The 72,089-nt window shown below is 41.9% G+C and overlaps 2 protein-coding genes across 2 annotated transcripts; both read right to left on the bottom strand.

Annotated features, from left to right (window-relative positions):
• Positions 1-40,338: 40,338 nt before the first annotated feature.
• Positions 40,339-59,052, bottom strand: LOC115205405 (CCR4-NOT transcription complex subunit 6). The gene is made up of 12 exons (XM_029771366.1): positions 58,595-59,052; positions 57,620-57,744; positions 57,107-57,293; positions 56,776-56,861; positions 56,562-56,666; positions 56,412-56,480; positions 56,098-56,255; positions 55,775-55,929; positions 54,918-55,072; positions 46,780-47,013; positions 46,336-46,544; positions 40,339-45,004 (listed from the first exon to the last, which is right to left on the bottom strand). Exons 2-12 carry the CDS (start codon positions 57,729-57,731, stop codon positions 44,768-44,770), a joined length of 1,707 nt encoding a protein of 568 aa, XP_029627226.1. The 5' UTR covers positions 57,732-57,744; positions 58,595-59,052; the 3' UTR covers positions 40,339-44,767.
• Positions 59,053-59,156: 104 nt separating this feature from the next.
• Positions 59,157-65,033, bottom strand: simc1 (SUMO interacting motifs containing 1). The gene is made up of 9 exons (XM_029771365.1): positions 64,361-65,033; positions 62,086-63,645; positions 61,676-62,002; positions 61,332-61,492; positions 61,074-61,184; positions 60,767-60,898; positions 60,498-60,654; positions 60,214-60,298; positions 59,157-59,487 (listed from the first exon to the last, which is right to left on the bottom strand). The coding sequence occupies exons 1-9, from the start codon at positions 64,502-64,504 to the stop codon at positions 59,279-59,281; spliced, it is 2,886 nt and encodes a 961-aa protein (XP_029627225.1). The 5' UTR covers positions 64,505-65,033; the 3' UTR covers positions 59,157-59,278.
• Between the last annotated feature and the right edge of the window lie 7,056 nt (positions 65,034-72,089).

Genomic DNA, 72,089 nt, shown 5'->3' with positions numbered 1-72,089 from the left:
GCTGATTAGCTGACAGCCATGGTATATCAGACCGTATACCACGGGTATGACAAAACCTTTATTTTTACTGCTCTAATTACATTGGTAACCAGTGTATAATAGCAATAAGGCACCTCGGGGGTTTGTGGTGTATGGCCAATATACCACGGCTAAGGGCTGTGTCCAGGCACTCCACGTTGCGTCGTACATAAGAACAGCCCTCAGCCGTGGTATATTGGTCAGATACCACACCACCTCGGGCCTTATTGCTTAAACATACCATTCCTGTTCAATAGCACCCAATATCTTTGATACATAAGAACATTTCAACATTGGTTCAGACTCTTTTTACAGTTGATGTAAATGGAATTGGCACCACTAGTTACACCCAGAGCCTGAACTTATTCGACCGAAAGCATATTTTAATAACTCATAGTCCCCATAGAGCCTGATCAAAACAAACCCTGAACGCACGTTCAAGCGTGAGAAAGTCTACTCATTCAGTCTGCCAAGTATGGCTTGCAAAAACCACAGAGAAACTCAAGCACTGGCCAGAGCACTGAGAACTCACCAGGACATAGTGTTCAGCACAGCACACCATCCCTCTCTTTCTCACTCTCTTCCCTTTCTTAACCTAATTATATCTCTCCTCCTCTCCGTGGCTTCTGGCTGTCTCTCCCACTAATGACATGGTGTGATAGCTGGTGTCTGTCTGTCTGTCTGTCTGTCTGTCTGTCTGTCTGTCTGTCTGTCTGTCTGTCTGTCTGTCTGTCTGTCTGTCTGTCTGTCTGTCTGTCTGTCTGTCAGTCAGTCAGTCAGTCAGTCAGTCAGTCACATGGTTCATAACAGCTCCTGACCACTTCTATATATGTTGGTGTCTGTGCCAAGCAATGACACAAACACTCTGCATGGCTGAAGAGAGCGAGAGGGGGGTGAAGAAACAGCGAGAGGAAGAGGAGAGAGGGGGTGAGAGAAACAGCGAGAGAGAGAGAGAGAGAGAGAGAGGAGAGAGGGGATGAGAGAGGGGGAGAAAGTAATAGAGAAAGAGCTAGATTAAAGGAGAAAGAAAGAAGCAGACAGGCAGCTATAAACATTAAAGCTTCCAGAAAGTATGTCTGTGTGAGTATGAGTCCATACAACTATCAGAGAGAGAAGAGAGGGAAAGGTAGAGAGATAGAGAATCGCGAGGGAGCGAGGGAGAGAGAGAGAACATGGTAGTTCACAGGCCAGTCTAGAACACTGACATTTTGATAATGAACCCATGGAAGCACACAGTAGGGGAGGCATTAGACATCACACAGACAGATATACACACACAGTACACAGAGACTTAATCACCTGCTTGTTATGACCGCTGAGGAGCTGTGAACAGACAGAGTGAAAAAAGAACGACAAAACAGAGAGTGGGGAACGAGAGAGAGAAGACAAACAGGTTGCTTGGACTGGGTTTCCATGTTGTACCGGGTTGCCATGTTGGACTGGGTTTCCATGTTGGACTGGGTTGCCATGTTGGAAAGGGTTTCCATGTTGGACTGGGTTTCCATGTTGTACCGGGTTGCCATGTTGGACTGGGTTTCCATGTTGGACTGGGTTGCCATGTTGGAAAGGGTTTCCATGTTGGACTGGGTTGCCATGTTGGAAAACCTAAGAAAATACCATATCATGAGTTAGAAACATAAATAAACAACAACTAATTTACAGCTATGCCTGTCTGCAGGAGCAGTAAGAAGTCTCCAACCCAACATGGGGAGAAGATACCCTACATGAAGAAGGTATCTGGGCTCCCGAGTGGCGCAGTGGTCTAAGACACTGCATCATATAACTACAGTGTGTTACTATGATAGATATATAACTACGGTGTGTTACTATGATAGATATATAACTACGGTGTGTTACTATGATAGATATATAACTACGGTGTGCTGCTATGATAGATATATAACTACGGTGTGTTACTATGATAGATATATAACTACGGTGTGTTGCTATGATAGATATATAACTACTGTGTGTTACTATGATAGATATATAACTACGGTGTGTTACTATGATAGATATATAACTACGGTGTGTTACTATGATAGATATATAACTACGGTGTGTTACTATGATAGATATATAACTACGGTGTGTTACTATGATAGATATATAACTACGGTGTGTTACTATGATAGATATATAACTACGGTGTGTTAATATAACTACGGTGTGTTACTATGATAGATATATAACTACGGTGTGTTACTATGATAGATATATAACTACGGTGTGTTACTATGATAGATATATAACTACGGTGTGTTACTATGATAGACATATAACTACGGTGTGTTGCTATGATAGACATATAACTACGGTGTGTTACTATGATAGATATATAACTACGGTGTGTTGCTATGATAGATATATAACTACGGTGTGTTGCTATGATAGATATATAACTACGGTGTGTTACTATGATAGATATATAACTACGGTGTGTTACTATGATAGATATATAACTACGGTGTGTTACCATGATAGATATATAACTACGGTGTGTTACCATGATAGATATATAACTACGGTGTGTTACTATGATAGATATATAACTACTGTGTGTTACTATGATAGATATATAACTACTGTGTGTTACTATGATAGATATATAACTACGGTGTGTTACTATGATAGATATATAACTACGGTGTGTTACTATGATAGATATATAACTACGGTGTGTTACTATGATAGATATATAACTACGCTGTGTTACCATGATAGATATATAACTACGGTGTGTTACTATGATAGATATATAACTACTTGTGTACTATGATATATATAACTACTGTGTGTTACTATGATAGATATATAACTACGGTGTGTTACTATGATAGATATATAACTACGGTGTGTTGCTATGATAGATATATAACTACTGTGTGTTGCTATGATAGATATATAACTACGGTGTGTTACTATGATAGATATATAACTACGGTGTGTTACTATGATAGATATATACTACGGTGTGTTACTATGATAGATATATAACTACTGTGTGTTACTATGATAGATATATAACTACTGTGTGTTACTATGATAGATATATAACTACTGTGTGTTACTATGATAGATATATAACTACTGTGTGTTGCTATGATAGATATATAACTACTGTGTGTTACTATGATAGATATATACCTGTGTGTTACTATGATAGATATATAACTACTGTGTGTTACTATGATAGATATATAACTACGGTGTGTTACTATGATAGATAAATAACTACGGTGTGTTGCTATGATAGATATATAACTACGGTGTGTTACTATGATAGATATATAACTACTGTGTGTTGCTATGATAGATATATAACTACTGTGTGTTACTATGATAGATATATAACTACTGTGTGTTACTATGATAGATATATAACTACTGTGTGTTACTATGATAGATATATAACTACGGTGTGTTGCTATGATAGACATATAACTACGGTGTGTTACTATGATAGATATATAACTACTGTGTGTTGCTATGATAGATATATAACTACGGTGTGTTACTATGATAGATATATAACTACGGTTGTGTTGCTATGATAGATATATAACTACGGTGTGTTACTATGATAGATATATAACTACGGTGTGTTACTATGATAGATATATAACTACGGTGTGTTACTATGATAGATATATAACTACTGTGTGTTACTATGATAGATATATAACTACTGTGTGTTACTATGATAGATATATAACTACTGTGTGTTACTATGATAGATATATAACTACTGTGTGTTGCTATGATAGATATATAACTACTGTGTGTTACTATGATAGATATATAACTACTGTGTGTTACTATGATAGATATATAACTACGGTGTGTTACTATGATAGATATATAACTACGGTGTGTTACTATGATAGATATATAACTACTGTGTGTTGCTATGATAGATATATAACTACGGTGTGTTACTATGATAGATATATAACTACGGTGTGTTACTATGATAGATATATAACTACGGTGTGTTACTATGATAGATATATAACTACGGTGTGTTACTATGATAGACATATAACTACGGTGTGTTGCTATGATAGACATATAACTACGGTGTGTTACTATGATAGATATATAACTACGGTGTGTTGCTATGATAGATATATAACTACGGTGTGTTACTATGATAGATATATAACTACGGTGTGTTGCTATGATAGATATATAACTACGGTGTGTTACTATGATAGATATATAACTACGGTGTGTTACCATGATAGATATATAACTACGGTGTGTTACCATGATAGATATATAACTACGGTGTGTTACTATGATAGATATATAACTACGGTGTGTTACCATGATAGATATATAACTACGGTGTGTTACTATGATAGATATATAACTACGGTGTGTTACTATGATAGATATATAACTACGGTGTGTTACCATGATAGATATATAACTACTGTGTGTTACTATGATAGATATATAACTACGGTGTGTTACTATGATAGATATATAACTACGGTGTGTTACTATGATAGATATATAACTACGGTGTGTTGTTATGATAGATATATAACTACTGTGTGTTGCTATGATAGATATATAACTACGGTGTGTTGCTATGATAGATTTATAACTACGGTGTGTTGCTATGATAGATATATAACTACGGTGTGTTACTATGATAGATATATAACTACGGTGTGTTGCTATGATAGATATATAACTACGGTGTGTTGCTATGATAGATATATAACTACGGTGTGTTACTATGATAGATATATAACTACTGTGTGTTACTATGATAGATATATAACTACGGTGTGTTACTATGATAGATATATAACTACGGTGTGTTACTATGATAGATATATAACTACGGTGTGTTGCTATGATAGATATATAACTACGGTGTGTTGCTATGATAGATATATAACTACGGTGTGTTGCTATGATAGATATATAACTACGGTGTGTTACTATGATAGATATATAACTACGGTGTGTTACTATGATAGATATATAACTACGGTGTGTTACTATGATAGATATATAACTACGGTGTGTTACTATGATAGATATATAACTACGGTGTGTTACTATGATAGATATATAACTACGGTGTGTTACTATGATAGATATATAACTACTGTGTGTTGCTATGATAGATATATAACTACGGTGTGTTGCTATGATAGACATATAACTACGGTGTGTTACTATGATAGATATATAACTACGGTGTGTTACTATGATAGATATATAACTACTGTGTGTTACTATGATAGATATATAACTACTGTGTGTTGCTATGATAGATATATAACTACGGTGTGTTGCTATGATAGACATATAACTACGGTGTGTTACGATGATAGATATATAACTACGGTGTGTTACTATGATAGATATATAACTACTGTGTGTTACTATGATAGATATATAACTACGGTGTGTTACTATGATAGATATATAACTACGGTGTGTTACTATGATAGATATATAACTACGGTGTGTTACTATGATAGATATATAACTACTGTGTGTTGCTATGATAGATATATAACTACGGTGTGTTGCTATGATAGACATATAACTACGGTGTGTTACTATGATAGACATATAACTACGGTGTGTTACTATGATAGATATATAACTACTGTGTGTTACTATGATAGATATATAACTACTGTGTGTTACTATGATAGATATATAACTACGGTGTGTTACTATGATAGATATATAACTACGGTGTGTTACTATGATAGATATATAACTACTGTGTGTTGCTATGATAGATATATAACTAAGGTGTGTTACTATGATAGATATATAACTACGGTGTGTTGCTATGATAGATATATAACTACGGTGTGTTACTATGATAGATATATAACTACTGTGTGTTACTATGATAGATATATAACTACGGTGTGTTACTATGATAGACATATAACTACGGTGTGTTACTATGATAGATATATAACTACGGTGTGTTACTATGATAGATATATAACTACTGTGTGTTACTATGATAGATATATAACTACTGTGTGTTGCTATGATAGATATATAACTACGGTGTGTTGCTATGATAGACATATAACTACGGTGTGTTACTATGATAGACATATAACTACGGTGTGTTACTATGATAGATATATAACTACTGTGTGTTACTATGATAGATATATAACTACTGTGTGTTACTATGATAGATATATAACTACGGTGTGTTACTATGATAGATACATAACTACGGTGTGTTACTATGATAGATATATAACTACTCTGTGTTGCTATGATAGATATATAACTACTGTGTGTTGCTATGATAGATATATAACTACTGTGTGTTACTATGATAGATATATAACTACTGTGTGTTACTATGATAGATATATAACTACTGTGTGTTACTATGATAGATATATAACTACTGTGTGTTACTATGATAGATATATAACTACGGTGTGTTACTATGATAGATATATAACTACTGTGTGTTACTATGATAGATATATAACTACTGTGTGTTACTATGATAGATATATAACTACGGTGTGTTACTATGATAGACATATAACTACGGTGTGTTACTATGATAGACATATAACTACGGTGTGTTACTATGATAGATATATAACTACTGTGTGTTACTATGATAGATATATAACTACTGTGTGTTACTATGATAGATATATAACTACGGTGTGTTACTATGATAGATACATAACTACGGTGTGTTACTATGATAGATATATAACTACTCTGTGTTGCTATGATAGATATATAACTACGGTGTGTTACTATGATAGATATATAACTACGGTGTGTTACTATGATAGATATATAACTACTGTGTGTTACTATGATAGATATATAACTACTGTGTGTTACTATGATAGATATATAACTACTGTGTGTTACTATGATAGATATATAACTACTGTGTGTTGCTATGATAGATATATAACTACTGTGTGTTACTATGATAGATATATAACTACTGTGTGTTACTATGATAGATATATAACTACGGTGTGTTACTATGATAGATATATAACTACGGTGTGTTACTATGATAGATATATAACTACTGTGTGTTGCTATGATAGATATATAACTACGGTGTGTTACTATGATAGATATATAACTACGGTGTGTTACTATGATAGATATATAACTACGGTGTGTTACTATGATAGATATATAACTACTGTGTGTTACTATGATAGATATATAACTACTGTGTGTTACTATGATAGATATATAACTACTGTGTGTTACTATGATAGATATATAACTACTGTGTGTTGCAATGATAGATATATAACTACTGTGTGTTACTATGATAGATATATAACTACTGTGTGTTACTATGATAGATATATAACTACTGTGTGTTACTATGATAGATATATAACTACGGTGTGTTACTATGATAGATATATAACTACGGTGTGTTGCTATGATAGACATATAACTACGGTGTGTTACTATGATAGATATATAACTACGGTGTGTTACTATGATAGATATATAACTACGGTGTGTTACTATGATAGATATATAACTACGGTGTGTTGCTATGATAGATATATAACTACGGTGTGTTGCTATGATAGATATATAACTACGGTGTGTTACTATGATAGATATATAACTACGGTGTGTTACTATGATAGATATATAACTACGGTGTGTTACCATGATAGATATATAACTACGGTGTGTTACCATGATAGATATATAACTACGGTGTGTTACTATGATAGATATATAACTACTGTGTGTTACTATGATAGATATATAACTACTGTGTGTTACTATGATAGATATATAACTACGGTGTGTTACTATGATAGATATATAACTACGGTGTGTTACTATGATAGATATATAACTACGGTGTGTTACTATGATAGATATATAACTACGCTGTGTTACCATGATAGATATATAACTACGGTGTGTTTCTATGATAGATATATAACTACTGTGTGTTACTATGATAGATATATAACTACGGTGTGTTACTATGATAGATATATAACTACGGTGTGTTGCTATGATAGATATATAACTACTGTGTGTTGCTATGATAGATATATAACTACGGTGTGTTACTATGATAGATATATAACTACGGTGTGTTACTATGATAGATATATAACTACGGTGTGTTACTATGATAGATATATAACTACTGTGTGTTACTATGATAGATATATAACTACTGTGTGTTACTATGATAGATATATAACTATTGTGTGTTACTATGATAGATATATAACTACTGTGTGTTGCTATGATAGATATATAACTACTGTGTGTTACTATGATAGATATATAACTACTGTGTGTTACTATGATAGATATATAACTACTGTGTGTTACTATGATAGATATATAACTACGGTGTGTTACTATGATAGATATATAACTACTGTGTGTTACTATGATAGATATATAACTACGGTGTGTTACTATGATAGATATATAACTACGGTGTGTTACTATGATAGATATATAACTACGGTGTGTTACTATGATAGATATATAACTACGGTGTGTGCTATGATAGATTATAAACTACGGTGTGTTGCTATGATAATTATATAACTACGGTGTGTTACTATGATAGATATATAACTACGGTGTGTTACTATGATAGATATATAACTACGGTGTGTTACTATGATAGATATATAACTACGGTGTGTTACTATGATAGATATATAACTACTGTGTGTTGCTATGATAGATATATAACTACGGTGTGTTGCTATGATAGACATATAACTACGGTGTGTTACTATGATAGATATATAACTACGGTGTGTTACTATGATAGATATATAACTACTGTGTGTTACTATGATAGATATATAACTACTGTGTGTTGCTATGATAGATATATAACTACGGTGTGTTGCTATGATAGACATATAACTACGGTGTGTTACGATGATAGATATATAACTACGGTGTGTTACTATGATAGATATATAACTACTGTGTGTTGCTATGATAGATATATAACTACTGTGTGTTACTATGATAGATATATAACTACTGTATGTTACTATGATAGATATATAACTACTGTGTGTTACTATGATAGATATATAACTACGGTGTGTTGCTATGATAGACATATAACTACGGTGTGTTACTATGATAGATATATAACTACTGTGTGTTGCTATGATAGATATATAACTACGGTGTGTTGCTATGATAGATATATAACTACGGTGTGTTGCTATGATAGATATATAACTACGGTGTGTTACTATGATAGATATATAACTACGGTGTGTTACTATGATAGATATATAACTACGGTGTGTTACTATGATAGATATATAACTACTGTGTGTTACTATGATAGATATATAACTACTGTGTGTTACTATGATAGATATATAACTACTGTGTGTTACTATGATAGATATATAACTACTGTGTGTTGCTATGATAGATATATAACTACTGTGTGTTACTATGATAGATATATAACTACTGTGTGTTACTATGATAGATATATAACTACGGTGTGTTACTATGATAGATATATAACTACGGTGTGTTACTATGATAGATATATAACTACTGTGTGTTGCTATGATAGATATATAACTACGGTGTGTTACTATGATAGATATATAACTACGGTGTGTTACTATGATAGATATATAACTACGGTGTGTTACTATGATAGATATATAACTACGGTGTGTTACTATGATAGACATATAACTACGGTGTGTTGCTATGATAGACATATAACTACGGTGTGTTACTATGATAGATATATAACTACGGTGTGTTGCTATGATAGATATATAACTACGGTGTGTTACTATGATAGATATATAACTACGGTGTGTTACTATGATAGATATATAACTACGGTGTGTTACTATGATAGATATATAACTACGGTGTGTTACCATGATAGATATATAACTACGGTGTGTTACTATGATAGATATATAACTACGGTGTGTTACCATGATAGATATATAACTACGGTGTGTTACTATGATAGATATATAACTACGGTGTGTTACTATGATAGATATATAACTACGGTGTGTTACCATGATAGATATATAACTACTGTGTGTTACTATGATAGATATATAACTACGGTGTGTTACTATGATAGATATATAACTACGGTGTGTTACTATGATAGATATATAACTACGGTGTGTTACCATGATAGATATATAACTACGGTGTGTTGCTATGATAGATATATAACTACGGTGTGTTGCTATGATAGATATATAACTACGGTGTGTTACTATGATAGATATATAACTACGGTGTGTTACTATGATAGATATATAACTACGGTGTGTTACTATGATAGATATATAACTACGGTGTGTTACTATGATAGATATATAACTACGGTGTGTTGCTATGATAGACATATAACTACGGTGTGTTACTATGATAGATATATAACTACGGTGTGTTACTATGATAGATATATAACTACGGTGTGTTACTATGATAGATATATAACTACGGTGTGTTGCTATGATAGATATATAACTACGGTGTGTTGCTATGATAGATATATAACTACGGTGTGTTACTATGATAGATATATAACTACGGTGTGTTACCATGATAGATATATAACTACGGTGTGTTACCATGATAGATATATAACGGTGTGTTACCATGATAGATATAAACTACGGTGTGTTACCATGATAGATATATAACTACGTGTGTTACTATGATAGATATATAACTACTGTGTGTTACTATGATAGATATATAACTACTGTGTGTTACTATGATAGATATATAACTACGGTGTGTTACTATGATAGATATATAACTACGGTGTGTTACTATGATAGATATATAACTACGGTGTGTTACTATGATAGATATATAACTACGCTGTGTTACCATGATAGATATATAACTACGGTGTGTTACTATGATAGATATATAACTACTGTATGTTACTATGATAGATATATAACTACGGTGTGTTACTATGATAGATATATAACTACGGTGTGTTGCTATGATAGATATATAACTACTGTGTGTTGCTATGATAGATATATAACTACGGTGTGTTACTATGATAGATATATAACTACGGTGTGTTACTATGATAGATATATAACTACGGTGTGTTACTATGATAGATATATAACTACTGTGTGTTACTATGATAGATATATAACTACTGTGTGTTACTATGATAGATATATAACTACTGTGTGTTACTATGATAGATATATAACTACTGTGTGTTGCTATGATAGATATATAACTACTGTGTGTTACTATGATAGATATATAACTACTGTGTGTTACTATGATAGATATATAACTACTGTGTGTTACTATGATAGATATATAACTACGGTGTGTTACTATGATAGATAAATAACTACGGTGTGTTGCTATGATAGATATATAACTACGGTGTGTTACTATGATAGATATATAACTACTGTGTGTTGCTATGATAGATATATAACTACTGTGTGTTACTATGATAGATATATAACTACTGTGTGTTACTATGATAGATATATAACTACTGTGTGTTACTATGATAGATATATAACTACGGTGTGTTGCTATGATAGACATATAACTACGGTGTGTTACTATGATAGATATATAACTACTGTGTGTTGCTATGATAGATATATAACTACGGTGTGTTGCTATGATAGATATATAACTACGGTGTGTTGCTATGATAGATATATAACTACGGTGTGTTACTATGATAGATATATAACTACGGTGTGTTACTATGATAGATATATAACTACGGTGTGTTACTATGATAGATATATAACTACTGTGTGTTACTATGATAGATATATAACTACTGTGTGTTACTATGATAGATATATAACTACTGTGTGTTACTATGATAGATATATAACTACTGTGTGTTGCTATGATAGATATATAACTACTGTGTGTTACTATGATAGATATATAACTACTGTGTGTTACTATGATAGATATATAACTACGGTGTGTTACTATGATAGATATATAACTACTGTGTGTTACTATGATAGATATATAACTACTGTGTGTTACTATGATAGATATATAACTACTGTGTGTTACTATGATAGATATATAACTACTGTGTGTTGCTATGATAGATATATAACTACTGTGTGTTACTATGATAGATATATAACTACTGTGTGTTACTATGATAGATATATAACTACGGTGTGTTACTATGATAGATAAATAACTACGGTGTGTTACTATGATAGATATATAACTATGGTGTGTTACTATGATAGATATATAACTACGGTGTGTTGCTATGATAGATATATAACTACGGTGTTACCATGATAGATATATAACTACGGTGTGTTACTATGATAGATATATAACTACTGTGTGTTACTATGATAGATATATAACTACTGGTGTGTTACTATGATAGATATATAACTACGGTGTGTTACTATGATAGATATATAACTACGGTGTGTTACTATGATAGATATATAACTACTGTGTGTTACTATGATAGATATATAACTATGGTGTGCTACTATACTAGATATATAACTACTGTGTGTTACTATGATAGACATATAACTACGGTGTGTTACTATGATAGATATATAACTACGGTGTGTTACTATGATAGATATATAACTACTGTGTGTTACTATGATAGATATATAACTATGGTGTGTTGCTATGATAGATATATAACTACTGTGTGTTACTATGATAGATATATAACTACGGTGTGTTACTATGATAGATATATAACTACGGTGTGTTACTATGATAGATATATAACTACTGTGTGTTACTATGATAGATATATAACTACGGTGTGTTACTATGATAGATATATAACTACTGTGTGTTACTATGATAGATATATAACTACTGTGTGTTGCTATGATAGATATATAACTACTGTGTGTTACTATGATAGATATATAACTACGCTGTGTTACCATGATAGATATATAACTACTGTGTGTTACTATGATAGATATATAACTACGGTGTGTTACTATGATAGATATATAACTACGGTGTGTTACCATGATAGATATATAACTACTGTGTGTTACTATGATAGACATATAACTACGGTGTGTTACTATGATAGATATATAACTACTGTGTGTTACTATGATAGATATATAACTACGGTGTGTTACTATGATAGATATATAACTACTGTGTGTTACTATGATAGATATATAACTATGGTGTGTTACTATGATAGATATATAACTATGGTGTGTTACTATGATAGATATATAACTACTGTGTGTTACTATGATAGATATATAACTATGGTGTGCTACTATACTAGATATATAGATACGGTGTGTTGCTATGATAGATATATAACTATGGTGTGTTCCTACACACACATGATCCTAGGATCTCTCATTTACAAACATTCCTGTCTTGAACATTATCGCCTGTTCACCCGCTTCACATTTCCATGGGAACCAGCAGGAGCATCAAGGGCGTGTGTGTGTGCATATGTTGTAGGTGAGACGATGTTAGCACCTTAAAGATTCTACATTTTTTATGCTAGTTCTACACATTTTAATTTTATCTGGGTTTCTCGCTGCAGGCCAGTGTTTTCACACAAACAAAACAGTTAGAAAAGTAAGAGAAAAATTTAGCCTTTTGTTATTAACCAAGTTTACAGCACAACTTACCTAGCTACATTTTAAGCGACATCGTTAAGTTTATTTGGTATGAAAAGTAGCCAAGGTTTTAGACAATCCTTGACATAAAAGTTAGCATTAGGCTTTTCCCGGTGACGCATCAATCAACCAAACGGATTCCCGTTCGTTTGTTTACGAGCTGCAGAGACAACGTCCCAGTGATTTTTTTAAAGACAGCAGAGTTTGACATTTTTAATGAGCTCAAATTGGTTCATTACTTTTTAATGGGCTGTGTGGAAGCCCCAGAACCCGGATTGTTTTCTTGTGGTGAACAAACATGCTCTGTTCTGGATAATGACTCACATTCAAACTTCTAACCACGTCAGCACAGATCAACAAGGCAGCTTTTTATACTATAATATCGTGTCCAGACACTCCATCCTATATTAAAAGTAATTTGACACCTATTCAAGTATTCTCTCAGGAGAGTGCAACCAAACTTTTAGCAAACACAGAACTGAGCTACAGCACCTTCTCACTCGTCCCAGAATTAGACTGAAATTTAGATTGGAAATGCCAGCAGCCTCTCTCCAAGGAAGGAACTTCTTTATGTTCTGGAAATGTACCCTAACATGGCAAAATAACTTTGATACCTTTGTCATTCTTCCACACAGAGCTGTGGAACATGGCTCCAAGTGAGAAAAATGAGATGATGTCATCCTACCAGGGTGCTCTAGTAAATCTCTGTAGGATGTGCTGATACAAAAGAAAGTACTTTTATGGAAATATTAATTGTATTGTAAAAGAGTTTGCATGGTGTGTTTCTGTATGTGTCTCTGTGTGTGTGTGCGTGTATGGAAAGAGATTTTTAACCCTCCTGTTGTGTTTGTTTCATGTTAATTAATTCTGTGTTCCTGGTCCAAAATGACCGCCCCATTATAGCTGATTATAAATCCATATTAAAAACATATATTATCACCTAATGTTGTGTTAGATATTTTTATCAACTTAAGTTCTTGTGAACATTATAAGTTTTGAGCTTCTGTTTGCTATTTATGTTCTGTAGGCTTCATTGACCTGAGCTCATACAACTCATTTTTTAGTAAAAAAAAGCATAATGTATGGATTATTTTGACTATAGCAAATACTCAGATGAAACACATTGTGCTATTTCTCACAGACGATTTTGTGTCAAAGTTTAACAAGGACATTTGTATTGAAACCATTTCAAATGTTTAAATAGTGGCAGGATTTTGTGTCATCAACCCGGGATATGGTGTATCTCGTTGGGCCTGGGGTCATCCTGATTTCAGCCGACAGCCGACCTCTTCTCTCAGGTGGGGATGAAGACCAGGACAAATTCCCATTCTTTGACCGGAATGTAACAACAACGTCAGCAGGGCCCTCTTCCTCATCACTGGATGTCTCTTGGTCTGGATCTTATTCTGTGTTTTCTTCAACTTCTGACCCTTCCTCCTCTAATACATATTCCCTGTCAGTTTCCTGTCCTCTCTCTTCCTCACCAGTGTCATGATCAAAGATATGACCAAGAGCCTCACATACAGTATATCGTTTGGTCATTGTGTTGCCACAGAATGAATTGTGAGCAAGGCCTCAAAAAATATTTATATACCAGAGCTGCGAGAAAAGTTCTATATATTATTGAAACAATGTTGCGATTGTTTGTGAGAATGCCAACAGGTGTGTTTCCCATGGGGGAAAGATTCTATTGGGGAAAGGTTCCTGTGGGGGTTGCCATGGAAGCCAAGAAGGGGGGTAAGGTGTGTGTGTGCTCAAACACACATGCACGTCGGGGTCTGGGAGAGGAAGTGTATCCATCTGATGAACAGGCATGTGCCTGAACTCAATTTTATACACTAATTGTAGTCTCACCCATTCAATTCTAATGACAGGTCATTTTTGACCGTGAACACCACAGGTGTACAGAAGTTAAATAAAACACCCAAAATGTAATGAAAATCATCAAAATGTATTTTGTGTGTTCAGATGCCCTGTGTGGACAAAGTCATGGAACCTTATGACAATCAGATTAAATTAAGTACATTTTTCAGAGAGAAAACAATCCAATCGGTCCAATTCGACCGGAACACAGCAGGGTTAAAGAGACATGGATCCTACCTCTTAAATGTCTGAGGAAACCAACAATCCAAACAAAATTCTAAGGAATCAGAATAGTTTCCAGAAAAAGTTCCAGAAAAAGAACAATAAAACCATTTGATGAGTGTAGAGAAGAGCTAACATAAAAACATGAAATCAGAAACAGTTTTTTAGATACTAAAGCATGAAACAGTATACTGGGCTTATAATGGGCATATATAGGTCTCATGTAGTTGTGACTGTTACATTGAGCTTTGTTCTGTTCAGCAGGGCAAAATCATGATGATGATAATAACATAGTACTTTTTCATCTGCTCAAATCCCTTAATAAAGGGTTGTCACCTCATCCAGATCTGGGCCTGTATCCACAAAGCATCGGAGTGCTGATCTAGCATCTGTCCATACCAGTTAGCATTTTCCCGGTGACATTAACAATGTCTACACTATATTTCTTATCAATTTGATGTTATTTTAAATGGACAAAAATGTTATACTTTTCTTTCAAAAACAAGGACATTTCTAAGTGATACCAAACTTTTGACCGGTAGTGTAGATATCATATAGATATCATTTTGTTTAACCTTTAACTGGGCAAGTCAGTTAAGAACAAATTCTTATTTACAACGACGGCCTACCGGGGAACAGTGGGTTAACCGCCTTGTTCAGGGGCAGAACGGCAGATTTTGACCTTGTCAGCTCTAACCACTAGGCTACCTATAATATAGATATAGATCAAAGATCGTGGCCAGGGTATATATCAAGAGTGGGTGGGGATGGAGCCATGTAAATGGAGGTCTTTAGGAGAGTATGGTTTTGTATTGGTGTTTTAAATCAATACTATATTGTAGATGGTCACATTGCACATAAAGACAGAATACAGTCCCTGTGACTCTAAAGAGCAGATGGAACAGGTGTGGAGAGGGTGTTATGGGAATGGAGGAGTAGTTATGTCATTCTGTAGCATTATGGAGATATGTCACTTTTAGAATGATCCTTATCAGACCAGTGGAAATGACACAGGGATGTCTGTCGGACAGAGGAACTCAGAACTCTCGCTCTCTCCTTTCCTCATCTCTTTCTTTCTCTTTCTCCCACTCCACTTCCCCTTTGTCTCTAACTCTCCCTCTCAGGGAAACCAACAACAGAACGGTACACCAGTGGTATGATGGACACAAAGGCCACAAACATCTGTCAGAGAGCAGGCAGATATTTGTTCTGCTTCATTCTGAGCAGGGCAGGAACACTATTAGGCTGCTTTAAGCCATCCATCACCTCTCCGCCCCGGGCGCTAGCTCCATGTCTCCTTTCAACTATGTGGAGGTCATAATAACAGACAAGGGGTGAGTGATTGCGATGTTCACTGACATTTCTACTGGGTCCACCAGCCAGACTTAGACTGGCCGTCGGCAGGGAAACTTGACATTTCTGACTGGAGGGGATGGGTCGGGACAGGGGACACACACTCGGGTCAAACCAATAGAGGGGGTTCTGACAACCACTGCTGCTCAGGTGTCAGCTGGCCTGGTTAGCAGGCGGCGGGAGCTACACAGGTGTAACCCGCTCTCAGTTGTCTAACAGTAGGAGGCAGTTCAAAGAGCCTGGGCAACTCAGATTACTGTCCGCTACACTCAGTCGTAATACAGTTCACTGTACATAAGAACATGCATTAGGAAGTAAGAATGTTGCAAGAAGGTTTTTTCCCATATGTTTTTCCTGTTTCATCACAGCAACAGTGTAGGGCAAATGATTCTCTGTATGTCTCTGTGTTCAGTCTGAGGGCCACAACTACCACACTACAAAGACTTGATCAGACAGCAGACGGATGGATACAGACAGACGGACAAACATAGGCGCACGCACACAGGCATATAGACAGGCAGATAGTTGCCAGACAGCATTGTTGTTCTATCTAAGGCAGATGTGAGTGAAGAAAACAGTATTACACTAATCAAAACACTGTGAGCTTCTGTTACCAGAACACTTGACCTTGGTCGCCATGACAATAGAATATCGTCATGTGATCTCCACCTCGGGACACAAGAACGCTTTACCAGCATCCTAGGGAGCTCACATGCCAGCTGCGTCATTATTTTTCTTCCTCAGCTCTCTTTGCTCTCTCGTTCCACAACAACAGTGTTTCGGTGATGCATTCTTCAACCAACTGTTTTGTCAGGGGATGCTAAACAAAAGGCTGAGCCCTTGAACCAAGAGTGGATGAAACAATGTGAATAAGATGATGGAATCTGCATGGCTGTCTATAATAACTGTCATTATCTTTGTGGGTTGGTCTTTCGTTTTCTTCATGGGTGTGATTGGTTAGGCTATTTTGTTGTGCAAGGCATTCGCACTATCGCATTATCTTGAGTTCAAAAAATTGCCATACTATTATAATTTTATCTTCCTTTAAGATCAATAGCTAGTCAAAAAAACAAGGCAAGGGAAATAAGCTGCTCATAAGAATTTGGACGAGGTCTTTTGTGTGAACAACAGGAATAGTTATATTGGAAGCCATTTGCCTGCAGCAGATCATGATACTATCATCACCTATTATCCTTCAGATCAGTGACCAGGAAAGAAAAAAGGTCCTCAGTAAGCAACAGACATGTAAAGGACACACAAATCAAACTACATACAATGCTTACTTACTTACAAGCCCTTAACTCTTTCTTGAACTGCATTGTTGGTTAAGAAAATATTTACCAAATAAACAAAAGTAAAAAATAATAAAAAGTAACACAAAATAACGAGGCTATATACACAGGGGGTACCGAGTCAATGTGCGTGGGTACAGGTTAATCAAGGTAATTTGTATATGTAGGTAGGGATAAAGTGATTTTGCATTGATAATAAACAGTGAGTAGCAGCAGTGTAAAAACAAATGGGGGTGGTGGGGGGGGGGTCAATGGTCCGGGTGGCTATTTGATTAATTGTTCAGCAGTCTTATGGCTTGTGTGTCGAAGCTGTTAAGGAGCCTTTTGGTCCTAGACTTGGCGCTCCGGTACCGCTTGCCGTGCGGTGGCAGAGAGAACAGTCTATGACTTGGGTGACTGGAGTCTTAGACCATTTTTGGGGCTTTCCTCATCGCCTGGTATATAGGTCCTGGATGGCAGGAAGCTTGGCACCAGTGATGTACTGGGCCGTTGTCACTACCCTATGTAGCGCCTTGCGGTCAGATACCGAGTAGTTGTCATACCAGGCGGTCAGGATGCTTTGGATGGTGCAGCTGTAAAACTTTTTGAGGATCTGGGGACCCATGCTAAATATTTTCAGTCTCCTGAGGGGGAAAAGGTGTTGTCGTGCCCTCTTCATGACTGTCTTGGTTTGTTTGGACCATGATAGTTCATTGGTGATGTGGACACCAAGGAACTTGAAAACTCTCGACCCGCTCCACTACAGCTCTGTCGATGTTAATGGGGGCCTGTTCTGCCCGCCCCTTCCTGTAGTCCACGATCAGCTCCTTTGTCTTGCTCACATTGAGGGAGAGGTTGTTGTCCTGGCACCACACTGCCAGGTCTCTGACCTCCTCCTCATAGGCTGTCTCATCGTTGTCGGTAATCAGGCCTAGCACTGTTGCGTCGTCAGCAAACTTAATGATGGTGTTGGAGTCGTGTTTGGCCACGCAGTCATGGGTGAACAGGGAGTACAGGCGGGGACTAAGCACGCACCCCTGAGGGGCCCCAGTTTGAGGATCAGCGTGGCAGACGTGTTGTTGCCTACCCTTACCACCTGGGGGCAGCCCGTCAGGAAGTCCAGGCTCCAGTTGCAGAGGGAGGTGTTTAGTCCCAGGGTCCTTAGCTTAGTGATGAGCTTTGTGGGAACTATGGTGTTGAATGCTGACCTGTAGTCAATGAACAGCATTCTCATATAGGTGTTCCTTTTGTCCAGGTGGGAAAGGGCATTGTGGAGTGTGATTGAGATTGTGTCATCTGTGGATCTGTTGGGGCGGTATGCGAATTGGAGTGGGTCTAGGGTATGATGCTGTTAATGTGAGCCATGACCAGCCTTTCAAAGCACTTCATGGCTACGATGTGAGTGCTACGGGCGGTAATCATTTAGACAGGTTACCTTCACTTCCTTGGGCACAGGCACTATGGTGGTCTGCTTGAAACATGTAGTTATTACAGACGCGGTCAGGGAGAGGTTGAAAATGTCAGTGAAGACATTTGCCAGTTGGCCAGTGCATGCTGAGTACACGTTGTGGTAATCCGTCTGGCCTCGCAGCTTTTTGAATGTTGACCTGTTTAAAGGTCTTGCTCACATCGTCTATCGAGAGAGTTATCACACAGTCGTCCGGAACAGCTGGTGCTCTCATGCATGCTTCAGTGTTGCTTGCCTCAAAGTGAATCTCCCTCTAAATGTTTTACTACAAAACGTCAAAATTGTGACTTTTCTATATGTTGATGTTGGGGTGGTGCTGGAGATGAATTAAAGTAAACATTTTTAGAAATGTCCCATTAAATGAATTGGGCCATATTCATATACAGTAAATCTCCTGTCTGTGTCTCCATACCACGTACTGGAACAGAGAAGTGGGCCATGGTGAGAGAGTAGATGTATCAGTGTGTCGCCATTCAGACTGGCAATGCCCACTTAGGGTGTAGGGCCCACACAGACACACACCACCATCCACTCTCTTTTTCCTTCTCTCTCGCTTCCTCGCTTTTTCTCTCCCGCTCTCTCTATAGGGCCCTACCTGGCAGTATTCCCTGCCAGCATACCACACATGCCTCGTCAGTCACAACCTTGGCAGTGAAGCCCAGGATTAAGCCCAGGATTGTCAATTGGCATTAAATAACCTTCTGCTTATTCCAGGTAAATGGGTGATTGTGTCTTTTGGACCTGTATGAAGGGTGTGATTGTTAGGATTCTGTCAATCAATGAGATATTATGGAATGGAAGCTCTTTGCTTTCAGCTCGCTGTGAAGAGACTGGGGGAAAACAACAGAGGGATGTGATGTGTGTTTCAGTTAACCCCAGGCAGGGCTCAGCGTCTGTGGCGTATACAAAACACCCCTCTACACATACACCTCTACCCCTACACCTCTAAACCCCTCAACACATACAAATCAAATCAAATGTATGTCACATACACATGGTTAGCAGGTGTTAATGCAAGTGTAGCGAAATGCTTGTGCTTCTAGTTCCGACCATGCAGTAATATCTAATAAGTAATCTTAACAATTTCAAAACAACTACCTTGTACACACAAGTATAAAGGAATGAATACGAATATGTACATAAAAATATATAAATGAGTGATGGCTGAACGGCATAGGCAAGATGCAGTAGATGGTATGGAGTACAGTATATACATATGAGATGAGCAATGCAGGGTATGAAAACATTACATGAAGTGACATTGTTTAAAGTGGCTAGTGATACATCAAGATCTTCAGTTTCTTGGCAATTTCTCGCATGGAATAGCCTTCAGTTCTCAGAACAAGAATAGACTGAGGAGTTTCAGAAGAAAGTTCTTTGTTTCTGGCCATTTTGAGCCTGTAATCGAATCCATAAATGCTGATGCTCCAGATACTCAACTAGTCTAAAAGGCCAGTTTTATTGCTTCTTTAGTCAGAACAACAGTTTTCAGCTGTGCTAACATAAATGCAAAAGGGGTTTCTAATGATCAATTATCCTTTTAAGATGATAAACTTGGATTAGCTAACACAACGTGCCATTGGAACACAGGAGTGATGGTTGCTGATAATGGGCCTCTGTACGACTATGTAGATATACCATTCAAAATCTGGCTTTTACAGCTACAATAGTCATTTACAATGTTAACAATGTCTACACTATTTCCCATCAATTTGAAATTTTAATGGACAAAAAAACGTGCTTTTCTTTTAAAAACAAGGACATTTCTAAGTGAACACAAACTTTTGAACGGTAATGTACACCTCTACACATACAGTACCAGTGAGAAGTTTGGACACACCTACTCATTGAAGGGGTTTTCTTTATTTTTACTATTTTCTACATTGTAGAATAATAGTGAAGACATCAAAACTATGAAATAACATATGGAATCATGTACTAACCAAAAGATTGTTACCAACCTTTTGCCTTGATCACAGCTTTGCACACTTGGCATTTTCTCAACCAGCTTCATGAGGAATGCTTTTCCAACATTCTTAAAGGAGTTCCCACATATGCTGAGTATTTGTTGGCTGCTTTTCCTTCACTCTGCAGTCCAACTCATCCCAAACCATCTCAACTGGGTTGAGGTCAGGTGATTGTGGAGGCCAGGTCACTGAACTCCATCACTCTCCGTCTTGGTCAAATAGCGGTTGGAAGCAAAAATCTCAAATTTGGAGTCATCAGACCAAAGGACAGATATCCACAGGTCTAATGTCCATTGCTCATGTTTCCAAGTCTCTTCTTCTTATTTGTGTCCTTTAGTAGTGGTTTCTTTGCAGCAATTAGACCATGAAGGTCTGATTCACATGGTCTCCTCTGAACAGTTGATGTTGAGATGCGTCTGTTACTTGAACTCTGTGAAGCATTTATTTGGGCTGCAATCTGAGGTGCAGGTAACTCTAATGAAATTATCCTCTGCAGCAGGGGTATCTCTGGGTCTTCCTTTCCTGCGCCGGTTTGATGGTTTTTGCAAATGCACTTCAAAGTTTCAACGTTTTTGAAATGTTCTGTATTGACTGACCTTCATGTCTTAATGTAATGATGGACTGTCGTTTCTCTTTGCTTATTTGAGCTGTTCTTGCCATAATATGGACTTGGTCTTTTACCAAATAGAGCCATCTTCTGTATACCACCCCTACCTTGTCACAACACAACTGATTGGTTCAAATGCATTAAGAAGGAAAGAAATTCTACAAATTTACTTTTAACAAGGCACACCTGTTAATTGAAGAATTTTTATTTTTATTTAACCAGGTAGGCTAGTTGAGAACATGTTCTCATTTACAACTGCGACCTGGCCAAGATAAAGCAAAGCAGAGTGACACAAACAACAGAGTTACACATGGAATAAACAAGTGTACAGTCAATAACACAATAGAAGAAAAAAAATCTATATACAGTGTGTGCAAATGGCGCGAGGAGGTAGGCAATAAATAAGCCATAGTAGCGAAGCAATTACAATTTAGCAGATTAACACTGGAGTGATAGATGAGCAGATGATGATGTGCAAGTAGTGATACTGGTGTGCAAAAGAGCAGAGCAGTAAATAAAAACAATATGGGGATGAGGTAGGTAGATTGGGTGGGCTATTTACAGATGGACTATATACAGCTGCAGCGATCGGTTAGCTGCTCAGATAGCTGATGTTTAAAGTTAGTGAGGGAAATATAAGTCTCCAGCTTCAGAGATTTTTGCAATTCGCTCCAGTCACTGGCAGCAGAGAACTGGAAGGCGGCCAAAGGAGGTGTTGGCTTTGGGGATGATCAGTGAGATATACCTGCTGGAGCGTGTTGTCGTGGGTGTTGTTATCGTGACCAGTGAGCTGAGATAAGGTGGAGATATACCTAGCATAGACTTATAGATGACCTGGAGCCAGTGGGTCTGGCGATGAATATATAGCGAGGGCCAGCCGACTAGAGCATACAGGTCAAAGTGGTGGGTGGTATAAGGGGCTTTAGTAACAAAACGGATAGCACTGTGATAGACTACATCCAATTTGCTGAGTAGAGTATTGGAAGCTATTTTGTAGATGACATCGCCGTAGTCGAGGATCGGTAGGATAGTCAGTTTTACTAGGGTAAGTTTGGCGGTGTGAGTGAAGGACGCTTTGTTGTGAAATAGAACGTCGATTCTAGATTTGATTTTGGATTGGAGATGTTTGATATGAGTCTGGAAGGAGAGTTTACAGTCTAGCCAGACACCTAGGTATTTGTAGTTGTCCACATATTCTAGGTCAGAACCGTCCAGAGTAGTGATGCTAGTCGGGTGGGCGGGTGCGGGCAGCGAATGGATGAAAAGCATGCATTTGGTTTTACTAGCGTTTAAGAGCAGTTGGAGGCCATGGAAGGAGTGTTGTATGGCATTGAAGCTCGTTTGGAGGTTAGTTAACACAGTGTTCAAAGAAGGGCCAGATGTATACAGAATTGTGTTGTCTGCGTAGAGGTGGATCAGGGAATCACCCGCAGCAAGAGCGACATCGTTGATGTATACAGAGAAAAGAGTCGGCCCGAGAATTGAACCCTGTGGTTCAAGGTGACTACCTCATGAAGCTGGTTGAGTGAATGCCAAGAGTGTGCAATGCTGTCAGCATGGGAAAGGGTGGCTACTTTGACCAATCTCAAATATAAAATATATTTTGTTTTGTTTAACACTTTGTTAATACATGACTCCATATGTGTTATTTCATAGTTTTGATGTCTTCACTATTTTCCACAGTGTAGAAAATAGTAAAAATAAAGAAAAACTCTTGAATGAGTAGGTGTGTCCAAACTTTTGACTGGTACTGTACACCTACACACGTCTCCCCTTATGCACGCACACACGCACGCACACAACCCTATGTGGGGAGAATCAGTGAAATTGGCTTGGTATAATGGAGTGCCTATAATGAGAAGTGATGGGAAGCCTAAATAATGAAATAAGCGAGCCCTGTTCTCAGCCTTCACTCAGCTCCATACTGGTCAATAGCTGACAGACACAGACAACCCCCCTCACGCTCAAACACACGCAAACAATATCCAACACAGACCCTCAAACTAAGACACACCTAACTCAACAACTCTTACATATGAAGAGAACATGTTGCCTTCTACTGTTGTCAACTTGCTACTGGTTTAATCGAATTGAAAAACAACATAACTGTCCAACGCAGACTAACACAGAGGAACAGCTCAGGAACAGTCCTGTATACTCAGTTCACATCTAGAGTTGTTATTCTCCTGTCAGAGCCCCACTATGGAGTCAGGAGGGCATCGTGCTTTGATAACGTGTCTTCATGCGTTACTATGAAAGTATGCTGATAACATCTGCCATGCACATGGCGTCACTCCACCCCTCCGTCAGCCCTGTCTGAGGATCTGTAGTGAGTTAGTAGCTGAGTGATTGGAGCTCTCCGTGTTCCAGCTCGGGGGCAGATTTGGAACACACAGATCTTTATATATATATATATATATATATATATATATATATATATATACACACACACACACAACTACAGTCGTGGCCAAAAGTTTTGAGAATGACAAATACTAATTTTCAAAGTCCGCTGCCTCAGTTTGTATGATGGCAATTTGCATATACTCCAGAATGTTATGAAGAGTGATCAGATGAATTGTAATTAATTGCAAAGTCCCTCTTTGCCATGCAAATGAACTGAATTCCCCAAAAACATTTCCACTGTATTTTAGCCCTGCCACAAAAGGACCAGCTGACATCATGTCAGTGATTCTCTTGTTAACACAGGTGTGAGTGTTGACGAGGACAAGGCTTGAGATCACTCTGTCATGCTGATTAAGTTCGAATGACAGACTGGAAGCTTCAAAAGGAGGGTGGTGCTTGGAATCATTGTTCTTCCTCTGTCAACCATGCTTACCTGCAAGGAAACACATGCCGTCATCATTGCTTTGCACAAAAAGGGCTTCACAGGCAAGTATATTGCTGCCAGTAAGATTGCACCTAAATCAACCATTTATCGGATCATCAAGAACTTCAAGGAGAGCGGTTCAATTGTCGTGAAGAAGGCTTCAGGGCGCCCAAGAAAGTCTAGCAAGCGCCAGGACCGTCTCCTAAAGTTGATTCAGCTGTGGGATCGAGGCACCACCAGTACAGAGCTTGCTCAGGAATGGCAGCAGACGGGTGTGAGTGCATCTGCACGCACAGTGAGGCAAAGACTTTTGGAGGATGGCCTGGTGTCAAGAAGGGCAGCAAAGAAGCCACTTCTCCCCAGGAAAAACATCAGGGACAGACTGATATTCTGCAAAAGGTACAGGGATTGGACTGCTGAGGACTGGGGTAAAGTCATTTTCTCTGATGAATCCCCTTTCTGATTGTTTGGGGCATCCGGAAAAAAGCTTGTCCGGAGAAGACAAGGTGAGCGCTACCATCAGTCCTGTGTCATGCCAGCAGTAAAGCATCCTGAGACCATTCATGTGTGGGGTTGCTTCTCAGCCAAGGGAGTGGGCTCACTCACAATGTTGCCTAACAACACAGTCATGAATAAAGAATGGTACCAACACATCCTCTGAGAGCAACAACTTCTCCCAACCATCCAGGAACAGTTTGGTGACGAACAATGCCTTTTCCAGCATTATGGAGCACCTTGCCATAAGGCAAAAGTGACAACTAAGTGGCTCGGGGAACAAAGCATCAATATTTTGGGTCCACGGCCAAGAAACTCCCCAGACCTTAATCCCATTGACAACTTGTGGTCAATCCTCAAGAGGCAGGTGGACAAACAAAAACCCACAAATTCTGATAAACTCCAAGCATTGATTATGCAAGAATGGGCTGCCATCAGTCAGGATGTGGCCCAGAAGCTAATTGACAGCATGCCAGGGCAGATTGCAAAGGTCTTGAAAAAAAAGGGTCAACACTGCAAATATTGACTCTTTGCATCAACTTCATGTAAATGTCAATAAAAGCTTTTGGCACTTATGAAATGCTTGTAATTATACTTCAGTATTCCATAGTAACATCTGACAAAAATATCTAAAGACACTGAAGCAGCAAACTTTGTGGAAATTAATATTTGTGTCATTCTCAAAACCTTTGGCCATGACTGTAGACCAATGTTCAAAAGTTTATTACCAGTAGCCTTTTACACTCGTATCCGTATTCGTGTTGAAAATGGCAGATTGTGACACTGACAAGTGCCTAAATTGAAACGCAGTGGCTGTACAGTAACATGCTATACATGACGTCAGAGTACTGGCTCCGCGCTTCACATCGTTGTATGGGTTTTGACTGACAGCCTTTCTGAAATTGAGCACTGCTCATGACGAGAAGTTGCCCCCATCCCTCCTAGTAATTGGGAAACCTTTACAGAAAAAAATGGTCAGAGTGAGTGAATTGCTGTAAATTACGAGGACTATATGTAGTTTGAAAGGTGAGACGTTGAGGATTCTAGTAAATACCGCTTTGACGTCATACAAGCAAGCCAAACACCCGTGAGTCCAAATGGGCACATCACATTTCCATATCACAAAACTCATGTCATATACAGTGTCAACGTTTATGATCACTATGTTTGATGTACAGTTACAAGATGATATGCTGTCACACCCTGGGTTGTCCTGAACAGAATGAGCCAATTTGTTGTATTCTGAAGACAATTTGCCGTGGATCACGAGTCTGAATGTCCTCATGACTCCATTTTACGCACGCCAAAACTACGATTTGCGTCTCTGAATTGCCTTGTGAAAACCTAACACAAAAATGGTAATTTCATTATTTAGCTAGTCATGTTGGCAATAAAACAAGCTTTCAAATGATGCCCACCTGACACAGATAGTGATTTATAATGGACTGTTTTTGGATTGCGTAAAGAACAACAGTAATTGAGTAAAGGCGGGGAAGCAGGGCTGTGTTCTTTCTCTAGTTCCTCAATGTCACAGCTTGGAGAGCTCCAAAAAACACCTGATAGTTGAAGACTCTTGTTTGAGTCATGTTACTGAATGTATACAGAGTATTTTTAGATTTCATTATCATCAAACTCGGCAAAAAGTACAGTAAATGTAAAATGCACATAAAATCAACAGCGTAATGTTTGAATTCAGTTATGTCAGGTGAACTGTTGTGTCCTCACCTTTGTTTTAATCATTTCCCAATCATCTCCAAACTGTTCCCTTTCAATTGCTACCAAAGTTATGCATATGCTTATCTTATTTCTTCTGTAAGAAACATTTCAATTTAGCCATATCCATATAGGCCAATTACCAGGTGTGAAAGGGGTTAATCCCATCCTGACCGTACTAGATTCAGTGACACATTGACGTGTAGGCATGCAGACAGACAGAAGAGCATCCGTGAATCTAATTTACAGTGGAGCATTAGACACTTAGGAGGAAGAAGACAAGGGAATAAGTTCAGGACAGGCCTTAATACTAAGTCCCAAATGGTACCCTATTCCCTATTGAAGCTGGAGTCTTACATCTCCCTCTCTAACTTTAAGCATCAGCTGTCAGAGCAGCTTACCGATCACTGTACCTGTACACAGCCAATCTGTAAATAGCTCACCCAACTACCTCATCCCCATATTGTTATCTATCCTCTTGCTCTTTTGCACCCCAGTATCTCTACTTGCACATCATCATCTGCAGATTTATCACTACAGTGTTAATGCTAAATTGTAATTATTTCGCCTCTATGGCCTATTTATTGCCTACCTCCCTACTCTTCTACATTTGCACACACTGTACATGGATTTTTCTATTGTGTTATTGACTGTACGTCTGTTTATGTGTAACTCTGTGTTGTTGTCGCTCTGCTTTGCTTTATCTTGGCCAGGTCACAGTTGTAAATGAGAACTTGTTCTCAACTGGCCTACCTGGTTAATAAAGGTGAAATATATATATATATATATATATATATATATATATATATATAGTGAACTACTTCTGACCCTGCCACTGTCCAAACCTAAGAAGGATTATTATTATAACTGACCTAGGAGCAGCTCTGCTGGAGCTGAAATTAAAGGTCAACTGCCACTTAGAACCAACTTATCTGGTTTTAAACGGCCAATGTGGCATCGATATGAGTCAGATTCATTCCACTGTCACAAATGTATTACAAAGTGTAAATAGGATCATTTTGGTCATGAAGTCAGTCTCATCCAAAACGGAGTTTGGAAGTGACAGCGTCATGACTTACTTGAGGGTTTGGATTACAATTATTTCAACAACCCCTTCTGCTTAATAACACGTGGTGGTAGCGTGTTTTCTGGGAAAAGACTGGGCTTTGTGTAGCCCGGTGGTCAGGGCCGGCTTTACTTTCTATTCTCCTCTTGCTCTCTACTTTAACTCAAATATACAACTGAATTAGCTCTTGTTTGTTGTGATTGAATGGCAAAATCACACCCACATGAAACCACATCCCGAAGACAACTCATTTGTCATTTCTTAATGTGCATTGATGACAAACAAGGCTAAATCACAAAGTGCAGTTCTCCTTTAAGACGGTTTGTAGTAAGACATTCTTGGGTTGTGTCACTGCAGGAAGCAGTGTGTGTGGAGTCACGGAGGCTTGGCAGACATGTAGTTTTACATTTCAATGCAAGGTATGGTAATATTATAAGCTGCTTTCACTCTAAATAGACATAAGGACATGCACACAGTGTATACACTACCAGTCAAAGGTTTTAGAACACCTACTCATTCAAGGGTTTTTCTTTATATTTACTATTTTCTACATTGGAAACTAATAGTGAAGACATCAAAACTATGAAATAACACATATGGAATCATGTAGTAACCAAAAAAAGGTGTTAAATAGCCACCATTTGCCTTGATGAAAGCTTTGCACACTCTTGGCATTCTCTCAACCAGCTTCATGAGGTAGTCACCCAGAATGCATTTCAATTAACAGGTTTCCTTCTTAAAAGTTAATCTGTGGCATTTCTTTCCTTCTTTATGCGCTTAAGCCAATCAGTTGTGTTGTGACAAGGTAGGGGGGTATACAGAAGATAGTCCTATTTGGTAAAAGACCAAGTCCATATTATGTTAAGAACAGGTCAAATAAGCAAAGACAAACAACAGTCCATCATTACTTTAAGACATGAAGGTCAGTCAATACAGAACATTTCAAGAACTTTTAAAGTTTCTTCAGGTGCAGTCACAAAAACCATCAAGTGCTACGACGAAACTGTCTCTCACGAGGACCGCCACAGGAAAGGAAGACCCAGAGTTACCTCTGCTGCAGAGGATAACTTCATTAGTTACCAGCCTCAGAAATTGCAGACCAAATAAATGCTTCACAGAGTTCAGAGGGGACTGCGTGAATCAGGCCTTCATGGTCGAATTGCTGCAAAGAAACCACTACTAAAGGACACCAATAAGAAGAAGAGACTTGCTTGGGCAAGAAACACGAGCAATGGACATTAGACCGGTGGAAATCTGTCCTTTGGTCTGATCAGTCTAAATTGGAACTTTTTGGTTCCAACCGCCGTGTCTTTGTGAGACGCGGTGTGGGTGAACGGATGATCTCCACATGTGTATTTCCCACCATAAAGCATGGAGGAGGAGGTGTTATGGTGTGTGGGTGCTTTGCTGGTGACACTGTCTGGGATTTATTTTGAATTAAAAGGCACACTTTACCAGCATGGCTACCACAGCATTCTGCAGCGTTACGCCATTCCATCTGGTTTGGGCTTAGTGGGACGATCATTTGTTTTTCAACAGGACAATAACCCAACACAACTCCAGGCTGTGTAAGGGCTAGTTGACCAAGAAGGAGAGTGATGGAGTGCTGCATCAGATGACCTGGCCTCCACAATCACCCGACCTCAACCCAATTGAGATGGTTTATGATGAGTTGGACCGCAGAGTGAAGGAAAAGCAGCCAACAAGTGTACAGCATATGTGGGAACTCCTTCAAAACTGTTGGAAAAGCATTCCAGGTGAAGCTGGTTGAAAGAAAGCCAAGAGTGTGCAAATCTGTCATCAAGGCAAAAGGTGGCTACTTTGATTTGTTTAACACTTTTTTAGTTTATACTTGATCCATGTGTCATTTCATAGTTTTGATGTCTTCACTATTATTCTACAATGTATAAAACAGTAAAAATAAAGAAAAACCCTTGAATGAGTAGGTGTTCTAAAACCTTTGACTGGTACTGTGTATACACACACAAATGGCAGCAGAAATCCCCTCTGTGGTGTATCCTCTGTGGTGTATCCTCTGTGGTGTAATCACTCTGTGGTGTATCCTAGCAGAGTGAAGAGGGAAAACATCTCTGAACGCTTTAAAATCCCAACCAGCTATTACAGCAACCATTCCACAGCTGCAGTATAATTACTCTGTAGCCTTAGACTGCTACATACACACAACTACTAGAGACTACACAGGCGTAAACAAAGGCTCACCCCAGCCAACAACAGTCTCTCAGAGATCTGTCACCCACTCCCATGGTTACTGTGCCACATAGCTAAGTCCCAGAACACCTACAGCCAAGGTCATAGAGTGGCACCAGCTTAACCTCTCTCTCCCTGTCAGTCCTACAAATCATATGGCTGCATGGTGGAGGCAGAAGGTTTAGAGGGCTATGGGGTCTCTGGTATGAAGACTGGGAGCAGGACCCAGGAGGTTAACTAGGTCAAAGAGAGAGAGAAAGAGAGAAACCAACTGTGTCTCCCTCTGTGTGTGTCTCCCTCTCTGTGTGTGTGTGTGTGTCTCTCTCTCTTTCTCTCTGTGTGTCTCTCTCTCTTTCTCTCTGTGTGTCTCTCTCTCTCTGTGTGTGTGTGTCTCTCTTTCTCTCCCTCTTTCTCTCTGTGTGTGTGTGTCTCTCTGTGTGTGTGTGTGTGTCTCTCTGTGTGTGTGTGTGTGTCTCTCTGTGTGTGTGTGTCTCTTTCTCTGTGTGTGTGTCTCTCTATGTGTGTCTCTCTCTCTCTCTCTGTGTGTGTGTCTCTCTCTCTCTCTCTGTGTGTGTGTCTCTCTCTCTCTCTCTGTGTGTGTGTCCTCTCTCTCTCTCTCTGTGTGTGTGTCCTCTCTCTCTCTCTCTGTGTGTGTGTCTCTCTCTCTCTCTTGGTGTGTCTCTCTCGTCTCATCTGTGTGTGTGTCTCTCTCTCTCTCTCGTGTGTGTGTCTCTCTCGCTCTCTCTGTGTGTGTGTCTCTCTCTCTCTGTGTGTGTTCCTCTCTCTCTCTGTGTGTGTGTCTCTCTCTCTCTGTGTGTGTGTCTCTCTCTCTCGTCTCGTGTGTGTGTCTCTCTCTCTCTCTTCCTGTGTGTTGTCTCTCTCTCTCTCCTCTGTGTGTGTGTCTCTCTCTCCTCGGTGGTGTGTCTCTCTTCTCTCTGTGTGTGTGTCTCTCTCTCCTGTGTGTGTTGTCTCTCTCTCTCGGTGTGTGTGTGTGTCTCTCGCGCTCTCGGTGTGTGTGTCTCTCGCTCTCTTGTGTTGTGTTGCTCTCTCTCTTGTGTGTGTTGTCTCTCTCTCTCTCGTGTGTGTGTCTCTCTCTCTGTGTGTGTGTTGTCTCTCTCTCTCTGTGGTGTGTCTCTCTCTCTGTGTGTGTGTGTCTCTGTTTCTCTGTGTTTGTGTGTCTCCTCTGTGTGTGTGGTCCTCTCTCTGGTGTTTGTGTCTCTCTCTCTTGTGTGTGTGCTCTCTCTCTGTGTGTGTGTGTCTCTCTCTTGTGTGTGGCTCTCTCTCGTGTGTGTGTGTGTCTCTCTCTCTCTCTGGTGTTGTGTGTCCTCTCTCTCTCTCGTGTGGTGTGTGTCTCTCTCTCTCTCTTGATGTGTGTGTGTGTCTCTCTCTCTCTCTGTTGTGTGTGTGTGTCTCTGCTCTCCTGTGTGTTGTGTGTCTCTTCTCTCTCTCTATGTGTGTTTGGTGTCTCTTCTCTCTCTTGTTGTGTGTCTTGTCTCTCTCTCTCTCTGTGTGTGTGTGTGTGTCTCTCTCTCTCTCTCTCTGTGTGTGTGTGTCTCTCTCTCTCTCTATGTGTGTGTGTGTCTCTCTCTCTCTCTCGCCGTCCGTCCGTCCGTCCGTCCGTCTCTCCGTCTCTCCCCCCTCTCTCCCACACACACACAATCTCAGTATTGCCATCATGTCGTCCTGCTCCCCGTATTGGCTATATTCATGGCCGTCTACCTTCACACTCATTAGTCTGTGTGGAGCGTAGGACCTGTCATCCTCTTTCCCGCTCTCCCTCACACACACACAGTGAGGAATGTAGGACCTGTCATCCACCCACCCAGGCGTCTCTGGAGCCTGTGACCCGCGGACACACCGTCTAGCCAGCAGCTTCCAGCCCCAATGACAATTAGCACGGCCAGCGCCTAGACAGGAGAGAGAGACAGAGAGGGAGAGAGGGAGGGAGAAAGGGTTTCTACTTGACTGTCATTGTGAGGCGACAGCTCCCTGAGGAGAGACGAGAGCATCGACCCCGGCGGCTCCCTGAGGAGAGACGAGAGCATCGACCCCTCCCTGAGGAGAGACGAGAGCATCGACCCCGGCGGCTCCCTGAGGAGAGACGAGAGCATCGACCCCGGCGGCTCCCTGAGGAGAGACGAGAGCATCGACCCCGGCGGCTCCCTGAGGAGAGACGAGAGCATCGACCCCGGCGGCTCCCTGAGGAGAGACGAGAGCATCGACCCCTCCCTGAGGAGAGACGAGAGCATCGACCCCTCCCTGAGGAGAGACGAGAGCATCGACCCCTCCCTGAGGAGAGACGAGAGCATCGACCCCTCCCTGAGGAGAGACGAGAGCATCGACCCCTCCCTGAGGAGAGACGAGAGCATCGACCCCGGCGGCTCCCTGAGGAGAGACGAGAGCATCGACCCCGGCGGCTCCCTGAGGAGAGACGAGAGCATCGACCCCGGCGGCTCCCTGAGGAGAGACGAGAGCATCGACCCCGGCGACTCCCTGAGGAGAGACGAGAGCATCGACCCCTCCCTGAGGAGAGACGAGAGCATCGACCCCGGCGGCTCCCTGAGGAGAGACGAGAGCATCGACCCCTCCCTGAGGAGAGACGAGAGCATCGACCCCGGCGGCTCCCTGAGGAGAGACGAGAGCATCGACCCCGACGGCTCCCTGAGGAGAGACGAGAGCATCGACCCCTCCCTGAGGAGAGACGAGAGCATCGACCCCTCCCTGAGGAGAGACGAGAGCATCGACCCCGGCGGCTCCCTGAGGAGAGACGAGAGCATCGACCCCTCCCTGAGGAGAGACGAGAGCATCGACCCCGGCGGCTCCCTGAGGAGAGACGAGAGCATCGACCCCGGCGACTCCCTGAGGAGAGACGAGAGCATCGACCCCTCCCTGAGGAGAGACGAGAGCATCGACCCCGGCGGCTCCCTGAGGAGAGACGAGAGCATCGACCCCTCCCTGAGGAGAGATGAGAGCATCGACCCCGGCGGCCCCCTGAGGAGAGACGAGAGCTGCGACTCCCTCCGGCGGCTCCCTGAGGAGAGAGGAGAGCTGCGACTCCCTCCGGCGGCTCCCTGAGGAGAGAGGAGAGCTGCGACTCCCTCCGGCGGCTCCCTGAGGAGAGAGGAGAGCTGCGACTCCCTCCGGCGGCTCCCTGAGGAGAGAGGAGAGCTGCGACTCCCTCCGGCGGCTCCCTGAGGAGAGAGGAGAGCATCGACCCCGGTGGCGTTTCTCCTCTCCTCCTCTTGTTCAGGGGAAATCTAGCAGGCTAAAAGCAACTAGTAATGCCTGTGCGTGAGTATGTGTCTGCCTGCGTGTGCGTATGTGGCTGCAGGTAGAGGAGCAGGCTGGTACAGTGTGAAATGCTGAGCAGTTTGGCTGATGATTTATCATTAAATACACAGACCTTTAAGATCAACCTGACACTCTTTAGTTCCTCTGATAAATCTAGAGCCATGCCCTCCCAGACCTGCTCCATTACCTAGCTGACAATATATACATACAGACACGCCGCTGTGGGTGTGCGCCAGTGGAGGCTGGTGACTTGAAGAATTGAGGAGGATGGGAGACCCGCGGTATAGGTTCGTAACGCACGGAGACGACAAAGTGTGTTTCAAAAATCGTCAAAGACTAATTATTTTAACCTGAAGCATTTAATAAAGACATTTATAGTACAGTATTACAGGGAAGGCGAATGAGAGGGCTACTCACACAGTGTTAGAAAGAGATCACAGCAGTGATTGAATGAGGGTATGAGGCATGAGTTAAGGTGTTCAGAGGCTTGACCAGTGCAGGACAGGATTTGACTGGGAAGACAAAAAAACAATAACACATCACATTACACAGTTCGACAAAAGAGCTAAGAATGAGTTAGTCCAAGCAAGGAGTAAAATCATTGATGTGTAATAATGTGATTGTCTCTACATACAGGAATGAGAGAAAATGTATAGGGGTACTCACAAATGCAATGTGCCAGTGGACGAGTGGGCACATGAGACATGGCTTCAGTTCATATCAGGAGAAAGTTGACAAAGGTAGTGGAGTGGAGTAGTCATCACCTCTTATATCAGAAAAAAGGAGGGGACTTAGCTGTAAAATACAAATAGCAGATACATTCCATTACAGCTGCGCCATCGTAGGTTTGGACAACGAGTTTCTCTATGAACTTAAAACTCAGACATCTCAGAATGTACAAAGTCAAACAGACTGCGCATCTCACCCACGTGACACATCATAGTAGCCCAAGAAACGTTCCTGAATAAAGCCCTGATCATCCACATACCTGACCATAACTGACAACTGCAAGCAGACTGGTGACACTATTGGTCCCAGAGAGGGGGATTTTTACCCCCTGGGGCCTGGAGTTTTTCCTTATATGTTAAACTAACTAGGAAAACTCTGGACCCTATAAGGTATGACAGTGATTAATCAGTTGTAAAAGGTTTTATAAGGGCTATGATGGGACCAGTTTTTCCTAATCAGGTCACATGATTTTTAAAAACCCTGTCAAACTATTGGTTCATAGAAATGATATTTAGACTAGATTAGGAGGGGGGGGGGGGGGGTTCTCTACCCAGACACAACAACTGATAGACATAGAACTTACAGGGCTGAGCTTGCTTTATGCATGTTTGCATCATGCTGGCCTATGCAACTGTAGGCCTTACAAAACATTTACTCACATCCATCATCACTATTATGTTGATTCGTTCATTCATTCCAGTTAATCATTAGGGATTGATAACGCATTGGCAGCCTAGCCGGACCAATTTTGAATATTAACTCAATTTGATCACATTCCCATTTTCTCCTGACACACAAGTGGACTATAAATACATAAAGTTACCAATTAGTTTTACCTGACCAGATGGACAGGGCACATAGGCTGTATGCAGCTGCTCTTATTAGGAGCCTACAGTTGATCAGACTGAAAAATAGTCTCGTTTTCATCCCATACAGCATGTCAGATTTCTAATGTATTGAATACAGCATGTCAGATTTCTAATGTATAGAATACAGCATGTCAGATTTCTAATGTATGGAATACAGCATGTCAGATTTCTAATGTATAGAATACAGCATGTCAGATTTCTAATGTTTAGAATACAGCATGTCAGATTTCTAATGTTTAGAATACAGCATGTCAGATTTCTAATGTTTAGAATACAGCATGTCAGATTTCTAATATTTAGAATACAGCATGTCAGATTTCTAATGTTTAGAATACAGCATGTCAGATTTCTAATGTTTAGAATACAGCATGTCAGATTTCTAATATTTAGAATACAGCATGTCAGATTTCTAATGTTTAGAATACAGCATGTCAGATTTCTAATGTATAGAATACAGCATGTCAGATTTCTAATATTTAGAATACAGCATGTCAGATTTCTAATGTTTAGGTGTGGCCTAGGCTGCTGCAACATTTATGTAATTAGTTTTCGCTTGTGTGTGTCCGGAGTGGTTGTGTGTTATCTTTGCTAAATAAATACCGGAGGAAAGTGGAAAGCCTACTCAAGCGCACGCAAAACAATGCGATGCGTCAAACTCTCTCTTTAATCTTTAATGGATGATGCGATGGAAGCTATCAAACCATTCGGACAGTCGAAAGTTCGATATGTTCAGCAAGTAAAGCATCGTAACGTGCAATTACCTCTGCAAGCTCCTTATCGGCGGAACTTTCCATCTCGTCGTGTCCTCTAAAAACAATTTACTGCATGCCCCAAAACGCAGGCAAGGCCAGCCGGCTTAATGAAAGGCTCCCTGTTAACCAGCTATACTTTTGATACCGGGTGGTATTGAACGACCTCACCTTTTCATCCTTCTTCATGAAACTGAAAGGGGTTCTTCAACAAAAAGTCCACAACATTTTCGGCAGCGTTGACCATTCTGGCGCAGAAAACTGCACACTCTCGCTGGTAGCTAGCTAGCTACTGTGGACACAAAAATAAAGTTCTAAAACCAAGAAAACAATTTATAATATAACTCCTCTGTGTCCTGTAATTTGAAAAAAATTATAATTTGAATTGAATAATATCCCAAAAATGCTCAACTATCACTTTTCACTGTTAATCTCTATCCAACAATGTCCCGAGGCTTCTCAATATAACTCCCATAATGCTCATTAGCACAATCCCAATACAACTCAAAAGGTTCGTTCTCTGATCCTAATTATATGATTGGATGGACAACATGTCAGTTCATACTTCAGTTCATACTGCAAAAGCTTTGATTGGTTGGAGGACGTCCTCCTGAAGTGGTCATTATTACCATGTATGTCTATAGAAGGGGTGAGGCCTACTAGCATCTTAGGTTTTGTATTGAAGTCAATGTAGCCAGAGGAGAAAGGCAGCTAGCTGTCCTCCGGCTGAACCACTGCGCTACCCCAGACAGCGCTGTTGAACTTACTGTAGACCTTCATGGCAAAAAAAAATTATTTAATCAATTATTTGGTGACATGAGTATATTTAATATAGTTTAATCTAAAAATTATAACTTTAATGTTTACCTATTTTTATTTTTAGGAAATTTCCCTGAGGATGGCCCTTCCACCTCTGAGGAGCCTCCACTGGTGTGCGCACATCTGATTTTATCAAAGCTCTACTTGATTTTATATGTTTCATATGGAAATATGAAGAGTAGACCACCACAAACACACCAGAGGTCTAAAACCCCCTTCCACAAGGTCAAACTCAAACAGATCCTTTAGACAGGTCCATTTAGACAGGCCAATTTAGACAGGTCCATTTAGACCGGCCAATTTAGACAGGCCAATTTAGACATTTAAGAGTAATATGAAATAACGCTTTAGTCTAGTCCTCCCCCCTATGTTCTAAACATCCTAGTTGACCAGTGAGCAGACCACAGGTGACTAGTCTAGTTTAACACATTCCACATGTGGCCTACCACCTGACCACACAGCTCTCCTCTCACAGAGAAAACCCTTCTGCTCTGTTAAAGACCTGCATCCCTTCCCTTTCAAACACACATGCAAGAACGCACGCTCACACACACGGAATGTGCACGGCACTCACACACCACACAGTAGGTTATGAGTGTTTCAGCCATGTGAGTTGGCCGCCAGTCATAACTCACACGTCTCACCTTTCTCATTAATAAACAGTATACAGCCTACACCCTAGCTTTAACAGGAGTGTGAAAGTTTACAGGCCTACAGCTCAGGTGTCTTTTTGAACATGTGTGTAAAAAATCTTTGTAAAGTTAGAATTTAGCAACAGCAAGTCAGAACATTACAAAGAGGGCTTTTGTAACAATACCCGCTAATTAATCTACCATTGATAATGTCAACCATCGGCTCAAATCCAGTCCTAATTCTCCACATCACTAGATGGCTTTATGAACCCTGCTGTCCATCATAAGTGTTAACATTTCTCATCTGGCTCAGTGTTCCATTCTGGAGCTTTATTAATGGAACCAACAACAGTAGAACCCAGAACAGTAGGACACAGAGCTGACAGCGCTTCACACAAAGAGACTCTGTTCTCCTCTCCTGCTCCGTTCTCTCCTACTTCCTTCTCCTCCCCCCTCCATGCAGTGGCGGTTCTAGACCATTTCAACTGGGGGGGCCAAGCTGGGGCCAGTTGTACTGTTAGAGGGGCCAGTTACGTTAGACGTATTGTCATATTATTTTCTTCACTGCATTGCAGGCATTAGCAGGCAAAAGACCATGTTCATAATCATTAGTGTTCCGCATTGCAGACTGTCTAATAACGGATGTAAAAAAAGAACGATAGCAAAAATTAATGTCAAAATTATTTCACACTCCACATTTAGGGGGGCCACAAGGGGTCCAAAATTGTCACAGGGGCACTGCCCCCCCCCCCCCCAGAACCACCCCTGCCTCCATGGAGTGACTCTACATCAGCGCCCAAATATATACACAAGCAAATAAGGACAAGTATGCACTCATGCGCACACACACCCAGTGATGTGCCAATGACAGAGCACGAGGCAGGCATGTTTACTGATCCTCATGTTCACGGTTGGTAATGTAGAGTTTATTTTGTAAAGAGGGGGAAAAGGAGGAGGATAGAAGCTACATCTGCAAGCACTTTACACGCTTCTGGACTCAGGCTGCCACGTTAGCACAACACTGATGGACCGCCAGCACTGGAGTCAACCAGGCAGGATCACACACACGCATGCAGACATCCGCTTCAACATCAAATTCCACATTTACGAGAAAAGGTTCATGAACTCAGTCTCTCAAAAGCCTCATTTTTCAACAAATTAACTCCATCGAATTCGAAAAAATGTTTTAAAAGCTCCGGCTGAATGGCGAACGATAGCAGCCTTATATAAATGAAATGGGTGTTTTCTTTTACAGGTAATTTCAGTGAGAATAACTTCACAGCAATTTCTGTTAGAACTTAAAGGCCCAGTGCAGTCAAAAACATTTGTGTTTTATATACATTTCCACACTCAGAGGTTGGAATAATAATGAAAATTATAATTCCCTTTCAGTGTAAGAGCTGATTGAAAAGAGTGCCTGAAAGTTCAGCCTATTTTGGTGGGATGGAGTTTTGGCCTTCCATGGTGACATCATCATGCAATAAATGAGTTAATAGACCAGTAAGAAAGAGTTCCATACCTACCTGCCAAAAACAGATCATTTCCCCCTCCAAAATCAGACCACTCCCATTGCTAAGAAGCTATTTTTATTTATTTTAGAGAATGTTAAGTTAAAACAAATCACAGTAAGGTGCCTAATTGTTACCCAGAAATGATTTGATATTGAGATAAAAGCAGCTGCATTAGGCCTTTAAAGAATACACCAGAGCGCAATAGAGAAATAAAGTAAACCTAAACAGTAAACAGTCAGTAATGCACTTTCCACCAGATTAACAGTATTTAGTCAGAACCTGTACACAACATACTGTACCTATGATGTTGGTGAAAGCATTTCCCTCCTAATTTCCTGTCTTAACACCTATTGTGCCAGGTAGGTAGGATGGCTATCCTTCTGGCTCTTTGGCTGAAGAGCTGTGTGTTTCACAGATCCTGAGGCTCAGTGTGTGTGGCTCTAAACGCCTCTACTCAATAAGCACATCAGGGTTAGTTCTAGATGGAAGGCGAGTTCACCGCACCGTCTTGTTTCTGATTCTAAGGTGTCTATGGTCTTTCGACCCTAAACGAGACTCATTTTAAGGGTAAACACCTGCCCTACCTCAGCCATAAATGTCCCTTTTCATCCCAGCAGCCACCCTGTGACTCAGAATATTGGATTGTACTGCAGTACATGTCATATGTTCACTGAATACCCTGACAGCATGTAAATGTATAACAGATCTGTTCAAACCACATCATCCTTATACAACTCTCAGCACAACAGTGTTTGTGATCTTAAAGCGCCATCTTGTGGCCATAAAAATACTTACCCGCTTCGTGGTCCTCAATCCAGTTGGGACATCAGGCTGCAACAATCTTCTGCCACTGGAATCCATCTACATTATAATACTACTACAGGTAGAAAAATATCACATCAGGGAACCATATTATGTAACATCCACTGCAAATAATCAGAGTGAGACAGATTGAAACAGTATTTTAATTTATTTACAACCATAAGTAGGAAAATACATAGCTAGGTAGGAGTAAAGAAAATGTGTTCAACAGAAAACTAGTCCAAAGACAGTCGAACCAAGGCAGCAAAAAAATAAAAATAAACTTGTTTACCATTGTCTCTTAAATGTGTATTATTGAGTTTAAAAACAGCAGACTTGGTTCTTTGAACGTTGTGCCAGTGTTTTTTGCTGGTATTCCATGAATGGTAAACAAGTAGTTGGTCCAGTGTATGTACACAGTGACAGTGTACTCAGCTAGCTACAAATTGACAATCCTGACCAAACTACCACCACTATCGGCAGGGGCGAGGGTGAAGCCTAAATATACAAGCTGGAGGAGAGAAAATGCTGGAATGGGGTGATCGGAATCAGCAGAAATTGCTCTCGGTTTGATAGGGGAAAAAAAGGGATGACTGAAAAAGTATTAGACAAGTTTCCAAATAAAATAATTTTCAAAAACATTTTCTTAATGACTGTCTGGGTATTGCCAACTTTCTGGGGAATGGAAATGACCTGTCTGAAATGAGGACTTTTGCAAGCCAAACTCATTTTGACATGGATAAAGGCAACACTCATGTTGTTGAAGGAAAATACTTCCTTCCCTTACAACCCTACAAGTCATGACAGTGGTATTTGGACTTACTGTATAGAAGGTTAAAGAGGGTGCTTCACATTTGGACAGAAAGCAGCTTTGACAGGGAGCCAGTCAGAGTCCTATAAAACACCTAGAAGTAAACAGTAAACAGAGTTATAGTGATCACTAACTAACCAAAGCTCATGGTGACATCAAGCAGTGTTAATCCCCCTCCTTTCTCCAATCAAAACCAATGTTGGGGGTTCAAAACGTGAGGGTTAGTAGGCTTGGCGACCTACTCTGTTTAGCCACTGTGAAACAACAGTGAGATGGACCAAATAGTGCTCTCATCACAGGACCAGTCCATCTACCAGCAAAATGCCTTGAGCTTAGTTTTACACTAGTCAACAATAGTGCGGTCTACAACTGAATCAGCCAGTAAGACAAGGCTCCCCCGGTTCTAAGACAACATGCATCTTAAGCCTAAGCGACAACCTCCCCCCCTCCCCCAAAAAAAAGCTGAGAAAAATAAAGTTCAATATCCACGTTTGGAAAGGCAAATTACTCTTAGGAATTCTTCCTTCAATAAGCATTCTGCATCCACTTCTAGAGCAACCCAAAGTCAGCAAAGTCCACAGTTTGTCAAAGAAAAAAAAAGAAAATCTACCAAAAGAGAACCATTTGGTTGTTGGAGAGGTTGGATGAGGTATGGAAAAGCAATGAGTAAAAGTGAAAACAATGTAGCAATCAGAATATACACATTAAAAACGCTATTCAACATTTTAGAAAGGAAACATGATACATATTTTATTCACACTTTACAAAAAAGCTACTACAACAGTATCAGCAATTCAGGGTTATCAAACCAGACATTGGTTTCTGTTCAAAACAAATGGGGAAAGTAGGGACAGAAAACAGCTTTTAAACAAGGACATTAATATTTCAATCTTTCTCCTCTGTAAAAATTCATAAAATGCTAACTTTAGCACAGTGGCTTCAGTATCATATTTACTTTAAAAAGGTGATCATATTTTATTTAATTGACAAATCATTGTGGGATAGACAGGGCAACTATCATAAGTGTGCATCATTACATTTCCTGTTAAAAATGTGACAGTTGCAACAGTGTCAGTCACCATTGACATATTTCATGTTTTGGTCCCGGTGATAAAACAGATAATAGCAACATGTCTGTGTGGGCCACCTGACAGCCTACCCTACAGATGGTACCAGGGGCTGAAACCATACAGGGGCTTCAGTAGAGGGGTTAAAAAGACAGGACTAAAGGAATACACTTGACCGTTAATGGGGCAAGACATGGGGCTGGAGGGGTTATAGGGGAACATGCTTTTGTAGATTCAGATTTCAGATCTGTGGTGGAGGCCGGGGCTGGGTCAAGAGAGGCTAGGTGGCTATGGGGATAGGGAACTATAAAGGGGTTCTAGGAGGGTTCTAGAGTACAAGGAGGGTGCAAAACATTATGGAACTGTAAGCCCCCTCAAGAGGTCTTCGCTTTGCCCCAGAAAAAAACAAGACAAATATTCCATACCTGATTACTAGATCACTCACCCAGGAGACACACACACACACACCCCCCATAACATGCTCACAGCTCATACAAAAAAAGAATATCCCTAACATAAGCCAAAAGCACATAAAATCTTCACAAATGTCTCGACAGTATTTAAAAAATAAAAAGAGGTTGTTCCGGCGTTCGCCGATTGTAAATAGTGCAAGACTGCAAACTGCGACGGTGAGGCCCAATGTTCCGGTTGAACAACAACGGAATTATGGGATAGTGGCGGTGTGATGTGAAATCCCTCTAAGGACAAATCTGAAATGACACCCTATTTCCCCATGTAGTACACTCTTGACCAGAGCCACACAGGACTGGTCAACAGTAGTGCACTAAAGGGTGCTATTGGTATCCACAAAGTGTCTCAGAGTAAGGATCAGTTTTGTCTTTTAGATTATAATGAATAATATGGACAGATCCTAGATCAGCACTCCTACTCGGAGGCTTTGTGGATACGGGCCCTGGTGTTACTATGGCCTGAACTGTGAATGGATGAATGGTAGGTTGGGTTGGTAGCAGGAAGGCTTATTAATAGAATGGGTGAGAAGCATCAGGAGGTTTAGTCAGCAGATCTATTTACAATCTGAGCAACATGCCCTCAAATCAAAACGACAGCAGGAAACCAATCAATACTGATACATCAAAACAGTTAATCTGGGGGGGGCAAACACCGAGAACAACCCCTTACGTCTTTTGTACAAGCTGGTAATTTGAATTAATCTTAACATTTCCTGGATAAAAATGTAGTCATAGTTTACAATACAATCCTGTATTTTCCTCAAATCAGTACAAAAACTGCCAGAAAACAGGTCTTTAGTGGCTCATATACAATCATGTAAAGACTGAATCTACATTTATATTCTGTACAAACACTGGTGGAAAAACCACACTGCTGTATAGTACGGAATTTATGGCTGGGGGAAAGTCACTACTGGCCTCAAGAGACAGTGCTACAAGATCTGTGTGTGACCGTGAGAGGATTGCTGGTTTAAACTCCTGTAAATCAGCTAGTGACCTCCATCTGCTTAAAAAAATAAACTAAGTGAAATGTGTTGATAATTCCCCATCCCATTGCCTTGCCCCTCAGCCAAAACCCCATTCCCTATTACGAAAGGTGGTAACTGGTCCAAACGAAGTCATGAACAAGAAAATGGATGACCGTCGCGTATGCAAACAGGAGGTAATAGAGTGCAAAAGGGGATTGCCACTAATGACATGTTATGCAACTAAAATTATTTAATTTGGTTTCAGTCCAGAGAATTCAGATGTGTTTCTAGCACTATGTCTGACCGGCAAGCCGACAAACCTACGGTAACTAGAGCTAAGTTTGTCACACGTGGGTCCAGACAAGTGTATTTGGTGGTTGCAGTAGTCCTAAAGGATAACAATACATCTAAAAACCTCAACAGTGAGTCTTAATGCACCAGTGGGGTTAGTTTCTATTGCACCACTTGGATAGGGAGACAATGGACTGAGTTCTATTAGTCAATGCAGAGGACTGGTAGCACCAGGTGAGCACCACAGTAGTGGACCCACAGAGAGATGGGCCCTGTAGCAGAGAGGAGCGCTACTCTCTCCTATGGGATGCTCCAGATATATGGTAGATATCTAAGTACCATCACATTGAGCCCAGGGGAGCGAAAAGCAAAGGCCCACCCCGAGCCTTGGCTGGTAGGGAGAGTGAGACAGACCAGTCTAACACTGTTTTTGCTGGTTTGAGATTGGTATAGGACAGACCATCAGCTCGAATTCTGAGAAGTGGTGTCCTTTCTCTCCTTGCCTCGTGAAGGGTGTCCACAGCTCTCAAGTGACACAGGGATTTTCTTGTGCCATTGTTCAAGACTGCACAGGTCATGTCAAAGTCAACAAGTCTGGTATTGCTAAAAATCTATCTCAATATCTATAATGGACCAAGGGGAAATTGGATGCTACCATCCTTTATCTGTTAAGGAGTTACAAAAGCATAATGGGTAAGAATGACAGGGGAGGGGGATCTAAAACACAAGATAATATAATGGACAGACAGGATTTACTTTAGCATTATCAAAATAAAAACAACTAGGAAAATAAAAAATATATATCTATAATAACAGAAATCCCTGTCGGCCAGACCTCACTGTATGGCTGATTCTTTTTTAAACAGGATGGTTGCCTGTCTTGTCTTCCTCCTTCAGTTTGAAGAGAGGCGATGGAGGGAGAGGCTGAAGACCAAATTACAGCGCCCCCCTCCCCCCGGTGGTGTCTCACAACTACCTGCGGCCTCCAGGCAGGTGGACGCCGTTGACTTGGTTGTTGACCTGGCCCTGGGGCAGGGTGCTGGGCAGCAGCAGCTCCAGCTGGGTGAACAGGGAGAAGTGGTCAGAGGGGATGTGGGGGTGCGGGCAGCCGCTGATATTGTTCTCATGGAGCCAGTTGGAGTCCAGGGGACCCAGGATGCCCAACACGTTGAGCTGAGGCTTGGAGTAGAAGATGTAGTCAATCACACCCTGAGGAGAGAGAGAAAAGAGGAGGATGAGTGAGGAGCAGCCTCTGTTAGGGAAAATGTGTGCCGGGCAATTGTCAGACCCCATTTTAGTTTACCGGACAAATGAGATTTACTGGCAAGATCTAATGGAAACCCAAATAAATCCAGTCATGTGGCTAACAATGTTTTAGGAGTGCCCAGACCACATGTAAGTGACTGCAATGAATATTGATCTACACAAGCAGGAATAATAAACAATCCAAAAGGACAAACTTGCTACTCCACGTAACAGAAAGCCAACATGTCCAACGTGATTTGTACTAGCAGTTTAGACCCCAAACAGACTCAAGTTCACCGCACACTACCTTCTCAGACTGTTGGCTAACCTTAGGCCTAACAGAAAACAAATGTCAGCAGAGTTTCTAAACACAGAGGGCCAACAGAGCAATACTTCAGGGAACGCTGGCGAAGCAGACCAGGCCAAGGTCTTGGGTTTGAGAAGTCAATAAAGGTTAAAAATTCCTTCTTAGGTCGTCAATTTGCTCAATTTCCAAAGGCACAACCTAAATTGGAGCTAATGTCTTAAATTGAACATGTTATTTCTCCAACCTTGTGAAAGTCACAAATTGACGTGCCTTTGATTTGACGGCCTGCACATGTGCAGATCGGCTGAGATGACCATTAGACACGATGAAGTGTAAATGTGCATGAGCTTAGCTAGCCAATGCCGCCATGACATTGCCTACACGTGTGATCAGGGATTTTTATTGGAGTAGCAGTTTCTACACATCTTCATAACAAAATATAATTGCTGTACAGGAAGAGAGAACTAAATTTCACTCTTCTTTAATGGACATTTCTGTACAAACAACTCCCTGCAGGCATACAGCCATGTCTGTCAACCTCTTTGGTGCGGGCTGGTACCAGTTGATTCAACTTTGCAAGTTTGACCTCAAAACAGGCAGGTAGACTGAGTAAGCTACAGAGATTATGCAATTGGAAAGACCTGCACCAACCGCCATAAAATGTGATTTAAGCCATTTTATTTTAACTTCTTTTTTTTTTTTAAATCAGGATGTATTCTGCCAGACATTGTCCAGCAATGTCGGATTTTATGTATTTTTGGGCCAAAAGCAGTCAATTATTTTTCTGCACACAATGTCAGATTAGATGAAACCTTTACAAAGCAGGTGTATGTTGCAGTAAAGACTGACAACAGTGGGAGATAGGTCAATTTTAATGTCAGAAAACCAAGATTTCCTGACTAATCAGGACTAGATCAAACAGCAACCTGTAATATGTCAAGAGAAGGCCTCCGAGAGTGCTTCAGATGTGCTTGAGCGCCTCCCTCACCTTGAAGTCGAAGGTGTAGTTGGTGTAAGGCATCAGGCTGTCCTCGTAGGCGCTCTTCAGCTTGAAGCCGTGGGTGATCCTCGAGTTGGACGTGGAGTTCCCGTTCTTGCCGTTGCAGTTAAAGTTGGTGAGGCTGTCGAGGTAGCGCAGCTCCTTGAAGTCCTTGTGGGTGCAGTCCACTCCACCTTGACTCAGGTACTCCACCACGCCTGGGGAGAGACGGTAGGGATTTACATGGGTCCTGTTCAATATGGGGGGGAACGAGCCAACTAAACATCCAATAAGACAGATGTTCATTTTCCATTGCCCTACTGAACACAAGCGAGGTGGACAAGTGTCTTTATTACTTCATTCACAGTAACCATCACCTAACAGGCAGCTAGTGAGCCCATCACTACACTGCTTGCTTGTACGTTTCGCTTCCTTTCTAACTCAGTCACTCACCAGAGTCTGGTAGAGAGTTGAGGTCAGCACAAAGCACTAGAGGGATGCTGTTGGTCTCCCCAGAGACAGAGGAGAGTTTGAGGCTGCGTGTGGCCTTGTCCACAATGTTTTTCACCTCAGACAGGAACATCATGGTCTGAACCAGCTTGACGTCAGAGTACTCTGGGTCCCAGTGCATGTGGGCATTGGCCACCAGTAGGAGCTGTTTCTCCATGCCGTGCAGAGACTTCCCCGCTGGAGAGGAGAGAGAGAAGTTTGGGGTTTACTTTAAAGGTAAAGCACAGCCAAGGAAAACTTAAGCCAGGGAAGCGCAGCAGTCACTCCCCTTTTGAAGTTCTAGGATTGAAGTAAAGGAGTTGTGGTACACACTGGGCCAGATTAAGAAAATCACAGGCCCCGGGCTTTGGCTACTCGGACAACGACAAACAGATCAATCTGGTCTTGAATTCAAACAATAGCCCAGGCCAATGACGCGACAGTGTAAAATATTTGAGTTCATTGATTACACATACAGTGCATTTGGAAATAAGTCACAGCCCCTTGACTTTCTACCACATTGTTAGTTGTTTTTTAAAACAACAAACTACACACAATATCCCATAATGACAAAGCTAAAACCGGATTAGAAACGTTTGCAAATGTATTAAAAATAAAAAGCAGAAATACCTTTAAGTATTCAGACCCTTTGCTATGATATTCAAATCAAAATTATATTTTTCACATGGGTCGAATACAGATGTAGACCTTAGAGGTCGACCGATTATGATTTTTCAACACCGATAACGATTATTGGAGGACCAAAAAAAGCCGATACCGATTTGTAAAATAAAAATGGCGATTTTTATATACAAATATTAATGACAATTACAATACTGAATGAACAATGAACATATTTTAACTTAATATAATACATCAATAAAAATCAATTTAGTCTCAAATAAAACATGTTCAATTTGGTTTAAATAATGCAAAAACAAAGATTTGGAGAAGAAAGTAAAAGTGCAATAAGTACCATGTAAAAAAGCTAACGTTTAAGTTCCTTGCTCAGAACATGAGAACATAAGAAAGCTGGTGGTTGCTTTTAACATGAGTCTTAAATATTCCCAGGTAAGAAGTTTTAGGTTGTAGTTATTATAGGACTATTTCTCTATAACATTTGTATTTCATACACCTTTGACTATTGGACGTTCTAATAACATGAATTTCTTTTAACTAAATATGCAGGTTTAAAAAAAATATACTTCTGTGTATTGATTTTAAGAAAGGCATTGATGTTTATGGTTAGGTACATTCGTGCAACGATTGTCCTTTTTTCGCAAATGCGCTTTTGTTAAATCACCCCCCTTTTGGCGAAGTTGGCTGTCTTTGTTAGGAAGAAATGGTCTTCACACAGCTTGCAACGAGCCAGGCAGCCCAAACTGCTGCATATACACTGACTGTTGCACAGAACGCAAGAGAAGTGACAATTTCCCTAGTTAAAAGAAATTCATGTTACCAGGCAATATTAACTAAATATGCAGGTTTAAAAATATATACTTGTGTATTGATTAAGAAAGTCGATGTTTATAGTTAGGTACATCGGTGCAACGACAGTGCTTTTTTCACGAATGTGCTTGTTAAATCACTCGTTTGGCGAAGTAGGCTGTGATTCAATGATAAATTAACAGGCACCGCATCTATTATATGCAACACAGGACAAGCTAGATAAACTAGTAATATCAACCAGTAATATCAACCATGTGTTGATATTACTGGTAGTTAACTAGTGATTGTTAAGATTGATCGTTTTTTATAAGATAGGTTTAATGCTAGCTAGCACCTTACCTTGGCTTCTTGCTGCACTCGCATAACAGGTAGTCAAGCCTGCCACGCAGTCTCCTCGTGGAGTGCAATGTAATCGGCCATGATCAGTCTCCAAAAATGCTGATTGTTATGAAAACTTGAAATCGGCCCTAATTAAAATCGGCCATTCCGATTAATTGGTCGACCTCTAGACCTTAGTGAAATGTTTACTTAAAATTAACGTTACGGGCTTGTATCATTTTACAATTTTTTACTTAATACTTTTTCTTAACTGCATTGATGGTTAAAGAGCAGCAGAAAAATAACTGTGGAGAGGCTATATACAGGGGGAAATCGGTACAGTCAAAGAGCGGGGGGAACAGGTTTGTCGAGGTAATATGTACATGTAGGTGGAGTTCAAGTGACTATGCATAAATAACCAGAGAGTAGCAGCAGCGTAAATGAGGGGGTGAGGTGGGGACGACAACAAATAATATGGGAAGCCATTTGATAATCTGTTCAAGTGTCCTATGGCTCTGGCAGGGGGGGGGGGTAAAGCTGTTAAGCCTTTTGGACCAGACCAAGCAAGCGGTACCGCATGCCGTGCGGTAGCAGAGAGAACAGTCTGACTAGGGAAGCTGGAGGCTGACAATTTCTAAGGCCTTCCTCTGACACCGCCTGGTATAGAGGTCCTGGAAGCTTGGCCCCAGTGATGTACTGGGCCATACGCACTACCCTCTGTAGTGCCTTGCGGTCAGAGGCCGAGCAGTTGCCATACCAGGCAGTGATGTAACCAGTCAGGATGCTCTCAATGGTGCAGCTGTAGAACCATTTGAGGATGTGAGGACCCATGCCAAATCTTTTCAGTCTCCTGAGGGGGAAATAGGTTTTGTCGTGCCCATTTAAGTCTGTTTTGAGCATGATAGTTCATTGGTGATGTAGACAAGGAACTTGAATCTCTCAACCTCCTCCACTACAGACCCGTCGATGAGAATGCAGGCGAGCTCTGTCCTCCTTTTCCTGTAGTGCGCAATCATCTCCTTTGTCTTGATCACGTTGAGGGAGAGGTTGTTTACCTGGCACCACATGACCAGGTCTCTGACCTTCTCATCGTTGTCAGTGATCAGGCCTACCACTTGTGCCGTCGGCAAACTTGGTGTTGGAGTAGTGCCTGGCCATGCAGTCATGGGTGAACAGGGAGTACAGGAGGGGACTGAGCACGGACCCCTGAGAGGCCCTCGTGTTGAGGATCAGATTTTTACGAATCCAAAATGGTGTAGCAGTCAGAATTGTTTGTCTTGTCCCATGTAAATCGTCGGTCTCATCATTTTTATTCAGTATATATTTTAATCTCACTTTCCACCTACGATCTAAATATACTTTCCTGGAACCCGCCCCACCCAATGAGGTACAGATCTGCTATTTTTATACATTATAACTGGAACCTCCATCAGAAGCTAACCAGCTAACTAGCTGTTAGAGGTCTTCACCTTTAGCTCGGTCAATACCAGCCAGTTTGCACAGCGCGATATTGGACTGCTTTTCTCCACCACATCACCAGATTCCTGCCGCAAGCTCTGGGCTATTACACCGAATCATCGCAGCGTGCTAGCTGGTTAACGCCTCTGTCCTGAGGCAAGCACCAGTTAGCCTTGAGCTAGGCCCATCTTCCGGCTAGCCGAAGAGGTATACCCGCTAATTCATCTGCTAGAATACCTCTTTTGCCAATTGGCCTGGACCCTTTATTGCCAACATGGAGCCCTGCCAATCCATCACGACTGGTCTGCTGACGTAATCGTCCGATGTGGTTTCAACAGGCTCTTGCGTTGTCACTGAAGACTGCTAGCCCCAGCCCGCAAGCTTTCTGAACGCCGTGGCTCCGGCTCGGCTCGCAACGTAGCGACTACCGGACTTGCCCATTGCTGCTCATTGGACCCTAGGATCACTCGGCTACACATGCCTTTCTCTAATGTCAATATGCCTTGTCTTCTGCTATTATGGTTAGTTTTATTTCACTATAGAGCCCCTAGTCCAGCTCAACATGCCTTAGATAGCTCTTTTGTCACACCCCACACATGGAGAGACCTCACCTGGCTTAGCTGGTGTCTCCAGAGATGCAAGCTCTCTCATCGTCACTCAATGCCTAGGTTGACCCCCACTGGACTCACTCCTACCATACCCTTGTCTGTAGATTATGCCCTTAATCTATTCTATCAGGCCCAGAAACCTGCCCCTTTTATTTTCTGTCCCCAACACACTAGACGACCAGTTCTTATAGCCTTTAGCCGTACCCTTATCCTACTTCTCTGTTGATGTAGAGGTTAACCCAGGCCCTGTAGCCCCCAGCATCACACCCATTACCCAGGCGCTCCCATTTGTTGACATCTGTAACCGTAAAAGCCTTGGTTTCATGCATGTTAGCATCAGAAGCCTCCTCCCTAAATTTATTTTATTCACTGCTGTAGCACACTCCGCTAACCCTGATGGCCTAGCCGTGTCTGACTCCTGGCTTAGATAGGCCACCAAAAATTCTGAAACTTCCATCCCCAACAACATTTTCTGTCAAGATAAAACTGCCAAAGGGGACAGAGTTGCCATCTACTGCAGAGATAGCCTGCAGAGTTCTGTCATACTATCCAGGTCTGTGCACAAACAGTTTGAGCTTCTACTTTTAAAAATCCACCTTAATAGAAATAAGTCTCCCTGTTGCCACTTGTTAGACCCCCCTCAGCCCCCAGCTGTGCCCTGGACAACTTATGTGAGTTGATTGCCCCCATCTATCTTCAGAGTCAGTACTGTTAGGTGACCTAAACTGGGATATGCTTAACACCCCGGCCGTCCTACAATCTAAACTAGATGCTCTCAATCTCACAAATTATCAAGGAACCTACCAGGTACAACCCGAAATACATACTGACAAACTTGCCCTTTAAATATACCTCCGCTGTCTTCAACCAGGATCTCAGCGATCACTGCCTCATTGCCTGCGTCCGTAAGGGGCCTGCGTCCGTAAGGGACCACCCCTCATCACTGTCAACCGCTCCCTAAAACACTTCAGCGAGCAGGCCATTCTAATTGACCTGGCCCGGGTATCCTGGAAGGATATTGACCTCATTCCGACAGTAGAGGATGCCTGGTTGTTCTTTAAAAGTGCTTTCCTCACCATCTTAAATAAGCATGCACCATTAAAAAAAATATGTAGAACTAAGATATAGCCCTTGGTTCACTCCAGGTTTGACTGCCCTTGACCAGCACAACATCCTGTGGCGTATTGCATTAGCATCGAATAGCCCTCGCGATATGCAACTTTTCAGGGAAGTCAAAAACCAATATACACAGTCAGGAAAGCTAAGGCATTTTCAAAAAAGAAATTTGCATCCTGCAGCACTAATTCCAAAAAGTTTTGGGACACCATAAAGTCCATGGAGAATAAGAGCACCTCCTCCCAGCTGCCCACTGCACTGAGGCTAGGAAATACTGACACCCCCGTTAAATCTACAATAATCGAGAATTTCAAAAAGCATTTTTCTACAGCTGGCCATGCTTTCCACCTGGCTACCCCGGCCAACAGCTCTGCACCCCCCGCAGTACCTTGCCCGAGCCCCCCCGCTTCTCCTTCACCCAAACACGGATCCCGACAGATTGCTGCAACCCCTATTACAAGCCTGTTGGACCTCTCGTATCATCTGAGATCCCCAAAGATTGGAAAGCTGCCGCGGTCATCCCCCTCTTCAAAGGGGAGACACTAGACCCAAACTGTTACAGACCTATATCCATCCTGCCATGCCTTTCTAAAATCTTCGAAAGCCAAGTTAACAGATCTCCAATCATTTCAAATCCCACCGTTCCTTCACTATGCAATCTGGTTTCCGAGCTGGTCATGGGTGCACCTCAACCACGCTCAAGGTCCTAAACGATATCATAACCGCCATCGATAAGACAGTACTGTGCATTCCGTCATCAACCTGGCCAAGCCTTTCCACTGTCAATCACTGCATTTTTAAATCGGCAGACTCAGTCTTGGTTTCTCAAATGACTGCCTCGCCTGGTTCACCAACTACTCAGACAGAGTTCAGTGTGTCAAATCGGAGGGTCTGTTGTCCGGACGTCTGGCAGTGCCACAGGGTTAAATTCTCAGAATGACTCGTGTGTGTGTGTGTGTGTGTGTGTGTGTGTGTGTATAAGATCTCACCTCGTGGAGTTGGAATGATCATGAGAAAGGTGAGGAATCTGCCCAGAAATACATGGGAGGAAATTGCCAATGATTTCAAGGCAGCTGGGACCATAGTCACCAAGAAAACAATTGTTAACACACTACGCCGTGAAGAACTGAAATCCTGCAGCGCCCGCAAGGTCCCCCTGCTCAAGAAAGCACATATACATGCCCATCTGAAGTTTGCCAATGAACATCTGAATCATTCAGAGGACAACTGGGTGAAAGTGTTGTGGTCAGATGAGACCAAAATGGAGCTCTTTGGCATCAACTCAACTCGCCGTGCTTGGAGGAGGAGGAATGATGCCTATGACCCCAAGAACACCATCCCCACCGTCAAACATGGAGGTGGAAACATTATGCTTTGGGGGTGTTTTCTGCTAAGGGGACAGGACAACTTCACCGCATCAAAGGGACGATGGATGGGGCCATGTACCGTCAAATCTTGGGTGAGAAGCTCCTTCCCTCAGCCAGGGCATTGAAAATGGGTCATGGAAGGGTATTCCAGCATGACAATGACCCAAAACACACGGCCAAGGCAACAAAGGAGTGGCTCAAAAAGAAGCATATTAAGGTCCTGGAGTGGCCTAGCCAGTCTACAGACCTTAATCCCATAGAAAATCTGTGGAGGGAGCTGAAGGTTCGAGTTGGCAAACGTCAGCATCGAAACCTTAATGACTTGGAGAAGATCTGCAAAGAGGAGTGGGACTAAATCCCTCCTGAGATGTTGGCCACCAGGTTTGCACACTACAAGAAACGTCTGACCTCTGATTGCCAACAAGGGTTTTGCCACCAAGTACTAAGTCATGTTTGCAGAGGGGTCAAATACTTATTTCCCTGAGGAAAACCATATTGCATGTTCAAGAATGTGCTGGTTCTCATACCGCGGCTGCCATTTCAATGGCATTTGAGAAAATGTTTGAAACTTGGAAAATCCCACAAAAAGTACACTGTGAATCGTGATAATGCACGTAACACGACAAAGGCTTTGGAAGAATGCGGAGTTGCCAGTTTGCCATGCATGGCACACACGCTGCAACTGTCTGTGAACTAAGGTGTTTTGGTGCCCAATGCAGCATATCTGACAGTGGCAACAGGTAGGAAGATAGCGGGTCATTTTAAACACTCACCGCTAGCATACAGCCACCTGCAAGCAATACAGGAGCAGCTTGGAGTGAAAATTAAAAGGCTTAATAAAGATGTTTCCACCAGATGGAACAATCCTATTTACATGGAGAGCCTGCTGGAACGAAAATGGGTGCTTGGCGTGTACGCTGCCGACTAGGAGTTACCTGCAACAATCAGTACAAACCAGTGGACTCTGAAAACATGAACACACTCCTAGCTCCATTCGAACTACTGACCCGAGAAATAAGATCAGCTGCGTCTGCAGCAGACGCAATACCCTCGGTCATGGCATTGAAACACCTGCGCAACAAAATTGCCGACAGAGACCTTGGGGTTAAAACTTTCAAACGTACTCTACTAGACGCTGTGAACAAGTGATTCAGTGGCATTCTGAGCCTCTTTACTGTGTCGTTAACATGCTCGATGCTAGGTACAAGGACCGCTACTTCGACGCAGACAAGAAACAGGGTTACTGTGAAATGTTAGACAAGATGGAAACGGACACAGTAACAGCACACACCCAAGAAGAGGACCCACGATTGAAGAGGCCATGGACAGACAGGGCTGAAACTTCACTGTTTGACATATATGATGAAATCCTGGTTGTAAGTGAAAGAAATAAGTTTTGTTTATGTTTTACTGGTAATGGGGACATACGCAAACGCCAACAAAATAACTTTTTTGGTCAGTGTCAGACGTATTTTCATTTTCTGTTACTACATCGGCCAACATTTGCCAAAGTTGACCTACGCCTAATGATCCTTTGGAATGCAAGAATAAAGCAATATGTTGTATTAAATGTACTACTAAAATGTCATATCGGTGCATCCCTATTTATACTTGTTCAGTCTTATGAACTCCAAAGGAGTAAGAACCAGATGAAGAGGCAGGTGCTAGGTGTGGGGTCGAGGGTGAGAAAAAGGACAGGGCCACGGGCAGGGTCTAGGGTGAGAAAAAGGACAGGACCACGGGCAGGGTCTTGGGTGAGAAATAGGACAGGGCCATAAGTACTCACAGGATTCCTCCATCATCTCCTTGCGGACCTCCAGCAGTACGGCCACTCCGATGTTGTCCTTGGTCATGACCCTGTTGAGCATGGCCTCAGAACCCTCCGAGTTAGCCATGGCTAGCTGGTTAAACTCCACCGTGTGTTTCTGCACCACGCTGAACCTGAGAGAGGGAGGACAGAGCAAGAAAGAGAGAGAAGCAAGGGTGGACAGGGAGAGAAGTTATAAAAGTCTGTCACTATCCAGGTTTCCATCCAACCTTTATGCTACTAAACTAAGTCAGATAGAAAGTCATGAAATGCCTGACGGAAACAGCACATGTCAGATTAACTTTCCAAATGAAGACAAGGTAGGATCTTTGTGTTTAAAATGAATTAAATATTGATAACCATCACATTGAAGTAAACTTGGGAGTCAGGCGATGATGTGTTGTCCTCCCACTACAACTTGGAAAAGCATGCAGGTTATTAGGCTACAGATTAAACTGACTTCAGGGTGGTGAAAGTGCATGGTGATGAGCTTTATGTTCCTCTCCAATAAATATCAAAGGTGTTATTCTGGTGACATGATCGATGCTTGGCTGCTGTTTGACAAATAAATTGCTCTTATCCATAATATTCTCATCATGTAGGTAGCCAACCCATCCCATCTGCGAACTGTTGGCTTCAGGGCGTGTCAAGACCAGAGAGGGCACATTCACTATATAACAACCATCAGCGGAGATGAAAATACAATGGAAACCCATGTAACTAGTAATTTTTTATATTCAAATGAAAATCTGTTGCCAGTTGTATGGATACATAGCTATTGAGCATTGTGGTCAGGGGGAAAAAAGATGCATTGACAGAACTTCAGTTGCACTCACTTTTCTGTCCTGTAGAATACTGCGCACCCGTCCACATGTTTGCGGTCTGACTCATGCATGGTTCTGGCTCGAGACTTAGGGCTGAAGAAGCCCTCATAGCCCTGCTCCTTCAGCTCTGGCAGGAAGTACTGGTAGTACTGCTCTGTCTCCACTTCCTGTTGAAAACAAAGCAATAACATGAGTGGACAGATATGACTGAATGCACCCATAACATGTATCAGGGAAATCCAGTGTGCGCACTCCGGGCAATCAGTTACATGAATTGATCAGAAAGAAACCAAAAGGACAGAAGACGTTTAGCCCTGGTTGAGGTAAACATGTACCTGTAGGCTGATGATGTCAGCGCTGCAGTTCATGATCTCCTGCATGATGGACTTCTTCCTGTACTCCCAGTTGAGGGCCCAGGAGGGGCAGTAGCCGTAGAGCTGGCGTGTGGCATACTTATCACACAGCACGTTGTAGCACATAACAGAAAACAATGCTGATGGGGAGGAACAGGGAGAGAAATAGGATATAGCATCTTATTCACCTTAATGCTTTTTTCTCCTCATTTATACTTATATTGAACTGTGTTTTTTTTGTGATAGGCTGTGTGCTGGGGTACTGTGTGTACAGGGACTGTCTGCTGGCTTCTCACCAGAAGGCCTCGTCTGGTCAGGCTCCTGGAGTGCGATCCACGACCGGGACGGGGGCTGCTCTGTGGGGGCTGGGGAAACGGTTGTCCACCTTAGCCATTGGTACTTTATTTTTTATAATATTAAAAACGGTGTGTGAGAGGCAGACTTACTGCATTTTATTGAACCTGCCAGATTGTCCAGCAGGTAGTTGAGCAGTTTCCTGGTGCCATCATGCTCCTGGTACAAGCTCATGATTTCTTGTGCAAGTGGGTTTCCTGTTAGGAGTGAAGAACACAATGTTGAATGACATCAAATAAATGCCACGGGGATCAACAATGGGGTCTCTAGGACAGAATTGTTACCAAGACAATAAGCCACACTCACCTTTCAACCCCAGTGTTTGTAACTGAAACAGTTTCCCCAATTCAAATGGCAGAACCCGCAACTGGTTGTTATTTAAAAGCAGTTCCCTGTTGAGGGCGGACACATAGAAACGAAAGTGTCAGAGACTAGCCCCCCTGACAATACAGCCCCTTCCTCAACCTTCCCATAAACAATAAACACATTGACCAGTCATCAATACAGGCAAAAGCAAATCTTCTGTGAACCAAACAGGCTTTTTAAAATGGGAAAATGGTTACTTTCAGCACCAACCAGTTACAAGCCCAGTTTAGAACAAAGTGAATCGTGGGAATCATGGTTCCCAGCGAATCACCTGAGAGACACCATGTTGCCGAGCTCTGCTGGCAGGCTCCTGATCTTATTGGACGATAGATCCAGGTACAACAGGTTGTGTAGTTTGGCAATGTCAGGTGGGATACGTGACAGACAGTTGTCAGCGATGTGTAGGGCAGTGAGGTGGGTCAGAGTCCACAGAGACGGGCTCAGGCTCCTGACATTACCTGGAGACAGAAATGTGGAGGGGGAAACCGGTAGATAAACATACACTGGTGAGTCAGGTCTCTGTGTGATGGCGTTCTATGCAAAGCAGATACAGGTTGACTTCTACCCAATTTGAATGGACATAAGTAAACACTCATGCTGGACTTCCTGGTCGAGACAAAATACAGGCCTATAATATAGAGGCCCTTATCCTCTAAGGATGACTAGAATGCTGGTCACTTTACAAAAAAGGTTGAGAGACACTGGCTTAGACTATCCCCACATGAGTCCTAATATGAGAGCAGCACCCCTTCACAGCCTCCGGGCCACCCCCTGCCGTGCTCACCAGTGATTTCCAGCTCAGGCCAGTAAGACTTCTTTCCATTGGCTGCCTCCTCAGTTGACATGATGGTGTACATCCGCCTGGGGTCTGGCGGGTCATATTTTTCTTTGGGCATTCCTGCTGTAACACTGTGTAGAAAAAGTTTAGTTACTATGAACATTATCTACTGATAAAATACATGTCAAACACTTTGAGGTAAGCATTGGCCAAAGCTGCCATTTTTTATGAATGACTTTACTAGTGCTACTTTACAAACATGCACAGGCCGGCCATTCAGGACATCCTTGTAACTTTTCAAGAGGATGTCACTTGAGTTTGACAACTTCTGGAAATGAGGCTCAAGAAAGATGTGGCTATTATTGGCTGGCAGATAATTATTTCTGAAATTAGTAACTCAGTTACAATGTCATGAGAATGTATTGCATTACAGATTACCACCCAGTGATTTCAGTACAGTTGTATTTATGTAATACTCATGGCATGACATAAGTTAACTAGCTACACACCAGGCCGCACAAAGCAATAACCACAATCACCAGCTAATTATAACAAATTGGCTGTCTAGCTAGCTAATTGAGCGGCGCGTTGAAGGCATAAAGTCAGGAAAACAATAGCTAACTGGCCTAACATTTTAGCTAGGGGCTAGCTAGCAAGTTAGCCAACGGTCATTAATACCGAATAACTTCGCGAGAATGATAGTTAGCTAACCAATGAATTAAGATAACGTTCGCGTAATTATTTTATAGCTGACCATAACACATTAGCAAGGCTGAATGAGCAAAAGCAAACGTTAACTAGCTAACTCACTTGTTATGGCTAACTAGCAAACCCCCGCTGAAAGCTAGATAGCCACATTTTCCTAACCTGTCCGACTTCATATAGCTAGGTAAGGTAATTTCCACGCAGTAGTAATTTGAAACATGAGTTGTAGATCTGTCTCATCCAAATAAACTCGTCGCCTGTGTTGATAATCTTTACCTGCAAACGCATACCAACTCCCGAGGACGTGTGCGTGCTCTTTTGTTTCTACTTGCTTCACTCGTTTCCGCTGCTGTATCACAGGGAGAAAACAAGCATCATGGCGACTGTCAGGATTTTTTTTCCTTCTCTACGGTGACAACGCTTGATGCTATTGGCTGGCTTTTGGACGGACCGCACCATCTGTGGTTGAACATTTATGGACCAAACGCAACTTCTGGGGTGTGTTCAAGAATCAACAGCTGTTAATCAAACTGCAATGATATCACATGGCTCTGAACTTATGAGGTGAAACATTCATTGGTCGTTATAATGAGCAAATCATGGCCACTGTAATCCAACACCTAATGAAGGGGTGGGCTGAGCTATACACTAAACTATGCTCTTCATACACTTGTTTCTTCCCTTGACTGGAGGCCATGCAAACTATCATCATATGGGTCTTGAATTACTGGCTTACTTCTGATGCGGGAAAAGGAAAGAGAATTGGATGCAGTCAGACTGTCTACACAGGTCCCACCAATACTAAGTCAATAGCAAACATAGATAAGACAATTAGTTACAAAAATAATAAATATTTATTTAAAACAATTCATTGGGGGAAAAATTAGAAAACAATGAATCATTACAAAAATAAATAGAAATCAATCAACAGCCGCTTGAACCAAAGCGCTGAGCTTTTCGTCAATGAGAGGAGGCCAGCAGATGATCCTGCAGGTAGGTGAGGGACTCATGGACGTGTGGAGGCAGGTCTTGGCCCAGGTCAGCCTGGGCTCTGGACAGGATGGCCTCTATAGCCTCCTGGACCACCAACCGCGACAAAGAATCATTCACTGTCTGGATTGGAGCGCGGCCGTAGCCCCCTCGCTCGGTGACCGCAGAGCGCAGGTGACCTGGAGGTTTCAAGGGGTCAAAGTGCAGATGGGTTAGGACATGATTTCCCAAACTAGGGGTTGTCTGATTTGAAAATAGGGTTGCGAGAGAAAAATCGTGCTTGGTTTATAGAACCAGGGTAACGTCTAACCTCCGGTAGCCACTAGATGTGGTTGTAATAAACAGAGCGGTTTCTATTTTCTTCCTACAAAATGTGGCTCTATCTTTGAACGGTTTAAGCTACAAAATATTATGACCCTATCACTGAAAGATAAGACTCAGGAAAAATGTGTCTTCCATTTCCCTCTGCAATGCCCACAAGTCTCATTAGAACAGAGTGGACAAGATTAGGCACAAAATCAAACTGGGGGAAAAAACATAAATGATGTTATTTTCTACACAGAAGATCATACACAATGATTGCCTGGTGATCTTCTGAACTTCCCAATACCTTTCAGATACATTTCATTTACGTCAAACCATACTTCCTTCAGACTGAAATACTGTCAAAAGTACTTTCAGACTGATTTGTAATAGACTGTCATAGACCCAATAAAAAAAAAAGAACATGGTGGGGTTGCAAATTCTTTAAATATCAAAATGTGGTCGTGGTCCAAAAAAGTTTGGGAACCCCTGGGTTAGGAGGACAAAACTAAGGGGAAAGCCTAGAGGCTGTGACCAATTTAAAAGTTAAATAAACTGTTCAGGAATGCTCATTTTGATGGGTGAATCGTTTAGTGGCCCACCTTTCATCACTTCCTCATAGCTCAGCAACAACATCCATAGTAGTTGGACCAACTCCTCCCACTTCTTCCAGCTCTCAGCTCCATCCTGAAGAACGATAGAGACGGACTGAGCCTATGCTACATACCTTTATGACTTCTCCTAATATTTTAGTAAAGAAATTGGTCCGTGTACTGTTTTTTGAGATGCCATAGAAATGAACATGACTTCATCTATTCAAAATCTAGTGCTAGTACTCACCTTAGAGTCAGGTGGGAGGGTGGCGTTGTGCAGTACTAGTACTCACCGTAGGGTCAGGTGGGAGGGTGGCGTTGTGTAGGAAGTGTAGCAGCAGACTCAGAGACATGGGCAGAGGGGTCTTCTGTGGACTTGCATGGTGCAGCAGGTGCTCTATCAGCTTACACCTCAGTAGTCTGCTCTCCAGGGTCTCCAGCATCAGCATCCTAGGCAAGAGAGGAGAGGTGAAGCGTTGATGCTGTCTGTCTCTACACAGCAAGCATAGTCCTCCTGACACGTCCATTCATCTCAACATCCCCTCCATCCTCAAACCCTGACCTGTGTCGTCTCAGACAGACAGTGCTGATGAGCGTGTGGAAGAGTTCTCCAGAGAGTTTGCTGGAGTTGAGAGCCGGGGAGCGATCCACCTCCAAGGCAAAGGACAGCATCTTCTGGAGGAGGAACACCATTCTGACACACACAAAGCACAGGACACACACACACACACATTGGTTGTGTGTACTCTGTTTCTATTCTGAATCCTTCAAACTGATCTGATATGATGGGTGGGGTGCTATATTTCTAATCTCAAAACAATGAGTCAAGGAGTGTGGAATGTTGTATGCAGATGTCATTTTTAACTCACTTTAGATGTTCATCTTTTTCCTTCTGTGTTTTCACCTCAATGTCAGTAGACATGTTGTCTTTGTCCCCTGTTGATTTCACAATAGCAGCAAAGAGCCAATTGATAACATCTCTGATGGGAGGGAGAAGATGTAGAAAATAATTAAACACCATTGTCATACAAACCTCAAAATGCACATCCGTCTCTTTACTCAGGAACTGATCGAGACAAATATATATATATATATTTTTTTTATTCTCCTGGATACACAATGCTCACCTGACCTGGGTGAACCGTACATCACATGACAGGGTTGCCTTGGCGATGGAATGGTGGAGATCACGGAAGGAGAGTTTGACCCGGAAGTCATCCTCCATGGTCTGGACGACGTACTGCAGCAGCATACGCACCACCTCACAGCAGAGCCTCCTGCCACGGCTCTAAGGAGGACGATAATGGACAAGAAGGCCAGGTGGTCAGATCAACTATTCTAGTGAAAGCATAATACCCCTATAAACCTGATGCTTGTGTAAACATTGCTTCCCTCATTACTCTAATAAAAACTGTGTGTATAATCATAATCAATTGTTAAGTTGCTGAGAGAGGCCTGTCACTGTCCTTACCTGTTCAGCAGCCATGACTGACGTCAACAGCTCCCAGTCCCATGGGATAGTGGTCTGATCGGTGTGATTGTGCCTCTGGGTCCTCATGAGGAGAGTGTAGGCCTCCAGACAGAGAAAGTCGGGACACTGGGGGTCCAGCAGGATGCCTCTGAGGAGGTGGGTGGTGATGTCAATGGGGGGGAAGAAGCGGGGCTGCAGCAGGTCAGACAGCAGCTGCAGGGTGCCCTCTGGGTAGTTCTCCTCCATGGTGCTGTACACCAGGCTCAGGCTCTGTCTGCACAGAGGCTCTGGGTCACCAAAACCATCGTCCTCCTCTTCCTCATCCTCCTGGAGAGGGAGAGAGAGAGAGACAACAGAAGAGAGTGAGAGAGACCACAGGAAAATGTGGGGAAAATGTCTCTCCTACTTACCAGGTGCTGAACAGGTCCAGCCATCAGCTGCCTCAGTTTCCTGAGCTGGATTGGACACACATAGCGCCTGTCCTCTCTGCTGACCTCCATGTCATTCTCACCACCAACCCTCTCTCCACCCATCTCCTCTCCTTCATTGCCATCCCGCCATGCAGTAGTCATCAAGCCCTCAGCCCCCAAACCAGGCTGGCTGGCCTCAGGTGATCTGGGCCCTGCCTCCACATCCATGTCCTCAGACCGCAGCGACATGGGAGGGTCACTAGGGATACTACTACACATGTACAGGGGGCTATCCATAACCAGGTCCGCCTCAGTCTCATCCACAGGCCAGTCTGGTGACTCCCCAGCTAGGATGACTGTGGACGTAGGGCTGGGGGTCCGGTTGGGCTGGCTCTCATTATTGCTATGAGTTCCTCCCATGCAGGAGCCAGGGGAGTTGGAGCCGGTGGTTAGCTGGGAATTCTGGGGAGCCTGCTGGTCTGGTTCTATGGAAGGAGAGCAGGGACTGGAGTTGGTGCGGTTTGAGGCCTGAAGTTGATTTATTTCCTCCAACAGCACTGATCCTGTGCCATTGGTAGGACAGCTATAGGGGTAGACAGGATCCTGTTTAAGACTGTGTGTACTGCTGGGGTAGTTATCTGGGTCACTCTGGTTGAGACACACTGTCTGATCATCAGGTAGAGGTGGAGAGACAGAGCTCTCAAACGGGATGTGTGTAGGGGAATAACAGGTGTTGTGCCGAGTTTCATGTACACCCCAATCCTCTGAGAACTTGAAAGGGTCTGGGTCTATATCATCAGGGACGTAATAGGGGCTGTCTAGGCTTTGGGGGGAGAGGGAGAGAGTAGCATAGAGTAATGATTGTGGAGACCCTGGTTCTTCCCTTTCCTCTGTCAGAAAAGGTCTGTCCGTTGTAAACATAGACTCTATTTCTTGCTCTTCCAATGCATGCTTTTCTACTTTTCCAGTGCAGCTTATCTGAGCTTCATTTGGAATGGTTATTGAGGTTTGAGTCTTGGCCTTGAGGCATTCTGGCTCTTCTTTCCCTTCACACAGTGGTTGAGAAGTTATACCCAAGCACTGTTGTGACTCCCAAGTTATCTGGTAAGAGGAAGACCCTGAGGCTTTTGCCTTCTCTGCTGGCGGTTCAGATTTAGGCACACTTGGTGATTTGACAGGACATTTTGGAATGTCTACATCTGAGCATTTCACAGCGTTCTTGACATCTGGTGGTCTAGTTGAGGATGAATCCCTGAGACAACTCTGATTGGACTCAAGGATGTCACTTTCTTCCGCTTTTAAAACAGCTTTGTTCTCCAACTCTTGTTCAGTTGGGGAGCGGGACAGAGAATCTTGACTTTTGGTGTGTGGTCCTTTGTATTTTGAAAGTCCCTCAGTCTTTTTCTCTCCCTGAGGTAGTGGACTCACCGGCCCTGGATCTGAGTGATCCGAGAGGTTGTCACTCAAGTCCACCACTTCTACAGGCCCACCTGGGTCCCTCCTCCTGCGCCTCCTTGGTGGTGGCAGTGCCCACCTCCGACCAGTAATGTCAATCACAAACTGAAAGAGACATGTGAACCACAGAACTAGAATGAGATTATATTTACTATGAGGTAAACATCAACATAAATGAAATATACTTGACTGATCTCAGGTTGCTGAATATGTATGCCATCGACTGCAGACGCCATTATTTAATATTCTCAATATCATAAACAACAACAAAAAACATTAACCCTGGCCTGACCAGGTGTGTTTCTGGACAGTCACGTCGTTACGTTATAACGGCTAACTAGCTAACTTTAGCTAGCTAGCTGGACAACGATTTGGTCTACTCTCAAACTATTACCAGATAAACTTGGTCAAGTGGCTACACCACATTGAATATCTTCAACAACAATGTAACGTTAGCTATACTTTTTTTAAATTATAAGAAAAGTTAGGTCGGGTAAACAAGTTCAGTAAATCTCAAACTGCAGCAGAGGAGTTGGTGAGTGAAGTGGATCAACCAATGACTGTATACAGTATCGCCAGTTTGTGGCACGCGCCACGCCCTCAACTGGTTTTGCATTACATTAACGTACAGCTAATTAGCTAGCTGTCAATCACAGCACTGATCCTGTGCCATTGGTAGGACAGCTATAGGGGTAGACTTTTTTTTTTAACTACCACATAATTTGGGCCTGCAAACTACCTGCTCTTGTATTTTCACACATGCCATACCTCTTCTGTTGTTGTACGGGTTAGCCCTTACAACTTCACGGGGAACACTTACCGGTGTGTAGGCAGCCAGATTGACCCATCCTCCTCTGATAAATGGTATTGCTTCGGCCTTGTTCTCGGTGTCACTGTAAACACCAACAACTTCAACATCCGAGTCCTCTCCGCTCCCCGAGCTGAGCGAAATTATATCATCCATCTCTAACTGTGAACTTCTCAAATTAGCTAGCCATTTAGCTAGCACCTAGCTAGCTAGTTAGCCAGCGAACCAGCGGGAAGCACTCATGAGTCTGATGGTACGATAGCTATCTAACGTAACTAAAATACAGCGAGCAAATTATATCCATTTTATGAAATCGATGCCGTAAATAAAGAGATGATCCAAAAAGAGTCACAATATTTATCAATTAGCCACAGAACAAAGCAAATCCGTAAACTTTTTCGTTTTTGCGGTCACGCGATACTTTAGCTAACGTTACATGGACTTCTTCCGTTTGTGACACCTGCCGCCGCTGCGCTGTGTACGTTACTTATTAAAATTATTTTGATAATATCAGTTTCTAAATAATAGAGATGTCACGCCTACTCAAGTTTCTTTACCATAACTAGCCAATTCAAATGACAAAGTGTAACGTGATTGAAATCGCATCTAGCTAGCTACATTTTCCATTTCCTTGTTTTGAGCTGGATCATACTGGAGGAAGCTCTACCGCAGTTTAACTGGCCTGACACCTACCAGTAGAGGGAGATGCAGGTCATGAATTTGTATTTTTATTGTATTTTTATTTATTTAGGGATGGTCATTAACAAGTAAAGTAGAAGGAGCGCAAAGAGGAGACCTTACATATTCTGTGCCCGGCCACAATTTTTCTGTAATGCATGTTTGTGTGGGGAAATTCCTTGCAATACTATGTTTAAAAAATATAATGCACCACAAATTATGTTACGTAAAGGCCAGTTATGTAAATGTGTGTGTGTATGAGACAGCGGTGCAGTTACTGTGACTCCAGGGTTATGGAGACTACAAGAGAGGTATTCCACTGAAAACAAAACATTGTGACATGTGACGCACTGCCCTCTCCTCCCTGGGATTTACTTCTGACACTTGACGGCCACTGACGAACATTATAAAAGAGCCCAATTATCAGTGACCTTCAAAGCCTTGGGCCATAGGGGCACAAACCATGCTGTGCCAGAGGGGGGAAAACAGCTGTAATTAGCTGTGACCTAGTAACCTGGTGCGGGGGTCTTTGAGTCTTCCTCCAGAATTTGTTTTGGCATCTAAATCTAATTTCCTGCATTTCTACACAATCTATATAATATGACGCATGGCCCTTCTAGCCATCTCTATTTAGAATAACAAAAAGTAAGCAAAAATGCCCACAGTCATCAAGCTAAGTAAGAGATCATTATTAAATATGTTTAAGTGATTGATAAGACTGAACTAGATAAAAGATAATTCAATAATCAATATTGAGTTGCACCTTTAACCAATAGCCTAACAAATGAATGACTCTTTAAAAAATAAATGACAAAGACTTATCAAGACATCCTTTATATCAAATTTCAGCCAGACTGCCCAGCCAGCCTGAGCCACCTGCACACCCAAACCCCACCAGTCTAGTCAATAACTCAACTCTCTCCCGACCCCCACCAGTTTAGTACATAATTCAACTCTCTCCCCAACACAATTTCCTTCCCACTTAAAAAAAATATACATTTCCCAGGGGAAAGGTTTGGTAACAAAAGTAAAAAACACAAAAAAAAACACATCCACCTACACATACAGTGGCAAGAAAAAGTATGTGAACCCTTTGGAAATACCTGGATTTCTGCATAAATTGGTCATCAAATTTGATCTGATCTTCATCCAAGTCACAACAAGAGACAAACATAGTGTGCTTAAACTAATAACACACAAATTATTGTATTTTTCTTGTGTATATTGAATACATCATTTAAACATTCACAGTGCAGGTTGGAAAAGTATGTGAACCACTAGGTTAATGACTTCTCCAAAAGCTAATTGGAGTCAGGAGTCAGCTAACCTGGAGTCCAATCAATGAGACGAGATTGGAGATGTAGGTTAGAGCTGCCTTGCCCTATAAAAAACACTCACAAAATTTGTTATTTACACTATGTGTTGTGTGTTCCTTCCAAACAACTCAACTGTTGTTTGTGTGCAGGAAAAAAAGGCACAGCACACCAACATCAAAATCTCAACCCAGCTGTAAAGTATGGTAGAGGGAGCATCATGGTTTGGGGCTGCTTTGTTTACTCAGGGCCTGGACAGCTTGCTATCATTGATGGGAAAATGAATTCCCAAGATTATCAAAACATTTTGCAGGAGAATGTAAGGCTCTGTCCACCAATTGAAGCTCAACAGAAGTTGGGTGATGCAACAGGAAAATGACCCAAAACACAGAAGTAAATCAACAATAGAAGAAAATATGCCTTCTGGAGTGGCCCAGTCAGAGTCCTGAACTCAACCTGATTTGAGATGCTGTGGCATGACCTCGAGAGCAGTTCACACCAGACATCCAAAGAATATTTCTGAACTGAAACAGTTTTGTAAAGAGGACTGGTCCAAAATTCTTTCTGACTGTTGTTCAGGTCTGATCTGGAACTACAGAAAATGTTTGGTTGAGGATATTGCTGCCAAAGGAGGGTCAACCAGTTATTACATCCAAGGGTTCACATTCTTTTTCCACCTTGCACTGTCAATGTTTACACGGTGTTGTCAATAAAGACATGAAAATGTATATTTGTTATTAGTTTAAGCAGACTGTTTGTCTATTGTGACCTAGATGAAGATCACATTTTATGACCAATTTTTGCAGAAATCCAGGTATTTCCAAAGGGTTCACATACAGTATACATTAACACACAGAAACAGCACATCCTCCATATAATTCATCTCATAGGCCTAATAGTACTGTAGAGCTCTTTAGGATCTTAGTGAAAAATGCATTATTGGTTCCAGCCTTAGATGTTAGGCCAAGGCCAGAGTGACAACCCACAGGACGGCAGTGTCCTCTGTCCAGTGTCTGTGTTATTTTGCCCATCTTAATCTTTTTTCTTTTTATATGGCTTTTTCTTTGCTACTCTGCCTAGAAGGCCAGCATCCCAGAGTCACCTCTTCACTGTTGACGTTGAGACTGGTGTTTTGCAGTTACTATTTAATGAAGTTGCCAGTTGAGGACTTGCGAGGCGTCTGTTTCTCAAACTAGACATTCTAATGTACTTATCCCCTTGCTCAGTTGTGCACCGGGGCCTACTTTTTATTTTCTGGTTAGAGCCAGTTTGCACTTTTCTGTGAAGGGAGTAGTACACAGCGTTGTACAAGATCTTCAGCTTCTTGGGAATTTCTTACATGGAATAGCCTTCATTTCTCAGAACAAGAATAGACTGAAGAGTTTCAGAAGAAAGATCTTTGTTTCTAGCCATTTTGAGCTTGTAATCGAACCCACAAATGCTGATGCTCGAGATACTCAACTAGTCTAAAGAAGGCCAGTTTAATTGCTTATTTAATCAGAACAACAGTTTTCAGCTGTGCTAACATATTTGCTAAATGGTTTTCTAATGATCAATTAGCCTTTTAAAATTATAAACTTGGATTAGCTGACACAACGTGCCATTGGAACACAGGAGTGATGCTTGCTGATAATGGGCCTCTGTACACCTATGTAGATATTCCATTAAAAATCAGCCGTTTCCAGCTACAATAGTCATTTACAACATTAACAATGTCTACACTATATTTCTGATCAATTAGATGTTTTTTTAATGGACAAAAAATGTGCTTTTCTTTCAAAAACAAGGACATTTCTAAGTGACCCCAAACTTTTGAACGGTAGTGTATTTTCAAACAGGACAAAACAAAGGCTACAAAACATTAACAAACACACAACAGCTGTTAGATAGCGATATGAGGTGGCTATTATAGCCATATCTGACAGATAGCTAGAGCTGAACTGACTGTGGTAGCTACTATCTAGCTAATTCACCTCAGTCGAGAGGGGAGGAAACATTACATAATGTTACATGTCAGTTACAAGTTCAGCACTGCGAATAAACAGTAGTTTTATTTTTTTCTTTCTGTTAAGTCAAACAGCAGTTACCTTGCCAGCTACATCGGTCAACTAAATAGTAGCCCATTTCTGCTCTGCTGCTTTTACAACTAGGAGTAAGAGCGTAACACATGCACACTGACAGCAATTGCCTCTGTTCAACTCTCCCATGCTGGTCTAAGCCTCTACGACTCACAGTGGAAGATTCTCGTCTCTAATATGTAGGCTCACTTTTGGTGAACAGTCCCATCACAAGTCAGACTGATGAATAAACTTAATTTGAACGTACTTTACCCGATGTCCGCTGATTTTGTCCTTATGTGGGAGACACCGGTGGCCGGTGGCACCTTAATTGGGGTGGACGGGCTCATAAAAATGTCTGGAAAATAAATAAATGGAATAGTATTGAAGACATCAAACTCATGTTTCCATGTGTTTGATATCCTTCCATTTACTCCTTTCCAGCCATTATTATGAGCTGTCCTCCCCTCAGCAGCCTCCTGTGGTATGAAGTAATCTGAGACAAAATATCCACAGAGTAATCTTATTAACCCGACTTTCAGTACACTGGTCTGTATATCGGTCATATCAGCAATTAACATGCGACTTTCACAATATGTCAACAATGGCCCAGTTTAACCGAAGCACAAACTAAACATTGTCCAACGCAATTAGCTGGAAAATTTCACAAGCACTTCCAGCTGATTGCAAGGTAACAGGCTTTAGTGGACAACGTGCGATTACATTCGGCTATTGGTTACATATTGTGCATCACATGAAATGCGTCAGGATATGGAACATACAAGCAACCGAACCTACCGACACCGCAAAAAGTCGGGGAAACAACACTTTCCTGTGGATACCCTATCTCCACCTTCTACCGCCGAAAGGACCAACAGCATGGACAACCGGTAAAATATGTTTAAATATAACTTTATTCAACATTACATTTACGTCATTTAGCAGACACTCTTATCCAGAGCGACTTACAAATTGGTGCATTCACCTTATGATATCCAGTGGAAAAACCACTTTACAATAGTACATCTATATCTTTTTTTTTGGGGGGGGGGGGGGGGGAGTTAGAAGGATTACTTTATCCTATCCCAGGTATTCCTTAAAGAGGTGGGGTTTCAGGTGTCTCCGGAAGGTGGTGGTTGACTCCGCTGTCCTGGCGTCGTGTGGGAGCTTGTTCCACCATTGGGGTGCCAGAGCAGCGAACAGTTTTGACTGGGCTGAGCGGGAATTGTGCTTCCGCAGAGACATGCAGAGATGCGATTCGCCACCTGGTTATCAGAAGGGGGAAAGGAGAAGATTAATTGTGTGTCGTCTGCGTAGCAATGATAGGAGAGACCATGTGAGGATATGACAGAGCCAAGTGACTTGGTGTATAGCGAGAATAGAACTGAGCCCTGGGGGACACCAGTGGTGAGAGCACGTGGTGCAGAGACGGATTCTCGCCACGCCACCTGGTAGGAGCGACCTGTCAGGTAGGACGCAATCCAAGAGTGAGCCGCGCCGGAGATGCCCAACTCGGAGAGGGTGGAGAGGAGGATCTGATGGTTCACAGTATCAAAGGCAGCAGATAGGTCTAGAAGGATAAGAGCAGAGGAGAGAGAGTTAGCTTTAGCAGTGCAGAGAGCCTCCGTGACACAGAGAAGAGCAGTCTCAGTTGAATGACCAGTCTTGAAACCTGACTGATTTGGATCAAGAACATCATTCTGAGAGAGATAGCAAGAGAGCTGGCCAAGGACAGCACGCTCAAGAGTTTTGGAGAGAAAAGAAAGAAGGGATACTGGTCTGTAGTTGTTGACATCAGAGGGATCGAGTGTAGGTTTTTTCAGAAGGGGTGCAACTCTCGCTCTCTTGAAGACGGAAGGGACGTAGCCAGCGGTCAAGGATGAGTTGATGAGCGAGGAGAGGTAGGGGAGAAGGTCTCCGGAAATGGTCTGGAGAAGAGAGGAGGGGATAGGGTCAAGCCGGCAGGTTGTTGGGCGGCCGGCCGTCACAAGTCGCAAGATTTCATCTGGAGAGAGAGGGGAGAAAGAGGTCAAAGCATAGGGTAGGGCAACGTGAGCAGGACCAGTGGTGTCGTTTGACTTAACAAACGAGGATCGAATGTCGTCAACCTTCTTTTCAAAATGGTTGACAAAGTCATCCGCAGAGAGGGAGGAGCTTGGAATTTAGAGTTGTAGAAAGTGGTTTTAGTAGCAGAAACAGAGGAAGAAAATGTAGAGAGGAGGGAGTGAAAAGATGCCAGGTCCGCAGGGAGGCTAGTTTTCCTCCATTTCCGCTCGGCTGCCCGGAGCCCTGTTCTGTGAGCTCGCAATGAGTCGTCAAGCCACGGAGCAGGAGGGGAGGACCGAGCCGGCTGGGAGGATAAGGGACATAGAGAGTCAAAGGATGCAGAAAGTGAGGGGAGGAGGGTTGAGGAAGCAGAATCAGGAGATTGGTTAGAGAAGGGTTGAGCAGAGGGAAGAGATGATAGGATGGAAGAGGAGAGAGTAGCAGGAGAGAGAGAGCGAAGGTTGCGACGACGCAATACCATCTGAGTAGGGGCAGAGTGAGTGGTGTTGGAGGAGAGCGAGAGGGTAAAGGATACAAGGTAGTGGTCGGAGACTTGGAGGGGAGTTGCAGTGAGATTAGTAGAAGAACAGCATCGAGTAAAGATGAGGTCAAGCGTATTGCCTGCCTTGTGAGTGGGGGGGCGGTGAGAGGGTGAGGTCAAAAGAGGAGAGGAGTGGAAAGAAGGAGGCAGAGAGAAATGAGTCAAAGGTAGACGTAGGGAGGTTAAAGTCACCCAGAACTGTGAGGGGTGAGCCATCCTCAGGAAAGGAACTTATCAAGGCGTCAAGCTCATTGATGAACTCTCCAAGGGAACCTGGAGGGCGATAAATGATAAGGATGTTAAGCTTGAATGGGCTAGTGACTGTGACAGCATGGAATTCAAATGAGGAGATAGACAGATGGGTCAGGGGAGAAAGAGAGAATGTCCACTTGGGAGAGATGAGGATTCCAGTGCCACCACCCCGCTGACCAGATGCTCTCGGGGTATGCGAGAACATGTGGTCAGAAGAGGAGAGAGCAGTAGGAGTAGCAGTGTTTTCTGTGGTTATCCATGTTTCCGTCAGCGCCAAGAAGTCGAGGGACTGGAGGGTAGCATAGGCTGAGATGTACTCTGCCTTGTTGGCCACAGACTGGCAGTTCCAGCTTGTAGAGACCAACATTCTAGCTTGTAGAGACTATTGTAGAGACTATTGTGTCTTTTTTACAGCAACTTCTTTCAGACTGATATCCATGAAGTAACCATGTTAACAGTCTGATATTTAGACAAGTGCTGATCCTAAGCCAGCCTTTCAAAAGCTTTGCCTTCACACAACCTGTCCGTACTGTGCTGTCTGTGCAGTCCTAAATCCAGCAGTCTGAAACTGCCAAACAGCCTACCAGACCGCTCTGAGGCGTCTGCATGGTCCTAAAGCACACTGGGGCAGCTTTTTGTATCACAGTGAAATGATAAAACTAGGGAGGGGAACAAAAATGCAATTTGAGAATGTTAACAGTGCTAGTGCTTGTGCTTCTGTGTTAACATGATAATATTATACTGAGGAGATGTTACATCCCAGGATATAGTGTGCACTAAGCCATTGATTCAGTGTGATAACAAATGGCATGAAAAATAAAATGAGAATATTCACATTTCCAGGTTTCCAAGGT

This window comes from Salmo trutta, chromosome 13, assembly GCF_901001165.1.
Source record: "Salmo trutta chromosome 13, fSalTru1.1, whole genome shotgun sequence".
NCBI lineage: Eukaryota > Metazoa > Chordata > Actinopteri > Salmoniformes > Salmonidae > Salmo > Salmo trutta.
This window is presented reverse-complemented; position numbering and strand designations above follow the sequence as displayed.

Bases quoted from the DNA above. Each gene is read 5' to 3' on its own strand.
- simc1 (XM_029771365.1), bottom strand. From the start codon at position 64,504: ATGGATGATATAATTTCGCTCAGCTCGGGGAGCGGAGAGGACTCGGAT. The intron at 61,185-61,331 runs GTGAGCATTGTG...CCCTCCCATCAG, and splicing joins GTACGGTTCACCCAGGTCAG to AGATGTTATCAATTGGCTCT. The intron at 60,899-61,073 runs GTGAGTTAAAAA...TGTGTGTGTCAG, and splicing joins GAAAAAGATGAACATCTAAA to AATGGTGTTCCTCCTCCAGA.
- LOC115205405 (XM_029771366.1), bottom strand. From the start codon at position 57,731: ATGCCCAAAGAAAAATATGACCCGCCAGACCCCAGGCGGATGTACACC. The intron at 55,930-56,097 runs GTACATGTTTAC...TGTTTTCAACAG, and splicing joins CTGACATCATCAGCCTACAG to GAAGTGGAGACAGAGCAGTA. The intron at 46,545-46,779 runs GTGAGTGACTGA...GTCTCTCCCCAG, and splicing joins CAACTCTCTACCAGACTCTG to GCGTGGTGGAGTACCTGAGT.